This window comes from Papilio machaon, chromosome W (assembly GCF_912999745.1).
Source record: "Papilio machaon chromosome W, ilPapMach1.1, whole genome shotgun sequence".
NCBI lineage: Eukaryota > Metazoa > Arthropoda > Insecta > Lepidoptera > Papilionidae > Papilio > Papilio machaon.
In genome coordinates, this window is record NC_060015.1 from 3047257 (window position 1) to 3119345 (window position 72089).

General features: G+C 42.8%; 3 protein-coding genes and 1 pseudogene across 3 annotated transcripts in view; 2 read left to right on the forward strand and 2 right to left on the reverse strand.

Moving 5' to 3' along the window:
• The first annotated feature begins 12965 nt into the window (after positions 1-12965).
• Positions 12966-17092, forward strand: LOC123722897 (uncharacterized protein K02A2.6-like). The gene has a single exon (XM_045685461.1). The coding sequence runs from the start codon at positions 13007-13009 to the stop codon at positions 17090-17092; it is 4086 nt and encodes a 1361-aa protein (XP_045541417.1). The 5' UTR covers positions 12966-13006.
• A 14674-nt stretch (positions 17093-31766) lies between these two features.
• LOC123722898 lies at positions 31767-35868 on the reverse strand (annotated as a pseudogene).
• Positions 35869-63393: 27525 nt separating this feature from the next.
• On the forward strand, positions 63394-65613 carry LOC123722900. Its single transcript, XM_045685462.1, has one exon. It carries the CDS (start codon positions 63394-63396, stop codon positions 65611-65613), a length of 2220 nt encoding a protein of 739 aa, XP_045541418.1.
• A 5003-nt stretch (positions 65614-70616) lies between these two features.
• LOC123723166 overlaps positions 70617-72089 on the reverse strand; it is a 5501-nt gene continuing 4028 nt past the window's right edge. The window contains exon 2 of the mRNA XM_045685727.1: positions 70617-71077. Within this exon, the coding sequence (XP_045541683.1) occupies positions 70803-71077 (275 nt within the window). The 3' untranslated portion in view covers positions 70617-70802. The remainder of the gene's footprint in view (positions 71078-72089) is intronic.

The window sequence follows — 72089 nt, forward strand, 5'->3', positions numbered from 1 at the left end:
ATGGAAAAGAATATGATAATAAAGTGTTTTCAGATTTCCTAGCAGCTTCCGGTATCAAGCATCAGACCAGTACTCCTTATACTCCGGAGTAAATGGGCTAGCGGAGAGGATGAACAGGACATTGGTGGAGCGTGCAAAATGCATGATGTTTGAAGCAAAGCTGCAAAAGCAGTTCTGGGCTGAGGCGGTTTCCACTGCAGCCTACCTGATTAATCGCTCACCTTCTCGAGTTTTGAATGAGGTAACTCCTCATGAAAAATGGACAGGTAAAAAGCCAAATATTTCTAATTTAAAAATTTTTGGATCTAAAGCCATGGTGCATGTACCCAAACAGAGTCGATTAAAGTGGGATAGCAAGTCAAAGGAGTTAGTTTTCATGGGTTATTGTGACAACACAAAAGGATACAGATTGTATGATTTGCAAAATAAAAGGATTTATAGCAAACCGACCCATTCGTAGCTCTCGCGGCCGTATGCCCGCTCGGTACAAGAGTTATAATCTATGTCCGATGTTTGACAGGACTTAATCTTTGATTTTTATGACACTTAAAAAATGGTTTTTCGTTCTGGATGTTTTTTGTAGTAAAATCACAGTGTTCTTTTGATTAAATAATTGTATTAATAAAATAGTGTTTTTTCTTGTAACTAAACTCATAAGTAACTTTCGTGATTCATATAAAGTGATAGATGACACACGAACCCTACTATAGATTGTTATTAGTAGGGATGTCATATTTATGGAAAGCTCAATGAATAATAATATTGATAAATTACAACCTACATCTTCTACTCAAGCCAATTTAGAGCTAGTCAATGAAAATGATAACAGCCCCTTGAATGAAACTTTGTCCACATCAAGCTTCTCACAAGATTCATCCTTTGACAGTTGTATTGAGAACAAAACAAATGATGAAACATATTGTCCCAGTACTAGTGATGATGAAATCCTTACTAATATTATAAATGCGAAAGTAACTCTGTCTGTCTGTCTCGCTTTCACGCCAAAACTACTGAACCGATTTAAATGAAATTTTGTTCACAGATAGTCTAGAGCCTGAGGATGGACATAGGCTACATTTTAACGCGAAAAAGGGGTTGTAAGGGGTTGAAAGTTGGTGTGAAAGTTTGTATGGAATTATCGTCATTTTTACAGGTAGAAGGTTGAAACATATTTTTAAGGCTGCTAATTTGATAAAGATAAATATGAAATTAAATTTTTGTAAAAATTTTACTCCCAAGGGTGCTAAATAACAATAGGGGATGAAATTTTGTTTGGCAATATGTTCGGTTTTGGTGAATGTTTTGTTTAATATGCTTTGCTTTAATCCTTACCAATATTTAGTCTAGAGCCTGAGGAAAGACGTAGGCTACATTTTAACGCGAAAAAGGGGTTGTAAGGGGTTGAAAGTGGGGGTGAAATTTTGTTTGGATTTATCGTTATTTTTTCAGATAGAAGCTTGAAACTTATTTTCAAGGCTGCTAATTTGATATCAATAAATATGAAATAACATTTTTGTAAAAATTTTACCCCTAAGGGTGCTAAATAACAATAGGGGATGAAATTTTGTTTAGCATTATGTGAGGTTTTGGTGAATGTTTTGTTTAATATGTTTTGCTGTTACCCTTACCAATATTTAGTCTAGAGCCTGAGGAAAGACGTAGGCTACATTTTAACGCGAAAAAGGGGTTGCAAGGGGTTGAAAGTGGGGGTGAAATTTTGTATGGAATTATCGTTATTTTTACAGATAGAAGCTTGAAACTTATTTTCAAGGCTGCTAATTTGATATAGATAAATACAAAATTAAATTTTTGTAAAAATTTTACCCCTAAGGGTGCTAAATAACAATAGGGGATGAAATTTTGTTTGGCAATATGTTCAGTTTTGGTGAATGTTTTATTTAACATGCTTTGCTGTAACCCTTACCAATATTTAGTCTTGAGCCTGAGGAAAGACGTAGGCTACATTTTAACGCGAAAAAGGGGTTGCAAGGGGTTGAAAGTGGGGGTGAAATTTTGTATGGAATTATCGTTATTTTTACAGATAGAAGCTTGAAACTTATTTTCAAGGCTGCTAATTTGATATAGATAAATACAAAATTAAATTTTTGTAAAAATTTTACCCCTAAGGGTGCTAAATAACAATAGGGGATGAAATTTTGTTTGGCAATATGTTCAGTTTTGGTGAATGTTTTATTTAATATGCTTTGCTGTAACCCTTACCAATATTTAGTCTTGAGCCTGAGGAAAGACGTAGGCTACATTTTAACGCGAAAAAGGGTTTGTAAGGGGTTGAAAGTGGGGGTGAAAGTTTGTATGGAATTATCGTCATTTTTACAGTTAAAAACTTGAAACTCATGTTTAAGGCTGCTAATTTGATATAAAAATATTAAATTAATTTTTGTAAAAATTTTACCCCCAAGGGTGCTAAATAACAATAGGGGATGAAATTTTGTTTAGCATTATGTGAGGTTTTGGTGAATGTTTTGTTTAATATGTTTTGCTGTTACCCTTACCAATATTTAGTCTAGAGCCTGAAGAAAGACGTAGGCTACATTTTAACGCGAAAAAGGGGTTGCAAGGGGTTGAAAGTGGGGGTGAAATTTTGTATGGAATTATCGTTATTTTTACAGATAGAAGCTTGAAACTTATTTTCAAGGCTGCTAATTTGATATAGATAAATACAAAATTAAATTTTTGTAAAAATTTTACCCCTAAGGGTGCTAAATAACAATAGGGGATGAAATTTTGTTTCGCAATATGTTCGGTTTTGGTGAATGTTTTATTTAATATGCTTTGCTGTAACCCTTACCAATATTTAGTCTTGAGCCTGAGGAAAGACGTAGGCTACATTTTAACGCGAAAAAGGGTTTGTAAGGGGTTGAAAGTGGGGGTGAAAGTTTGTATGGAATTATCGTCATTTTTACAGTTAAAAACTTGAAACTTATGTTTAAGGCTGCTAATTTGATATAAAAATATTAAATTAATTTTTGTAAAAATTTTACCCCCAAGGGTGCTAAATAACAATAGGGGATGAAATTTTGTTTAGCATTATGTGAGGTTTTGGTGAATGTTTTGTTTAATATGTTTTGCTGTTACCCTTACCAATATTTAGTCAAGAGCCTGAGGAAAGACGTAGGCTACATTTTAACGCGAAAAAGGGGTTGCAAGGGGTTGAAAGTGGGGGTGAAATTTTGTATGGAATTATCGTTATTTTTACAGATAGAAGCTTGAAACTTATTTTCAAGGCTGCTAATTTGATATAGATAAATACAAAATTAAATTTTTGTAAAAAATTTACCCCTAAGGGTGCTAAATAACAATAGGGGATGAAATTTTGTTTGGCAATATGTTCGGTTTTGGTGAATGTTTTATTTAATATGCTTTGCTGTAACCTTTACCAATATTTAGTCTTGAGCCTGAGGAAAGACGTAGGCTACATTTTAACGCGAAAAAGGGTTTGTAAGGGGTTGAAAGTGGGGGTGAAAGTTTGTATGGAATTATCGTCATTTTTACAGTTAAAAACTTGAAACTCATGTTTAAGGCTGCTAATCCTTACTAATATTATAAATTCGAAAGTAACTCTGTCTGTCTGTCTGTCTGTCTGTCTGTCTGTCTGTCTGTCTCGCTTTCACGCCAAAACTACTGAACCGATTTAAATGAAATTTGGTACACAGATAGTCTAGAGCCTGAGGATGGACATAGGCTATATTTTAACGCGAAAAAGGGGTTGTAAGGGGTTGAAAGTGGGGGTGAAAGTTTGTATGGAAGTGTCGCCTACTATTGTTTACTGAACCGATTTAAATGAAATTTGGTACACAGATATTCTAGAGCCTCAGAAAGAACATAGGCTACTTTTTAACGCGAAAACAGGGTTGTAAGGGGTTGAAAGTGGGGGTGGTAATTTGTATGGAAGTATCGTCATTTTTACAGTTAGAAGCATGAAACTTCTGTCTAAGGCTGCTAATTTGATATAAATAAATATGAAATTCAATTTCTGTAAAAATTTTCCCCTGAAGGGTGCTAAATAACAATAGGGGATGAAAATTTGTTTGGGAATATGTGAGGCTTAGGTGAATGTTTTATTTAATATGTTTTGCTGTTACCCTTACTGATATTTAGTTTAGGGCCCGAGAAAGAACAAAGACTACTTTTTAACGCGAAAAAAGGGTTGTAAGGGGTTGAATGTGGGGGTGGTAATTTGTATGGAAGTATCGTAATTTTTACAGTAAGAAGCTTGAAATTTCTTTCTAATGCTGCTAATCCTTACTAATATTATAAATGCGAAAGTAACTCTGTCTGTCTGTCTGTCTGTCTCGCTTTCACGCCAAAACTACTGAACCGATTTAAATGAAATTTGGTATACAGATAGTCTAGAGCCTGAGGATGGACATAGGCTATATTTTAACGCGAAAAAGGGAATGTAAGGGGTTGAAAATGGGGGTGAAAATTTGTATGGAAGTGTCGCCTACTATTGTTTACTGAACCGATTTAAATGAAATTTGGTACACAGATATTCTAGAGCCTCAGAAAGAACATAGGCTACTTTTTAACGCGAAAACAGGGTTGTAAGGGGTTGAAAGTGGGGGTGGTAATTTGTATGGAAGTATTGTCATTTTAACAGTTAGAAGCTTGAAATTTCTTTCTAAGGCTGCTAATTTGATAGAAATAAATATGAAATTAAATTTTTGTATCAATGTTACCCTCAAGGGTGCTAAATAACTATAGGGGATGAAATTTTGTTTGGGAATATTTTAGACTTCGGTGAATGTTTTGTTTAGTATGTTTTGCTGTTACACTTACCAATATTTAGTCTAGGGCCTCAGAAAGAACATAGTCTGTTTTTAAACGCGAAAAAAGGGTTGTAAGGGGTTGAAAGTAGGGGTTGTGATTTGTATGGAAGTTTCGTCATTTTTACAGTTAGAAGCATGAAACTTCTGTCTAAGGCTGCTAATTTGATATAAATAAATATGAAATTCAATTTCTGTAAAAATTTTACTCTGAAGGGTGCTAAATAACAATAGGGGATGAAAATTTGTTTGGGAATATGTGAGGTTTAGGTGAATGTTTTATTTAATATGTTTTGCTGTTACCCTTACTGATATTTAGTCTAGAGCTCGAGAAAGAACAAAGACTACTTTTTAACGCGAAAAAAGGGTTGTAAGGGGTTGAATGTGGGGGTGGTAATTTGTATGGAAGTATCGTCATTTTTACAGTAAGAAGCTTGAAACTTCTTTCTAATGCTGCTAATTTGATATAAATAAGTAAGAATTTCGATTTTTGTAAAAATTTTACCCGTAAGGGTGCTAAATAACAATAGGGGATGAAAATTTGTTTCGCAATATGTGAGGTTTTAATGAATGTTTTGTTTAATATGTTTTACTATTATACTTACTGATATTTAGCTTAGAGCCTGAGAAAGGACAAAGATTAATTTTTATCGTGAAAGAGGGTGTATAAGGGGGTAAAAGTAGGGGTGGAAATTTGTATGGACGTATCGTCATTTTTACAGTTAGAAGCTTATAACTTTTTTTAGGCTACTAATTTGATATTAATAAATAGGTCATTTAAAGTTTGTAAAAGTTTTACCCTTAATGTTGCAATATAATAAGGGAATAGGGGATGAAAATTTGCATAAGAGTAAATGAATATTTTGTAAGTTCCATTTGTTTTGTTGTAATTTTTTATAAGTTTAAATAAAATACCTCAACAACAACAACTAAATTCACGCCCATAACCCAGAGGGATAGGTAGAGACCAAACACCTACATTTGGTGTGGTCGTGGCACACCTATCTCTATGTCTACATCCATACATCAACGCATAGCACGTCGGTCAAGTAAAATAATAATCCTTAAAAAAAATGCTTAACGAAAACAGTATTTCACGCGGACGAAGTCGCGGGCACAGCTAGTAACCCATAACTTTGAAAGAAATATAACCTTAAGGTCCCGTCAGATACACAAAAATTGTATGTGTGTTCAACAGATTCCAGATCCACAGACTGTTGAAGATGCCTTGTCGGGCATTGATGCTGAATACTGGAAAGCTGCTATGGATGAGGAGTACCAATCTCTAATAGAAAATAATACTTGGGAGATTACAAAGCTCCCTGATAACAAACATCCTATACCATGCAAATGGGTTTTCAAAAAGAAAACAGATGAGAATGGAGAGACAATTAAATATAAAGCCCGTTTAGTAATTAAAGGTTGTTCACAAAGACCTGGAATAGATTACACAGAAGTATTTTCACCAGTTGTAAAGTATGCATCTTTGAGATATTTATTTGCGTTGTCAGCTAAATATGATTTGGATATTTGTCAGATGGATGCAGTATCTGCTTTTCTCCAAGGAGACATAGAAGAAGAAATATATATGCTTCAACCGCCAATGTATGGCAGTGGTAAAGAAGTTTGCCGTTTAAGACAACCTTTATATGGGCTGAAGCAGGCCAGCAGGCAGTGGAACAAGAAGCTGAGTCATACACTGAAAGGTATGGGCTTATTACAGAATAGATTAGATTAGGGGGCAATTAGTGTGTTCCACCTCCTCGTGTGAGCGGAGGGTATTCATCCACGCGGATGTAACACCCCAAATGGATGGCTACCCTCGGCTCCGGTGCACCCCGGGCAACGTGTTTAGAGACTGGTATCATTGCCTACTCTCTAACCACGGCTAAGAGGACCACTCGAAATGCCGTCGGTGATTGTGGGTTTAGCCGTCGGTTGTTACAAACCCACCTGCGCTAGGACCTGCGCAGTTGAGCGCCGTACGCAGGGATGAAGGAGTCCTGGGGGGCTGAGCCGAGCGTCACATGGGTTTAATTTGGTGGCGTAAGGCAACACTCCCCCTTTGGTCTGGATTTCAGGCAAAACGGTAGCCCTGTCCGCTAGCCACGGGCAGGGAAATGGCCACGCGTCCCGTCAGAGGGCCGCAGGCGAGGTGGGTGGGGTCTGCAGTGTGCCTCGGGGCACCCTGTAGTGGCAAAGGCCATGCTGACGGCGTAAGTGAAGGTTGTGCACGTGGACAAGTCGGGCTTTACTATATTGGTAAACCCGGCTGCCAACCTGATCGAGCGCCCGATGTCGCGCTGTAAGCCAGCCCTGCCCACCTATATCTCCTCGGTACTCCTAGCGTCCGAATTTTTTTATGAGTAGGACGTTCCCAAAGGTGCGGGCTCCGTGGAGGGCGGGAAGCCGGGGGGATGAAAATTTTTCGAGCAGGCTATGGATCAAACAAAGCCCACTAAACAAGACATGACAAAGACGTCTGGTTCATCCCAGGTCTCAGCAAACAACAGCTCTAACACCAAAGCATCTGGCGGTAAGGTCTTGACCGACCAACCAGATAAAACCGCGACCAGCAACAAAGATGATAACTGGTCCATCACAACGGCGGAAGCAACTAAAACGCGCACCCCCGATACCACACAACAAGCGATGGCAAGACGACCCTCACCACTCAGGGACGACAAAGACCTCGCGAACACATGGCAAATAGTAAGTCGGAGAGCCAAGCCTAAGGCTCCAAGATCTACTGTTACGGAAACAACTGGTCCTAAGGAAAACAAACCAGCTGGTGAGAAGAAAAGGTGGAAGCGGCTCACTAAGAAACAACGCCTGGCACGTAAAGCCCGAGTACCGGAGGCCACCAAGCCACTAAATTCCGAATCGGCAACACCCAAACCAGGCACCAGTGACCAAAAAGCAACTGGTACGGACCCTAGGTCTCCAGAGCTGGTCACTGGTGCAGGGAAAGGCGTGGAACCGAAGAGGACTGAGGTGGGGAGGAGGCATGGGAATGTGGCACGTGCCCCTAAACGATCACTGAACTCCTCGACGTCACCGAGAGGAGAATACAAAAAGGCCAAACTTAACAAATCGTCCAAGAAAATTGAGACAATCAGCTACAGCGCTGCAGCGAGTTCCGACCTAAGGGTCGCGGTTGTTAGTGCCCCAACAGGACTTCTGACTAGGGAAATAGCAAAAAAATTCCTAGAAGAGCTCCATGAAGAGATAGTTAACTTCGCTTGGCAACCTGAAGGTGCGGGCGAAGAACCTGACATGCCGGTCTTCGTTGGCAAACCGACTTTCGTCGAGGGAGCCATAAGAGTCTGGTGTGAGGACCAATATACAGTGACCTGGCTCAAGAAAGCGGTGGAAAACCCTAAATTGAACCAAGGAAAAACACTTACTGTAGTTAGGCAGGCTGATCTTCCGCGGCGGATCCGTTGTGGTATTTTCATACCCAATGGTGAAGCCAAATGGAAAAAGTCAATAGACATAGGACGCATGTTATACCGCCAGAACAGATGGGTATCCATCAAGGACTGGCTTCTTCTCGAAGCTGAACAACAGCAGGAAGGTTGGTTCGTGAAGCTGACCATCCCAGAGAATCACATACCTACCTTACTAGCCAGGGGTAGACGACTAGGATGTTGCCTTGGCAGCGTCTACGTGAAATTCCTGGGCAAAGGAGGCAGGTATTATGACACACCCCAACACAACACTCAACAGTCCTCCAGAAGACCTGACCAAAAGCAATCCACGCCGAACACCTACGTGGACATATCAACCGCCACCACTGTGCAGACGTCAGGTACGAAGGAGAGCACTGTTGAACCCACACCAGGACCATCAGGACTGCAGACAGGGTCGGCGCCGACAGCCGATGAATCGGCTGACTCCCTGTCAGCCGCTTCTCTCTCTGACGGTGACGATGCGGGAGCACTGCTGGCGGGCCTTTATATCGATGAAGAGGAGGACGAATTAAAGGCTCGCCAGAATGCCGTGCCCTTCGTCGAATAAAAACACCCCAACACACATTACACAAATAAACCTCCACCACAGCGAAGCTGCTACGACACAATTGCGTAAGCGGGTGGAGGTTCAACACAATTTCATAACCCTCATTCAAGAACCGTGGATTAGGGCCGGCAAAGTGCAAGGCCTATCCAACACAAAGGGTAAGCTATACTATTATACACAACACGAACAACCCAGAGCGTGCATTTTCACGTCTAAAAACATTCGTGCCCACCTGTTAACAGACTACTGTTCCAGAGACAACTGCGCCATCAAAGTGACAGATGAAAAAGGGAGGGAGTTCGTAATAACCTCAACCTACATGCCGGAGGCCGAGGACCCACCCCCTGCTGAGCTCGCTAGGCTAACTCACTATTGTGAGTCAGCGGGTCTGGAGATCCTGATTGGCGCCGATACAAATGCCCACCACCAGCTGTGGGGCATGGATAGAAGCAACGACAGAGGTAAGAACCTTGTTGAATTTCTCTTTACAACTAATTTAAACATAGTTAATTTCGGTTCCGAACCAACATTAGTAACCAGAAGATTTAGAACAATTATAGACCTTACTCTCGCAACAAGTGGCATATCCACTCATATCCGTAAATGGCATGTCTCCGATGAGGCCTCATGCTCGGACCACAGATGGATATGCTTTCAATTACACACAGATATAACAACTCAGGTCCAACCGAAGAGAAACCCCAAAAAAACCAACAAAAAACTTTTCACAAAATCGCTGGCAGCTAGGTTGAACAGAGTGGACTATATCCCACTGGCAACAAGCACACAGCAATTAGACCAACAAGCCAAAAATATAACTGATGCTATAATACACAGTTACCAAGACGCATGCCCGGTTGCAGTGGCATCGGGAAAAATAGGCCAGCAACCGTGGTGGTGCAAAGAGCTTGATAAGTACAGGAGGCAGGTAAGGAAAGCCCTAAACAGGGCTATGAACACCTCCGATGTAAATGACTGGGACGCTTACAAAAAAGCGAAAACAGCATACAAAAAGTGCATAAGGAAACGCCGCACAGAAGGCTGGCGCAACTTTTGCAGTAGTGTGGACAAATGCGACCAAGCCAATCGCGTGCGGAAAGTACTTTCAAGTCAACGACTCGATGGGCCGATTTCACTAAGAAAATCGGACAACACTTACACATCATCACCTAATGAAATAATGCTAGAGTTGCTCAACATACACTTCCCGGGTAGTAAGATAAGCAACCCTAGCGACGTTGATGATAACACCACAACACCAAGCTCCCACGACTGGGAACTAGCCCATAAGATAATCTCAAGTCCCAGACTACAATGGGCGATTAACAGCTTTCACCCATATAAAGCGGCGGGACCTGATGGAGTCTTCCCAGCCCTTCTACAATGGGGTTTAGACGTGCTAAAACATAAACTCATTAATCTGATGAGAGGATGTTTAGCACACCGCTACATTCCCTAGATATGGAGAGAAGTCAAAGTTATCTTTATACCTAAACCAGGTAAAGGTGACTATACGGACGCCAAATCATTCAGACCAATTAGTCTGACTTCGTTTAATCTTAAAACAATGGAAAGACTAATTGAAAGACACGTGAGAGAGGTTGCGTTAAAGACCACACCTCTACACCCGCTACAACACGCATACACAGCTGGGAAATCAACAGACTCGGCTCTTCATCAAATCGTGAGCAAGATCGAAAATGCAATGGAAAACAAATCCATATGCATGGGATCCTTCATCGATATTGAGGGTGCCTTCGACAAGACCAATTTCAGGAGCATAGAAAGTGCCCTGGTGAGACATGGCGTCGATAAAACCACAACAGAATGGATTACACAAATGCTCAGCAAGAGATTAATCAAAACTAATGACTCACGCATCATATCGATAGCGAAAGGTTGTCCGCAAGGAGGGGTTCTCTCACCCCTACTGTGGAACCTAGTCATCAACGATTTGATAAGCAAACTTAACAACAACTTCTTTTACACACTAGGCTACGCCGACGATCTGGCGATCCTTATTTCAGGGAAAACAGCCGATATCGTATGTAACCTTACACAGACAGCCTTACGTATTGTAGAAAGGTGGTGTAAGGATTTCGAACTGTCTGTAAATCCGAACAAAACAGAGTTAGTTATGTTTACCAAAAAACGGACTCTGAGGGATTACACTCTACCCTCACTGTTTGGCAGTAAACTAAAACTCTCAACTGAAGTCAAATATCTAGGAGTAATCCTGGATGATAAACTTAACTGGAACAAACACCTTGATAATAAAATTAATAGAGCCAACATTACTTTTTGGCAGTGCAAAAAGATGATTGGCAAAAGGTGGGGATTAACACCTAAAATAATACTATGGATATACACATCAGTTATCCGACCGATGATCACATACGGTGCCGTTGTCTGGTGGACTAAAACCAAACAAATATCGGCATGCAAAAAACTACAAGGTTGTAAAAGATTAGCTTGTATGGCCTCAACAGGCAGCATGAGAACAACTCCCACAGCTGCCCTGGAGGCCCTACTGGATTTAACACCCCTACCCTTTTACATACAGCAAATAGCTACACTAACGGCGCTTAGACTGCGTACGTTAAATCTGTGGAGGAAGTGTAATACCCCGCATACGTCAGTGTTGGATACGCTAATAGCAGAAGTACCAATTACCGACGCAAAACAAGACTTAATTCCGAAGCAGTTCATCTTCGACAAGAAATATAAAATACAATTGCAAGAGCACGGTCCCACAAATCAAGGGAACCAGAAAGAGCTTAAGATCTACACAGATGGATCCAAAACTGATCAAGGAACAGGTGTAGGTGTTTTCTCAGAGGACCTTAACATCAAAATATATAAACCGTTAGGCACACATAACTCAATTTTCCAAGCTGAATGCATGGGAATAATTGAGGCAGCACAGGCCATAGCTGTTAGGGAAGCTGCAGGCGAGAGTATACGCATACTAACCGACAGCATGGCAGTACTACAGGCACTAAACAACATCACAGTTAATTCGGGCCTCATTTATGAATGTCACCTCAAACTTAATGCAGTAGGGACATCTAATAACATTATCCTCCAATGGATTTGTAATATATGGTGTCAATCAAACGGCGGTTTGCTGGGGACTGATTTATTATACGAAATCAGTAGGGTAGGTTAATATAACCTACCCACATTTACAATAATACATTACAACATCCCTCTCCAGATAAAATATAATGCAAAGCAATAACAATAGAACAAACTTAAGTAACTGGTCAACAAAAGAAAAACTGAATTAATATAAACGTACATTGGTTACCACCACAGTGTAAAAGTAACAAAGTTATTATCATACACACCGTTCTTAAAATGTTGTCCGTTCGAATTAGTGAAACAAATTATGTAGAATTTGGAATAATTACAAAAAAAAAACTTACATTTAATCGTTGACGTTAACATCTACACACCAATTTTGTTATAGTAAAAAAAATCTTAATGCTAACGGTTAACACATATAAATGTTTATTTTATATTTATGAATTATAATGTAGTAGGAAAATTAAATACAAAAAAAAAATAAACAATACAGTTCAGACAAGAGAAATAACATTAATGTATTAAAGGTAATGAGAATACTTGTACACAGTACTGTGTGCATTTTATTTAAAGTCTTATTATTTTATTTTTCGTGGCCTTAAATTATAACGCTTTTGCTCTGGTGTTGGAGTGGAGATTGAAAGCTCCGGCGAGAGATTAGTTTCGAACGAAGATGTACACGGAATTTCATGGGTTCTCGCGGCGATATTCGGATTTTCGATTTCGCGCGCCCCTGGTACTCCCGTTTCAGCAATGTCGTCCACTTGTACGTGCGAACGCTCACTATTTTCATTAGTTTCATTTTGAATAGGAACATGCCAAGAGTGACGCGAATTTTTCTTAGGAATTATTTGATCAATATGGCGGGTATTTATCTTATCACCTGTATTAACCGCATAGGTAACCTTGCCCGTGCGTTCTGTCACTATGCCCTCTGTTGTGTATGCGTTTGCACAGCGCATGTTTCCGAACGGGCGGCTACGCCCGCCATCAATGTGACAACATTTTGAATAGACAGTCTGCGCTAAGCAAGCAATCGTTTCATTACTCCAAATACGTAACAGTGGCGACGAGTGAGCGAAATACCCACTTTTGAAAAAAAAAAACCCAAAATGTTATTAACACATTTTGGTGTTTTATCGTGCTTTGATCACAGTGAGCAAATGTGGAAGACGTATAAAAATCGCATAACGCAGTGGTTTATCGCGAACGACGTGAACCATTTAACCGATGCGACGGGAGTTAAACGACGAGCTATACTGCTTAGTGCGCTCTCCGAGGGGACATACAAGTTGGCAGCAGACCTAGCACTACCCAAGGAACTCAACGAGGTGCCCTACGAAGATATTCTAGGAATCCTAGATGCTTATTTCACTCCAAAACGGGTCGGCTTCGGCGAGCGGTACAAATTTTACGCCGCAGTTCAGCAACCCGCGGAGTCGTTTATGCAGTGGGCGGCTCGTCTAAGGGGTCTCACGGCTCACTGTGGCTTCAGCAACCTGGAAGAAGTTCTCCGAGACCGCTTCATCATGGGGATGCTGCCGGGGTTCGAGAAAGAAGAAATCTTTGGCAAGGATCTGAGTGGCCTGACCCTGGCCAGTGTGGTGGAGCTGGCCGAGAACGTACGATGCGCACGAGCAGGGGCCGCCTGCGCAGCTGCTGCGACCAGCGTCGTCGTCGCCGCGCCTACAGAAGTATCGTGTAAAACAGGACAGCCGAACAAAAGTGAACTAAGAGTGTGTGAGAGTAGGTCGGAGAAAGTACAATGTTCCGTGTGTGGCTATTTCAACCACAGGACGCCAGAGTGTCGTTTTATTAATTATACGTGCAAAAAATGTAAACAAACGGGGCACCTCCGACGCATGTGTAAGAAGGTGAACCTGGTGACGTCAGCCGTGACAAGGGGGTCGGACGAGAACGACGACGATGGTGAGTTGTATCATATCCGTTCTTTTAGGGGTGAACCTATGGTGGAGTGCGTTAGGTTAAACGGGGTAACTTTAAAATTTGAAATTGACAGCGGGTCCGCTGTAACGGTCATCTCCGATATTACATGGAGACGGCATTTTCATAAGCTGTCTTTATCTCCGTCAAATAAAAAATTAATGGGGTACACGGGCGAAAGGATCAATTGTTTAGGTGTGATGCGCGATTCAAAAATGTTATTCGGTGGGGTGAACCGCGCTATAGACGTTTATGTAGTACGTGGTGGTGGCCCGGCACTTCTCGGCAGGGATTTTATCTCAAAGTTTAATTTAGAACTAGCACCGGTGAAATATTGTGAATCATCGCTCTCAATAGAACAACTTCAGGCTCGTTTTTCCAAAACATTCGCGGACACTTTAGGTTCTTTCAAAAAATATAAAATAAAATTATTTTTGAAAGAAAATTCGAAGCCAATTTTCTTTAAGGCGCGACCTATTGCATTCGCTCTCAGGGAAAAAGTTACCGAAGAGCTAAATAGGTTAGTCGATCTAGGTGTCCTAAAACCGGTCGACTATTCCGAGTATGCGTCCCCTATAGTGCCAGTTTTAAAAAGGAATGGCTCCGTGAGAATATGCGCCGACTACTCGGTTAGTATCAACAAACAGTTAGTAGTCGAGCAATTTCCCCTACCGACGGTGCATGAGTTGTTTTCGAAGCTGCACGGCGGCGAACAGTTTACAAAGCTGGACTTGTCGAGCGCATATAATCAGCTGTGTCTTGATGATGAGTCGCAGAAGTTGACGTGCATTAACACGCACCGGGGGCTGTATCAGTATACGCGACTCGTATTCGGTTTGTCCTCGGCCCCGGCGATATTCCAGCGCGCCATGGAAACCGTGTTAGCGGGTTTAGACGGGGTGTTGTGTCTCCTCGATGATATCCTAATTACCGGTTGTAATAGGGAGGAACACTTGACGCGACTTAATAGCGTATTGCAGAGGCTCGAGGAAGCGGGACTTACATTACAAAAAGAAAAGTGCGAATTTTTTAAAGACGAAATTAATTATTTAGGCTACGTGATAAATAAAAACGGTCTTAAAAAATCACCGGACAAAATTAAAGCAATAATAGATGCACCTAGGCCAAGGAATGTTAGTCAGTTACAATCATTTTTAGGGCTGGCTAATTACTATAGGAATTTTGTACCCGGTGCATCAATGATGTTAAGTCCATTGTACGAGTTACTGAAAAAGAACACTAAATGGAAGTGGACGAAAATTCACTCGGATGCTTTCTTAGCTATAAAGAAATGTTTAGCGTCGGATTCGGTTTTGGCCCATTTTAACCAAAAGGCCAAACTTATCTTAACCGTCGACGCGTCCCCCACCGGCCTCGGGGCAATATTGTCGCAAGTGGGGGAAGACGGTGTCGAGAAGCCTGTCTCGTTTGCGTCGCGCACGCTAACGCCCGCTGAACACAGGTATTCACAAATACAGAAAGAGGCGACGGCGATCATATTCGGAGTGCGTCGGTTTCACCAATACTTGTATGGTCGAGCGGACCCTTTTGTCTTACGAACCGACCACAAACCGTTAATCACCATCTTTGGTCCGCATAAAGGTATCCCGGAAGTGTCGGCAAATAGGCTGCAACGTTATGCAATGTTTTTAAGCGCATATAATTATGTAATAGAATATGTTCGCAGCGCCGATAACACCGCAGATTATCTGTCGCGCGCGAGTCTGCCAGGGGCGGGGGAGCGCGGCGCGAGGACTACAGAGGCGGGGCGCGCGTCGTGCGCAGACGCCGCCGCGGCGCTGTGCGATAGGGCCGCATATGTTTGCTTCGTGGTCGACGGAACGTTGCCTATGACCGTCAGCGAACTACGTAACGAAACAGCTAAAGACATTATTATGTCCCGTGTCATGAATCATGTTTTAAACGGCTGGCCGAACAAAGTAACCGATTTAAAGTTGAAGCCGTACTTTTTGTGTCGATATCAATTATCGGTAGAAAACGGCTGCTTAATGAGAGGGCACAAGGTTATTATTCCAAGTTCCCTACGTAAAAAAGTAATGGACGAATTACATACGTCCCATTTAGGAATAGTAAAAACCAAGGCCGAGGCGAGGTCAAGATTTTGGTTCCCGGGCGTTGACGAAGCGATTGAAAACTTAATCGGGTCGTGCGAGGTGTGCACCCGGCTGAGGCCGTCACCGCCGCGGACGAAGCTGGTACCGTGGAGGTTTCCTCCTCAGCCGTTTTACAGAGTGCACATCGACTTTTTAGGTCCGTTGAACGGTCGTACGTATTTGGTCGTCGTAGACTCGTACACCAAATGGGTCGAGGTATACGATATGAATGCGAACACAACGTCGTATGCAGTAGTCGAGCGGTTGTATGAGTACATTGCGCGTTATGGGTTACCGAAAACGATAGTGAGCGACAACGGCCCCTCCTTTGCCTCGCAAGAATTTTCAAAGTTTTGCGCAGGCAATGGAATCAGTCATCTCACTACACCGGCGTACCATCCGGCTAGCAACGGACAGGCAGAAAGTTTAGTAAAAATTGTAAAAAAAGGCATTAGAAGCAGCGTCATGTCTAGTCGTACAGCGAAAGAATCTAAGTTACGTCTATTAAGATTCTTGTTCGATTATCGGAACTCGATTCATTCCACCACAGGTTTCTCCCCGGCTGAGCTGGTATACGGGCGAAAACTCAGGGCGCGGTTGGATTTAATTAATCCCAGAGAGCCGTCGTCCTCGTTCGGCACCCTTGCCGATGTTGTGCATGATATGCAGCAGGCACAAATCGTAGCCCATGGTGGGAAAAATAAAATTTTCTTTTCCCCAGGTGAACAGGTATTTTATAAAAAGTTTAGTGGTAATAATAAATTCACCTGGCATAAAGGTACAGTGTTACGGCGACTCGGAAAAGTATTATATGTTATACAGGATAATGATACTTTAGTCACCACTAAAAAACACAAAAATCAATTGTGGTTATGCAAAGCCGACGTTACTGCTACTAATGTAAACTCGCGGGATGTTGACGATGATGATGATGAAATTGTAGTGAGTATCCCAACATCGCCAACATCCTCCGGACAGCCAGGAGTCACACAGGGCATTAGTGATGGAGAACAGCCTGAGGGGGAAGGTGAGGAGGCGTGCTCGCCGCCGCACACACCGCTTGTCAACCATCCTAATGTCACAGTAGCTAGGGGTGTTAGGCGCCCTGCGCAGTCCGAGGAGGATGATTGTGTAGGCTAGCTTAGAAAAATAATTTTGTTGTATGTGTCATAAGCTCTGCATGTCAGTATTGTGTATTGTTATTTTCTTGTTAATTATTTGTTTATTTTAATTATTTATAAGGTCACATCTAAAGGGGGAGGGATGTTGTGTATGCGTTTGCACAGCGCATGTTTCCGAACGGGCGGCTACGCCCGCCATCAATGTGACAACATTTTGAATAGACAGTCTGCGCTAAGCAAGCAATCGTTTCATTACTCCAAATACGTAACACCCTCCATCCATTTATCTCCTCTCCCGTAATTCCTAACGAGTACGGCGTCGCCGACAGCGAGGACGCGCGCGCTTCCCCCCGCGTGCTGCCTCTGCTTGCATTGCGCGCGCGCCACGGCCTCGCCGGTGGCGGCAGCAGGCCGCAGCAGATCCAGACGCGTGCGCAGCCTCCGTCCGATCATGGCCACAGCAGGTTCGCGTTGCGTGCTGCAATGTGTACTGTTGCGATACTGCATTAAAAATTTGCTTAACGCGCGGTCGATATTTTCGCCCTCTAATTGGGCTTTCTTGATGACCTTTTTCACGGTCTTCACTGCATTTTCTGCCGCCCCATTGCTTGACGGATGGTACGGTGCCGTCACGATATGGTCTACACAATTTTTCTTCAAAAACTCCTCAAATTCACGAGAAGTGAAAGGTGGCCCTCCATCCGTAACCATTTGTCTAGGAAGACCAAATCTAGCGAATAATTCTCTGAATTTATTTTCCACCGTAGACGCAGATGTCCCGCCACTCATATGGAATATCTCGATCCACTTAGAATGAGCGTCGATGACGAGTAAGTAATGTCGACCACCATGTTGTAGGAAGTCCGCGTGCAAACGGGTCCACGGTTCCGAGGGCCATGCATAGGGCACGGGCGCGGCGCGTGGCGGCGCGTCTCTCTGATCGCGGCACACGGCGCACGTGCGTGCGCGTTCCTCCAGCTCCGCGTCGAGTCGCGGCCACCACACGTAGCCGCGAGCAATTTGCTTCATTCTCACCATGCCCACGTGGCCTGCGTGGACCTCCTCCACTATTTGTTTGCGCAAAGTACCCGGTATGACCACCCGGTACCCCCACACAATGCATCCATGATCGACGTGTAACTCCTCTTTACGATGAAAATATGGCTTCTCGCCTTCGATTTCGGTTTGGTGTGGCCAACCGCTCACGATATATCCATATATCTTTCTTAATATGACATCTTTCGCCGTATTCTTTGCCACGTCCCTGTGGCTAAGAGGGAAACTGTCTTCTACGAAATGTAAGTAAGTCGCGGCGTCGTCCTCCTCCATCGACTTACTGGACGCTGGCTGAGGTAGACGGGACAAGCCATCGGCATTGCCATTTTTATCTGTCGATACAAAGACGATGTCGAAGTCGTATGCCGCCAGACGAACAGCATACCTCTGCAGTCGACTAGCCGCCGTTTGTGGTATGCCGTGTTTCGGTCCGAAGATGTATGTGAGTGCCTTGTGATCGCTCCGAAGAGTAAATTTACGTCCAAACAAATATTGATGGTGTCTGCTTACCCCGTAAACTATCGCCAGTGCTTCTTTGTCGATCTGGCTGTAGCGCCGCTCCGCATCAGTGAGTGTGCGCGAAGTGCAGCTAACGATTCGCTCGCTGCCGTCGGGCATGCGATGCGCCAGCACGGCGCCCAGACCGTATGCGCTGCTGTCTACGGCGAGTACCAGTGGTAACGTAGGCGAGTAGTGCGCGAGCGCGGGCCCGCTAACCAGCTTCTCTTTAACCGCTTCAAATGCCCGCTCGCAATCCCTATTCCAACACCATTTGCTACCTTTCGCCAATAACTTATACAGTGGATTTAACAATGTGCTCATGTTCGGAATGAAGCGCGAATAATAATTAATTAAGCCTAAAGCTGCTCGAAGTTGTGATACATTTTTCGGCACAGGTAAATTTACAATGGCGGATACTTTATTTTTATCTGTATGTACTCCATTTTTATCAATTCTATATCCTAAATATGAAATTTCATCCATAAAAAACTCACATTTTTCAAATTTAATACGTAAACCCGCTTCTTCTAACCGAGACAATACCTCCTTAACATTTTGTAAATGATGCTCTCTGTTGCGCCCGGTGATACATATATCGTCAATAAATGCTACAACACAATCTAATCCGCTTAGAGTTTCCTAAATTAATTTTTGGAACATCTCCGGCAGACATTTTAAACCAAACGGGGCCCTTCGATACACAAAAACACCCATATGTGTTGTTATAGCCGTTAGTGGTTGCGAAGCTTCATCTAACACTACTTGCAAATACGCATTCTTTAAATCCAATTTAGTAAACTGTTCGCCACCACTTAAAGCTGCAAACAACTCTTCTGTGCGCGGTAAAGGATAGTGAAAATCTTTTAATAAAGGATTTACTGTAACTTTATAATCTCCACAAATCCTAATTGTTCCATCGCGCTTAATTATAGGTACAATTGGCGTTCCGTAGTCGGACCTATCTACTTTATAAATAATTCCCTCCGCTTGTAAGCGTTCTAACTCGCGCTCGACGGGTGAGCGCAATGCTAACGGCAGTGGACGGGCCTTGCAAAATATCGGCGTTGTATCTTTCAAATGTAATTTAATTTTTGTTTTGAATGTGCCTACCCCGTTACCGAATACGTCAGGAAATTCATTTCGTAAATTTATAAGTAGCGAATCGGCCGGCAGACCTATTTTATTTATATTAATGGCATCTAAATTAAGTTTTCGTAGCCACACACGGCCTAACAGCGGCGGACCGCCGCGCGCGATAACAAACAAAGGTAACTCGGTCGTCCCGCTCCCACTCGTTACTCGCACTGTGACGTAACCGAGCGGAACGATCGCCTCACCCGTGTACGACTGCAATTTAATATTGTGTTTTTTTATAGGTAAATTATAAAAATATTTGTCATAAAAATCTTTTGACACCGCCGAGATTCTGCTGCCCGTATCTATTTCGAAAACCATGTTTATATTTTCTACACGCAATGTACAATGGTAAGGTCCATCCGTAACATTATTATTAACGGATATAATATGATGTAAACAATCACTCGCATCGCTCGCCGAGTCACAACTATCAATATAATTATGAAGTTTCGATCTTCCGCCGTCAGCCCTATAAGCATTTTTTTTACACATTTTGGCCAAGTGACCTATATTGTAACACTTATGACATTTATACGACTTATAGCTACACTTATCTGCCGTGTGGTCGTCCTTGCCGCAGCGCCAGCAAGCGGGGCGCCGCGACGGTGTGGCCCCCGTGGCCACGCGATGCAGGCCGCCTGCCTGCTCGAGTCCCGAAGCTCCCAGCGCCGACGCCTGGCCGTCGCCGCCGGCCGCTTCCGCATGCCTCTCAGCTGCTTCCAGCGCAAGCGCCAACTCCACCGCCTTTTTGTAATCCAATGTGGGTTCCGCGAACAGACGAGACCGCATCACTTCATTTCGAAGTCCAGAGACGAATTGATCTCTAATATTTTCTTCAAGCGTAGCTCCAAAATTGCAATGCTTCGCTAGGTGTTTTAAATTTTGCAGAAACACGCTTATCGGTTCGTTCTCGGTCTGTCGCCTTTGTCTAAACAGGTGCCTTTCGGCTATCTCCGATCTTTTTGGTTCGAGATGATTTCCGACAAGTTCGACCAGAGCTTGGAAAGACTTGGTCTCCGGATACATGGGCGCACACAGGTCACACATCAGCTCGTACGTGGCCGCTCCGACATGCGTGAGTAGTGTTGCGACGTGTAGATCTTCTCTGATGTCGTTAAGTAAAATGAATTGCTTAACGAGACGAACGTACGCACTCCAGTTGTTACGATCGTTAATATCGTATTCGTGCAGCTTTCCGAAAGGCATATTTAACACTATAAACCCGAAATTCAAACAAAAAAAAATACTCGTCGCCAGTTGTAATATATGGTGTCAATCAAACGGCGGTTTGCTGGGGACTGATTTATTATACGAAACCAGTAGGGTAGGTTAATATAACCTACCCACATTTACAATAATACATTACAGGATTAAAGGACACAGTGGTTCGAGGGGGAATGATGCAGCAGACGACTTAGCCCGCCGAGGGTCAGATAGCAGAGCTATCGGCCCAGAGCCCATCGTTCCCCTACCAGCAAGCTATCTAAGATCACAGGTCGCAACAAGGAGTCACGCACAACACTGCACCTCCTGGGACAAAATCGATACATGCAGGCAGTCAAAAGAAGCCCTACCAAGGATTAACAGGAGGGTAACTAGGAGGTTGCTTCAATTAAACAAGGCACAACTACGGACAGTTGTGGCTGCCATCACTGGACATGGCAATTTTAATAAACATTTGTTTAATACAGGTATTACGGACAGCCCCCTATGCAGAGCGTGCATGGGTGACGAAGAAACAGCATCCCACGTGATACTGCACTGCCCAGCAGTGCAAGAGTACAGGGTAAGAGGCTTTGTGGCTTAAACAATTTCAAGAAAGTTTTTGGCCTGTGCTAGAAAATGAACCAATGATCATTTACAGCGATAATCAAAGTTCCATAAAGCTTTCAGGTACTGATGGCTATCATCCGAGGACCAAGCATATTGATGTGCGGCATCATTTCATCCGTGATAAAGTTGCAGCGGGGGCCATTGATGTGCAGTACATACAAAGCGACATGATGGTGGCAGATGCTCTCACCAAAGCTACACCTTACCCTAAACTAATTTATTGTGCATCCAAGATGGGTTTGATTTATGTTTAAGGGACTTATTATGTTTAATGGAATAAACATAATAATAATAATAATAATAATATTTATTTAGTTCAAGAAAATCTCATATCATTGTTAGTAGTCTTATTTCCTAATGTTAGTAAATAAAATAAAATAAAATTATGGTAACAGTTATATTATCTACATTATTTATCAGAGATGGGAGTTGCAGTGCAGGTAGTTGAAATTCCGCACAACTGCACTGTCCCATCTCGATGCCAAAACAATCAGGAGAGAGTTATTGCTCGCTTGAATGCGACTTATTAGAGACTATTATAAATTGTGTCTGTTCATCTATTTACTCTATGATATTATTCTATTGTTAGATATTTGATGCAAAAGTATTTTAAAAGAAATAAACTAACAGCGAAATGGTGAATTTAACTCTACTTCTAAATAATCCTCGCAATAGTATAAATTCAAACCGAACGTAAGTAGACAAAAATGTAACAAGAATGTCAGACGTTCCGCAATGACGGATGGAGAGAGACTGCCTCGAGCAGCAGCGCACACTTCCTTATAAAACAACCTTTTGTGTGACTACCCTCAACAGTCCTAACACCTAACACGGCCTCTCCTGACATGAGACCGTCCTCGGGCTCGTTCTTCCAGCAACGTCACAGTTAGCATCAACGAGTTCACCCTCTGCAACACAAAAAGAAAACAATTTACACGTAGCCCTTAAATAAAATCTTCAAAAATTTAGAATCCTCAATACAGACGCAAGCGTGCACTCTTACATCGGCAGTGAGGATAAGCCAAAAAATAAGTCTTTTCAAAGAGAAAAGATTAGGTATAGCACAAACGTCCTAACTGCGCAATTTAGGACGCCTGCACGATACTTCTATCGTGCTAGCCCGTATATGAAACGTCTAACACAGTAGCGCGTTGTTGTCGTCAATATTCACCGATACAGATAACGAACATTAGCGACACAACACAACCACACAGCTGGGACGCAAGATCGGCCGAATCCGCATCTACCATACTGCTAAAAAAAATAAACGGGAAGTAAAGCATCAAACGTGCCCACCTCTACCTTAGAAACGGGAAGTAAAGCATAAAAATGCCCACCTCTACCTTAGAAACGGGAAGTAAAGCATAAAAATGCCCACCTCAACCTTATAGAGTGGGAAGTAAAGCACTGCAGTGCCCACCTCACCCACCATATACCAGTTTCAAAGAAAGCGCTGCAAGTCTCCGGTGTCCAGTCGCCGTGCCACAACACCATGTGTTGAGCAGCCGCCTGGGTCTTTTTGCCGTAGGAGCCGGCGAGAAGTTCCAGCTCGTAGCGGTGATGTGGAAGCGCTGATTGTAGGCAGGCGCGGCTGCGGCGCGCTGCTTGTGGGCAGGCGCGGCTGCGGCGCGCTGTTCGTGGGCAGGCGCGGCTGCGGCGCGCTGTTCGTGGGCAGGCGCGGCTGCGGCGCGCTGTTCGTGGGCAGGCGCGGCTGCGGCGCGCTGTTCGTGGGCAGGCGCGGCTGCGGCGCGCTGCTCGTGGGCAGGCGAGGCTGCGGCGCGCTGCTCGTTCACTCGTTAGCACTGACAGAATAAGTACAAGTACTTGCTTGTCGAGCCAACAATACGCCAGAGGCACAAAGTTAGCATAGCGTCTGCCCGGCCTAAGCCGAAATGAATACTTACGCCAGAGGCCCAAAGTTAGCATAGCGTCTGCCTGGACAACGCCATAAGCCAAACTCAAGAAATACAGACTTGTTTAGTTCATAATCTAGCAAAACAGCAATCGTACAACAAGTACCTAAAAAAAACGCAGCACAAAACATCTCGACAATACATGGAGCAAAGCAAACTGAACTCATAAAGGGCATCGATGACTATTATGAAATAATGACATCCGTCTGACTCATGTAATGGCTTAAATCTTGTTACGACTCGGCCTTACCTGACCCTCACTAATAAACTGATCGAGGTATTCAATTTCAGTCTTTAGTAAAGAACACATGTTTAAATTAAATGAAAAGTCTGATGTTGACTTATTTGGCATCAAAACTTGAAATATAAAAATATTGGTTCGATCTTACCGCAGTACAAATTGAATAGATCGCGTCCACAATCCTTTCTGCTGTGAAATACACAGACAGCGCGTGAGCCTCACTACTCACATATTCCCATGCAGAATACACGGCTTGGTCCACGCTACCCTTGTTTCGCGAACACTGGTACGACTTTGATATCGACTCAACTTCTACGACTATAACAATTATCACGGTAACGATCTGACATTTTTCTCTTTGCATTTATTTTTTACGAAAATGCAAACACAAACACAGAGTGAGCAAAGTGGATAGAATCACGTGGATCCTATCCCACTTCTGATGTTAGATATTTGATGCAAAAGTATTTTAAAAGAAATAAACTAACAGCGAAATGGTGAATTTAACTCTACTTCTAAATAATCCTCGCAATAGTATAAATTCAAACCGAACGTAAGTAGACAAAAATGTAACAAGAATGTCAGACGTTCCGCAATGACGGATGGAGAGAGACTGCCTCGAGCAGCAGCGCACACTTCCTTATAAAACAACCTTTTGTGTGACTACCCTCAACAGTCCTAACACCTAACACTATGTTTACTCTTTGCTTTTTATTTTGTGTCACATCCTTTTTGTTCACTCTGTTAATGTATTCATTAAAACGTCGTCATCAAATCATCGGGAGTTTTATTAAATTCCAACACATCCTTTTCCCTTCAACCTGTCAATGAGCTGATGATTTCCAAAATTATCACTAACCTTAAGTCGAATGCACTTGGCATTGACGGTATTTCACTTAAAATGTTACTTATGACATTGCCACACTCCCTTAAAGCAATAGTTTCCATCGTTAATTGTTCAATAACAACATCCACCTTTCCAAAACTCTGGAAAACCGCCCTAATCCGACCTTTACCCAAAAAACCCAACCCGCAAGAATTTAAAGATCTTAGTCCAATTAGTGTACTGCCGTGTATATCAAAAATTGTAGAAAAAGTAGTTTGGTTTCAACTTACAGAATATTTAGAAAATAACAATATACTACCTGAACTCCAATCTGGGTTTAGGAAAGGCTATAGTACAACCACGGCTCTCTTGGATGTTAGTGACAACATTATCACTGCTCAGGATAACGGAATGTGTACAATCTTGGTGCTTCTAGATTTTTCAAGGGCCTTTGATTGTATAGACAATGTAGCAGGGATAACCTGCTTCTATCTAAAATGGCCTATTATGGATTCGAACCAGATACGGTCAGTTGGTTCCAAAGCTTCCTCACTGGCCGTAGTCAGTGCGTCGAAATAGTGCAGGAAGAGGATCGGACGCAGCGTTCTGCTTATAGTACCCTTGAAAGAGGTGCACCTCAGGGAACAATCCTCTCTCCTCTTCTTTTTACTTTATATACAACAGATATAGTTAAGTGCATACGAAATAGTAAATATCACCTATACGCTGACGATCTACAAATTTATATTTCATTTAAAGCCAGCGAATGGGCCTCCGCCATACGATCACTTAACGAAGACCTTGAGAGAATACAGAACTGGTCCCAAAACAACTGCCTCGTCCTCAATCCCGCTAAGACTAAATATATCGTTTTTGGATCTAAGTATCAGTTAAATAGTGTACCTACAGACTGTCAGGTTAAGTTAGGGTCCGAGAGCATCGAGCGTGTTTACGAAGCCAGAAGATTAGGATTGTACCTTGATCCAAACCTGCGCTATGAAAAGTATATTTCCGGAGTCATTAGGAGCTGCTTCTATAGGTTAAAAGTGCTGTACAAAGTTCGGAAATACCTCAATGAACAACTTCGCATACAACTGGTTGAATCGCTGGTACTGTCTAAACTGAATTATGCTGATACAGTGTACGGCCCTTGTTTATACGCTAAGACCGGAAAGTTAATTTAGAGGGTACAAAATGCATGCGCCCGGTTTTGTTTTTCTATACCGCCTAGAAGTCACGTTACGCCCTTTTTAAATGAGCACAATATTCTAAAAATCGAATATCGCAGATACACTTGGCGTGTCTACTTTTTCAGGTTATAAAGTCGCAGGCCCCTAAATATCTGTTCTCTAAACTAAAGTGGTCAAAAGGTAGATGCGCTGAGCGAAAGCAGCGGTTCCTGCAGCTCAGCACGCAGCGACACAAATCTACGGCGTTCCGAGGTAGTTTCCGCTACGCTGCTACCCGGTGCTGGAATAACATTCCGCCGCCACTCAAGAGCGCGCAAACAAAATTAACTTTTAAAAATAAATTTAAATGCTTTCTCATGGAGATACAAAAAAGTAAATAACAATAACTTATTAATTAGTCAGTCGCGAAACGCCTAACGATACGCTCGTGCGTAACTACCCTAAGTCAAACGTAGAAAAGATAATATTCCAATAATGCATTGTTCGCTATGCAAGTCGGTGGTGAGTGACTGTGTCAAATGTGGATGGTGCAATAAAGAACTGTGCTTCGGCTGCGCGAGCATCACTGAGGCGGGCTACAGGAAGCTGGGCGCCGATCGCAGGGCCGCCTGGAGATGTCCTCAGTGCCGCAGCCCTGCCTCAGCTTCGTCGGCGCCCGCCTTGGCTGCATCTCCGCCAAATACCAACATCGGGGTTGCGTCCATCGAAGTGGTCCTCAGCGAGATCCGCGACTTGAAGGCGCAATTTAAATTCATTCATTCCCTCGCGGACGACGTGAAGACCATAAAAAAAGATATTGCCGACTTAAAATTGTCATTGGAATTCAATCATGAAAAAATAACATCATGTGAATCCAGGATTACAGTAGTCGAGCGGAGTGTTGCGGAACTTGTGCCATTACGAGTCGCCCTTGAATCAGCCCAGTTAGAAATTTCTAACCTAAAAACCGAACTAACCAACAAGGAGCAGTGGTCGCGACTCAACAATGTCGAAATCAAAGGAGTGCCCTTAAAGAAAGACGAGAACCTCTTTTCTTTGATTGAATTAATACAGCAGAAGATCGGTTTTTCGTTTAATAAATCTCAAATAAATTACATTGCCCGTGTTCCGTCTTTCTCTGGGAGTGCTAAATCTATTATTGTCACCTTTGTGAATCGCTATGTTAAAGAGGAGTTCGCCGCCGCGGCGCGGGCCAACAAGGATTTGTATGCGAAAGATATCGGTTTCGAGGGTGATAAACAACGGATCTTCATAAATGACCATCTCACGCCGCATCACAAAGCCCTACTTACTAAAACGAAGCGACTTTGCTTCGAGAAGGGCTACAAATACGTTTGGGTAAAATACTGTAAGATTCACGTCAGAAAGAACGATACTAGCCCTGTGTTTACTATACTGAAAGACAACGATTTAAACAAAATAATTTGATTTGTTACCAACTTATTATTGTTTCAAACCTATCTTGTTATTTTATGCCTTATTATATAAGTATTAAGGTCGTAAGTCGTGTTGTTCTTCTATTTGTCTTGTTTGCCTTCATATTAAAGATACGAAAAATGTCGATTATGTTTGTGGGTATTAATTCCGAACCGGGAACATGTTTTGTTAAAATTTTACGTTGCGCCGTCGCATTACAAATTCAATCATTTTATGTAATCAATCACTGTGTGTATTTACCATTCATTTCGCTCACTAACTTTATTTTACGTATACAATTATCACGTGAGAAAGAGAGGTTAGACATTTCGCTCGCTTCCGTGTTTAACTTTTATATTGCTAACCGCTCTCGTTTACAACTATTGCAGTTAATGGTCAGTCGCTGCTACTTCGTAAATGAACTAGTCTCGCTGTCATCACTTTTTTTATTAATATTTTTGCTTTTCTCCGTTTTGTATTGCTACTTGGAATGACATTAATATCACACAGCAACAATGGCTAATGAAACGATTGTTTACAATAATGCGGCTAAATTAAATATTTATTATCAAAATGTTCGTGGACTTCGTTCAGACTCATATTTTTTATAGAAACCTATGTTTATTTGCCTATGATATTATAGTCTTAACGGAGACATGGTTAATCGACGGTGTTAGTGATTCTGAACTTTTCGACAATCGGTACTTAGTATGGCGACGAGACAGGGAGTATGCGATCACTGGGCAGACGCGCGGGGGCGGGGTGCTCATCGCCGCGCGCAGGGATCTCGCCGCCTCTCTGCAACCGCACTATGCTTCGTCGGCGGAGGACTTGTGGATAACATTGCCTATTAAAAATGCGGACGGTAAACTATGTTATAACATTAATATTTGTGTTTTGTATCTATGTTCGCAAAACTTCGGACTATCATTTTCTTGTCAGTTAAATAATTTTTTGGAAAAATTAGAGCAAACTATGTTTAATAACGTAAATAACAAATTTATTATTTTGGGAGATTTTAACTTGAGCGGCATTATATGGCGCAGCGAGGACGGCGAGAAGGGCGCTCTGCTGACCGGCCACGCGAGCGGCGCAAACGAGTGCGCCCTGCTCGATACGATGAGTACGGTAGGCGTAGCCCAGTACAATCATGTACACAACATGCACGGAAGATTATTGGACCTCGTCCTAGCAAATCAGTTTGTTGAGGTCGCTGAGTGTGACGAACCTTTAGTTCCCATTGATCCTCATCACAAGGCCATCATTTGCTACGTGCCGACCATTGATGTGCCTATATTAAAGCCTGCCCCAAGATTCAAATATCTATTCAATAAGGGAAAATACGACACAATTAATGAAGAAATCTCAAATGTCAACTGGTATAATGAACTTTCCTCAACTGACGTAGATAAATGTTTTGATCGCTTTTATTCAATTATTAATAACTTAATAGACAAGTATATTCCTAAGATTATTGTACATGAAAGTAAATCATTTCCTGCCCATTACACCCCGGCACTTAAAAAATGTATTAAAGAGAAACACAAATACTTCAAGAAATTTAAAAAATATAATAACAGGTCCGATTACGAAACGTATAAGCTACTTAAGGATAGGGTAAAGAAATTAGAGACAGAGTGTTATGACAAGTACATCAATGCTGTAGAGGAGTCTATTAAGAAAAACCCTAAATACTTCTGGACATACGTTAAAACGAAAAAAGCACAAACAAGAATCCCCGAGTCGGTCTACTATGGCGACCTAGTGGCATCAAACGGCATCGAAGTGTGTAACTTATTCTCGAATTACTTCAATTCAACATACTCTCAAGCGCCACAAGCATGTTTTGATGCACGTCGCCAAAACATTGCTTGCGATCCGTTGTCTGATATCGCTACTATCGAAGTACAATACGCTGCGGTAAAGAAATACCTAAAATCGTTAGACATCACTAAATCTGCCGGCCCGGACCATTTGCCGCCAATATTTTTGATTAACTGTGCCGAATCTTTATCTGTCCCGGTTACGCTGTTATTTCAAAAATCCTTGTCTCAATGTACTTTCCCAACATTGTGGAAACGTGCATATGTTACGCCTGTTCATAAAAAAGGTTCGAGAACCGATGTGACCAATTACAGACCAGTTTCAAAATTGTGTGTACTTGCTAAAGTACTCGAAAAAATAATATACAATCAGCTATACGCAGCTTTAAAACATTCATTTAGTAGCGTCCAGCATGGGTTCCTTCGAGGTCGGTCCACCACCTCCAATCTCGTCATCCTTAATGACTTCATAACTGGAGCGATGGACAAAGGAAAGCAAGTCGATGTGGTTTACACTGATTATAGCAAATGCTTCGATCGAATTGACCATAAGGTGTTGCTATACAAGCTACAACTGATAGGCATACGTGGAGACCTCCTTAGATGGTTTTCGTCGTATATATCTAATCGCTCGCAGGCCGTTGTCATAAATAACTATGTTTCTAGCTGGATACCATTGCCTAGCGGTATAGCACAGGGCTCTTTGCTCGGGCCTCTACTGTTCCTAATCTTTGTCAACGACATCGATAAATGTTTCCATTATTCACATCTTCTTTGTTTCGCAGATGACATGAAAATATTTTCTTGTGTTTCAACATTTGACGACGCCATTGCACTGCAATCAGATTTAAATCGCCTTAGCGATTACTGTATCCAAAATAAACTAGACTTGAATCCCTCGAAGTGTATGGTTGTAACATACGGCAGGAAAATTAACCCGATCTCATTTGATTACACAATCAAACAGACAAGGTTGCAAAGATGTCTCCAAGTTAGAGATTTAGGTGTTATTCATGACCACAAATTATTGTTCGATGATCATATTGAGGCCATCATATCCAAAGCATATAACGCTCTAGGATTCGTAATGCGTACGTCACATAGCTTCAAGAAAGCGAAGACCTATAAGATATTGTACTGTTCTTATGTACGCAGCATACTCGAATACGCCAGTCAAGTATGGAACCCGCGATATAACATATACATCTCCCGAATTGAAAATATTCAAAAAAAGTTTATTAAATATTTATGCTTCCGGTTAAATTATAATTATCGTTCACAAGATTATCTAAATTTATTTAGTAAATTTCATATTCTCCCTCTTGTTGTTCGACGCGAAGTAGCAGACATAACCTTCATGGTAAACATTATAAATGGTAGTATTGACTGTCCCTCTCTTCTCACCAACGTATCATTTATTGTACCAAAGAAATCAGCACGTCACCACACTCCTATCCATCTCCCTATGGCATCTTCTAACTATCGTCAAAATTCATTTATGTGGCGCGCTGGCTTTCTTATTAACAGTTATTCTAAAAGTTCTAGTTTAGATATTTTTAATTCCACAACTAACTCTGTAAAACAGGTATTCTATCGAAACTTTTTCATTAAGAACAAACTGTAAACTATAATAATTAAACTAGATCAAGTTTTTCTTTTTAGTAATCTTTGTAGTTTCTTGTGCTTTTCTTTTGACTTTTTGTTTGTATTTTTATATTTCTGTTCGCGCAAAAGAATTGTTTAAATTGTTTCTATTTGTGAGGACCTATTATTGGCTATGTTTGTATTAATTACTGTCTTACCTACTTTGTTAAAATGGCTGTTGGTCTTCCTAGAAATAAATAAATAAATAAATAAATAAATTAAAATGCGGATAACTAAATTACGAGTACTTATTGTAGAACCTCCATCGAATCTCTTTTTTATTTTTTTTTGCTTCCAATTTTTATTATGATAAATGGAAATACATTTTTTTTTTACGTTACTATATTATTTTTTATTTTTTTTATTATTATTTTATTAAGCAGTATTAGCAGATGTCCATACTATCATGATTATAGGTTGGTCTCGGAATTTATCCTAAAAACATTAGCCTGCTCTTTAAATTGTAAAGGAATATTTATACTTCACTTATTTTATCACCTGCTGTAACTGACGTGCTGCGGAGTTCAAGGCTTTTGCAGAATATCAGTGTTTCTGCCCCATGGCAAAGAAACATACAGCTGAGCAAAGGCCCTATCTGTTCTGCATTGCAACGCTTAGTTATAATTTGTTTATTTTTTTTTTTTTTTTTATGTACATTACTTTTCGTGTCCTTAGTTTTAATTATATTAGTGATCGTTAGGTTTTATTTTCTTTTAATGTTTTAATTGTATTATAAGTGTTGTAATGTCTTTGAACGGATTAAATGTCTTATTATTATTATTATTATTATTATTAAATTTTGGACCACGCTAAAGCTTTTAGCCGTATTATTAAGGACTAAAGTTTAATCAGCCTTAAGACAAATCCGGACTTTTTTTTTTATTTTACTAAATAAATGATAAGTATGTGGAAGAGTAACTGAAACAACGCTTGCTTAGTGCAGACTGCTTTAATGACATCACATTGACGTAATGGTCGGACGCAGCCGACCGTTCCTATTTGCGCATAGTTGATGCGCATACATAACATCCCTCCCCTTTTAGTATACATATAAATCCCCATCAAAACAAATACATTAAGACGACAGAAACATTACTGCAATATAAAGTAACCCTAAACTTCTTCGTCGGACAGTACCGGTCGTCTAACACCTCTAGTGACCGTCACGTTGGGGTGATTGGTAGGCGGCGTCGGAGGCGAGCGTGCCTCCTCGTCCTCCCCCCGCGGCGAATCTGCGCACGCGGAGTCTTGCACCGCATGTGGCACTCCAGGCTGCTCCGATGCCACCGACGATGTGGGACTACCCAGGTCTATCTCGTCATAGTCCCATGAGTTTAACTTGGCCTCACCTTTGTATAGCCACAGTTGGTTTTTATGTTTTTTAATTTTATTTAATAAATTGTTGTCTTGTATAACATATAACACTTTACCGAGTCTTTTTAGAACTGTTGCTTGATGCCAGGTGGATCTATTATTTCCAGTAAACTTTTTATATAAAACCTGGTCACCCGGTGAAAAAAATTGTTTATTATTGCCGCCGTGAGCTTGAACTTGCAAAGACTGTTTTTTATTTACAAAGTGAGCAAGGGGAACGCACGAAGACGACGGTGATATAGGGTTGATCAAATCTAAACGCGTCCTAAGTTTCCGCCCGTAAACCAATTCGGCGGGAGAAAAGCCTGTGGTGGAGTGAACGGAATTTCTATAGTCATACAAAAACTTCAAAAGTCGTAACTTTGACTCCTTTGCAGTACGGCTAGCCAAAAGGCTGCTTTTAATACCCTTTTTAACTATCTTCACCGAACTCTCCGCCTGACCGTTACTCGCGGGATAGTAAGCCGGCGTTGTTAAATGTGTGATCCCATTTCCCGCGCAAAAGTTCAAAAATAGTTGTGAGCAGAAGGATGTACCATTGTCACTGACTATTGTTTTTGGAAGACCAAATCGCGCAATAAAGTCGTGTAAACGTTCGATCACCGCGTTCGAATTCGAATTCGCGTTCATATCGTACACTTCCACCCATTTAGTGTATGCGTCGACGACGACTAGGTAGGTGTGACCATTAAGCGGACCTAAAAAGTCGATATGTACCCTGAAGAAGGGTTGAGGTGGAAACTTCCATGGTGAAATTTTAGTCCGCGGTGGCGATGGCCTCAGTCGGTTGCATATATCACACGACCCTATCAGCCGTTCGATTGCGTCATCGACGCCCGGGAACCAAAACCTGGACCTAGCTTCAGCTTTGGTTTTAACAATGCCCAAATGTGATGTATGTAATTCATCCAAAATTTTCTGACGTAATGAACTTGGAACTACGACTTTATGCCCCCGCATTAAACAACCATTTTCTAAAGATAGTTGATTCCGACATAAGAAATATGGTTTAAAATTTGGATTTGTTTCTTTCTTAGGCCAACCGTTAAGAACGTATTTTAATACGCGATGTAAAATAGTATCGCGCGATGTCTCGTTTGCTAATTCTTTGACCGTAATCGGTAACGAGCCGTCGACAACAAAACAAACATACGCAGCTCTGTCGCACAGCGCCGCGGCGGCGTCTGCGCACAATGCGCGCCCCGCGTCTGCGGCCCCCTCGCCGCTCTCGCTCACCCCTACCAAGCTTGCGCGCGACAGATAATCCGCGCTGTTATCAGCGCTGCGAACGTATTCTATGTTATAATTATACGCGCTTAAAAACATTGCGTATCTTTGTAATCTATTCGCAGATACTTCAGGGATACCTTTATGCGGGCCGAATATTGATAATAACGGCTTATGGTCTGTTCTTAAAAGGAAAGGTTCCGCACGACCGTATAAATACTGATGGAACCTGCGGACGCCGAATATTATTGCAGTCGCCTCCTTTTGTATCTGCGAATATCGTTTTTCAGCGGGCGTGAGCGTGCGCGACGCGAAAGAGACCGGCCGCTCGGCGCCGTCTTCACCCACCTGCGATAATATCGCCCCAAGACCGGTGGGGGATGCGTCTACCGTTAAAATAATTTTGGCGTTTTGATTGAAATGCGCTAACACTAAATCTGACGCTATATTATTTTTTATTGAAACGAACGCATCCGTGTGCTCTTGCGACCATTCCCACTTTTTATTTTTCTTTAACAAATCATATGAGGGATTAAGAATTCTAGATGCCCCGGGCACAAAATTCCTGTAATAATTGGCCAACCCTAAAAATGACTGCAACTGGCTAACATTAGTCGGTACAGGTGCGTCTACGATTGCCTTTATTTTTTCGGGTGACTTCTTTAACCCTTTTTTATTTATGACATAGCCAAGATAACTAATTTCGTCCTTGAAAAATTCGCATTTATCCTTTTGTAACGTTAACCCAGCCTCCTCGAGCCTTTGCAACACCGAGTTTAACCGTTCCATGTGCTCGTCCCTATTTCTGCCCGTAACCAGTATGTCGTCGAGCAGACATAGCACGCCGTCTAGTCCCGATAATACGGTCTCCATGGCACGCTGGAAGATAGCCGGGGCGGAGGACAGACCGAACACGAGCCGCGTATATTGATACAGTCCCCGGTGTGTATTGATACACGTTAACTTTTGCGACTCCTCGTCGAGGCAAAGCTGATTATACGCACTCGATAAATCTAATTTCGTGAACTGTTCACCGCTATGTAATTTGGAAAACAGTTCGTTCACCGTAGGCAAAGGATACTGGTCGACTACTAACTGTTTATTTATACTGACAGCGTAGTCGGCACATATCCTCACGGAGCCGTTTCTCTTAAGCACAGGCACGATAGGTGACGCATACTCCGAATGATCTACGGCTTTTAATACACCTAAATCGACCAATCTGTCGATTTCTTCAGTAACTTTCTCCTTTAAAGCGAACGCTAACGGACGGGCTTAGAAAAATACTGGTCTCGACTGTTCTTTTAAAATTAACTTGATCTTATATTTGTTGAATGTACCTAAAGTATCCGAAAACGTTTTTGAAAATCGAGCCTGGAGCTTTTCTATTGAAGGAGGCGAGTCGCAATAGTTAACTGGAGTCAACTGTAAATTAAATTTGGAAATAAAGTCCCTACCGAGGAGCGCCGGGCCCCCGCCACGTACCACATATACGTCTAAGTTACGGGTTTGCCCACAATACAATATGTGCGAATGACTCATGACACCAAGGCAATGAATCGCTTCCCCGGAGTAACCAAGTAATCTTTTCTTTGTTGGCAACAACTGTGTTTTACTGAAATGCCGACTATAGGTATTCACTGAAATAACGGTTACGGCGGACCCGCTGTCTATTTCAAATTTTAATTTAACCCCATTCAACTCGATAAACTCCACCATAGGCTCCCCTCTAAAGGATCGGATATGAAAACACTCACCGTCGTCGTCGTTCTCGTCCGATACGTTCGTCTCCGCTGACGTCACCTGGTTCACTCTTTTGCACATACGCTGAAGATGGCCTTTCCGGTTGCATTTTTTGCAGGTATAGTTCGAGAAACGACAGTCTACCGACTTGTGGTTATAGCCGCATACGGAACACTTCACCTTTTTCAAACCACTTTCATTAGCACTTTGTACAATAGCACTTGAATGACCGATCTTGTACAGCGCGTCTGGAGGCGCAGCGACGACGGCGCTGCTGCTCGACGCGGCGGCTGCGCTGGCGGCGCCCGTGCGCGCACAACGGATGTTTTCCGCCAACTCCACGGCCTTTGACAGAGTCAGGCCGCTCAAGTCCTTGGCGTAGATCTTCTCTTTCTCGATCCCGTGCTGCATGCCCATAATGAAGCGGTCGCGGAGAGCTTCCTCTAGGTTGCTGAACCCGCAGTGTGCCGAGAGCCCCCGCAGTCGAGCCGCCCATTGCGTAAACGACTCGGTGGGCTGCTGTATTGCCGCATAGAAGTTGTGCCGCTCGCCGAAGCCGACGCGCTTCGGTGTGAAGTGGGCGTCCAATAGGTCGAGGATGTCCGGGTATGGCACCTCCTGCAGTTCCTTCGGCAGCGCTAAGTCCGATGCTAATTTATAGGTACCCTCTGAGAATGCACTTAGCAATATCGCGCGTCGCTTTACTCCCGTCGCATGGGTTAAATGGTTTATGTCATAAGCAATAAACCATTGCGTTATGCGACTCTTGTACGTTTTCCACGTCTGTTCACAATGATCGAAACAAGACAAAATACCAAACTGTCCAACAGACATTTTGAAAAAAAAAAATTCACAACGCGGGTACTTTGGTTTCTCGTCGTCAATGATAAGTATGTGGAAGAGTAACTGAAACAACGCTTGCTTAGTGCAGACTGCTTTAATGACATCACATTGACGTAATGGTCGGACGCAGCCGACCGTTCCTATTTGCGCATAGTAGATGCGCATACATAACAATAAAGAAAAAAAACAACCTTGATCCAAAAACCATCCGTATAATAAGTGTTATCCGAAAGATTATATATCGAAATTATTTACTATCCAATCATAATAGTACGAATTCAAAAACCTCTTCAATACACAGTAAAGGGTTGTGTCAGACATATTGTGTTTACGATGTAGGTATTATCCATAAACATCAATATTACATCTAAATTACAAGCTAACAAACAACATTCATTGATACGGTGAAGTTTAATAAGCAAAATAATCATTAAAACATTACTCATCTTATTTACCAAGTCGATAGTATAAGTGTAATAACTTGTTTGACATTTCTGTCGGCGCCAGTTACTGTCATTCGACTCTATGTCATTGCCATATCACTGTCACGTCACTGTCACGTGACAGTCACTGCCGTACGCTGCGCTGGTCTCAATATATTGTAAAGAAAAACTCCAATCCACTGCACTTAAATACTTTTATTCCAATTTTAACACTTTTATCGATCAACTAACACAGTTTCCACCAGACAACTTATCACTTCGACGGTTGTCCAACGATTGCCGAGCTCCTGACTCGATATTCAAAACACTGTTTCAACCCCACCACTCACAATCTTTTCGCCGGAAGTTGTCACAAAAGAGTGGCGGGGTCGAGTAGTGATGCCATTTCAATAAATAAAACTACCTTTTTATAAAATTATTACATTCGGCCATCCTACAAAATGTGTAGCCTCCTGGCACACTAAAAACATCAGGAACTCTGCCAATAAATTACTAACTTAAGTTGCTCCTTATAATATTGAAGCCAATAGAATAAAATCTTAATTTAAACAAGCATAATCGCATAAAAGTGTCTATTTAATCTAAACTTCCACAAATACTCTAAGGTAGCTCCTGTATAATTTAAATGATTTCGTTAAATTTTACAGTATTTAATACTAATGCATTTAGGAATGTATACATTATTACATTTTCAAATAAATGAGTTAAAAACATTATAGATGTTAATTTTCTCATAAGTACACAAAATTAATTCTTTTAATTCCAAATAATTATTATATTTTAAGATTAAACAATAATCTGTAATCAGTTTTAAACAAAACCTTATAATATGTAAATCAATCATACCATTTGTAACAAACAAAACAAAATTGGTACAGATAATTTTAAATTTCATACCAGCCATTATTATAATTTTTTTTTTTTATATTTTTTTTTTTTATAATTTTTTTCTCTTTTTTTTTTAATTTTATTCATTTAGATTTAACATCTCACTGTATCTTATTCTTCTAATAAAAAATAAATAAAACAATAATAATAAATATTTGCCTGCTTCAAAAATTTTTTTTTTTTTTTGTGTAGTTTTCAAAATTAAATGTAGATTCGTAACAACTGGCAAAGTCTCTGTCTAGTAGTGCTCATCTTTATCACTACAAGAAGATGAACCACTTGTTTCATTATCATGTACTTCTAGAGCTTTCACATTAATCCAGGGTCGAATTCTATCAAAAGCTATTACAGACTCATAAGGCTTTCCTCTTTTAGGAAAACCTGGGATATCCGTTACTTGATAACGATCATTTCCTAACGCTTGAGAAATCCTAAAGGGGCCGACAAATTTAGATAGGAGTTTAGTACTTTTTCCGTCATTACCGTAATTATTTCTTTTTTTTTTTTTTTTTTTTTTTTTTTTTTTTTTTTTTTTTTTTTTTTTTTTTTGTTGGGCGGCGCTGTGCCGCCCTCTCGTCCTCCCCTGGCGTGTTTGGCCAAAGACATTTTCCTTCCTTATTTATTTCAGTTCGATTATATAATATTCCTTACACTATTTGTTTCTCTCTATTACTTTCTTTGCTATATATTTACAATAATTTACAAATACTTTTCTACTATTTCTATTTTCTAATAATTTACTTATATTTTCCAATTTCAGCTTTTCACCTATTTCTATTTCTAACTCTGCCCGGTGTTTACCGAACACCGGGCATTCTACCAGGGTATGCAGCACGGACTCCCCCCGTGCTGGATCACAGGTGCACGAGGGGCTCGCCTTGCACTTAAATCTGTGCAGGTACTGCGAGAACCCCCCGTGACCTGTTAAAACCTGTACCAGCACGGGGTCCAATTCTAATTTGCGGAGCACCGGGTAGGCGCTGATGGCGTCAGGGAAGAAGACTCTCGTTGTCGAGGCCGTGTCCCCCTCCTTATAGCGCCTGTTCCATTCGTCAAGCGACTCTATACGAAGTTGTCGCTTGACGAATGAAACAGGGCATTTGTCGTAGTGAGGTCTGGTCTTTACCCCGACTGCTGCTTGCTTTGCAAGTGCGTCCGCCCTCTCGTTTCCCTCCACCCCCACGTGTGCCTTAACCCAGAAAAATCTAACTGTCTTCCCCCCCTCTTCACATTCTTTCGCCATTTCCCATATCTCCCCAACGAGGGGGTGGAGGGTGTCGATGCTCTTTAGCGACTCGAGGGCGGACCTAGAGTCGGAGTAAATACCAAACCTCTTGGATGGACTCCTAACTACGAACTTCACGGCCTCATATAGGGCGTACAGTTCCGCCTGATATACGGTGCAGAAGTTCCCCAGCTTTAATTTCCGGCGGTTAGTCTCCGAGGCGCTATCCCATATGGATAGCGCCGCGCCGACCTTGCCGTCAATTTTGCTGCCGTCGGTGTAAATCCTTACATCGACGGCAGCTCGCTGGGCAACTTCGTCACCGTCCGTCAGGCAGTCGAACTGTACCCCTTCCAGGTGGGCGGGATGCTGGGTCTCTGTATACTTGGCAGGTCTCTCCAAATCTCGGTCCCCCAACACTCGCTGGGAGTGACCCTTCTTTACTTCGTAAAGGAGGGCCGCTTCTTGGACCCGTAGGTCCAGAGGAAGCAGCCCAGCGAGTGTCAGGGCAGCGTTTAGAGAGACCGTCCTATAGGCCCTTACTATCTTTTGTGCAAACCCGCGCTGCACCCGGTCTAACAACTTCTGAGTAGTCTTCTTCCGTGCCGCCGGCGCCCACACACTGGCCGCGTAGAGGATAATGGGCTCCACTACCGCAACGTATATGGTTCTGATGATCTCAGGGTTCAGCCCCCACGATATCTTTGCGGCGGTTGACAGCTGACGATGAAGGCTAAGCGCTTTCGTGCAAACTGCACGTATGTGCGCGTTGAAAGTGAGCCTATCGTCAACTGTCAACCCTAATATCTTCATACACTTTGTGAGCTCAATGCTCCTCCCGCCCATGTTCAGACGTGGGGAGTCGTATTTGATCTTTCTTGTGATGACCATAGCCTTGGTTTTTTGCGGCGCAAAATTTAATTTATTCCGTACTCCCCACTTCCGAACATGGTCGAGAGCCGCATTGGCGCCGCCCTGTATCTCCGTGGAGCTGTCACCCGAGAACATCAGAACCACATCGTCAGCGAAAGCCTGGCAGTGGATGCCCATATCCTCCAGTTCCACCAGGAGCGGATTCAGCAGCAGGTTCCAGAGCGTAGGACCCCCAATGGAGCCCTGCACGCAACCCTTGGTGGGTCTCCGGGTCCACTCGGCCCCCGCGTACCTGACACGCACTATTCTCTCACTGAAGTAGTGGTCGAATAGGCGCCTCAGGTTTACGGGGCACCGGGTTGCGGCTAAACTGCACCTCACAGCCGGCCACCAGGCGTTATCGAAGGCTCCCTCTATGTCTAACGATACCAACACAACGAGCTTTCGTCTTTCGACTTCGGCCCGAATGTGTTGAATCATATCATAGAGGGAGTCTTCGGTGCCGCGTTGAGGCATAAAGCCATACTGGCGGCGGCTGATCATTGGCGCAGTGTGCCAGCGGACCCGCCGCACCAACATTTTTTCCAGGATCTTGCCCATAATGGGCAAGAGTCCAATGGGCCGGTAGGCCTTGGGGTGCGTGTAGTTCTCCTTGTTGGGTTTCCTAAGCACTACAACCGCTGCTTCCTTCCATCTCCTGGGGAAACACGCCAAGGCCAGGCAGCGATTTGCTATCTCCAGGAACAGCTCAGGATCCAGAGTGATGGCCACCAGACAAATATCCGCCGTGAGGCCATCAGGGCCAGGAGCTTTTTTAGGGTTAAAACTCGAGGCGGCCCACATGAGTTCGTGCCTGGTGAAAGGGGGGTCACATATTTCATTATGTGACCCCTCATTTACTTTTTCGGCCAAGTTCCTCATATCTATGTGGGCCGCGTCGTCCTCCCTAGGCGAGTCTTCTGGGAAGAAGACTTCCGCCAGCATCCTGGCCGATTCCTCCCCGTTCAGGGCAACACCGTCCTGAACGAGGGGGATGTCCTCCGGCCTCTTCGCGGTTCTGCCAATCACCCTATAAATTCCTTCCCACATTGTCTCGCGGCTCTGCCGTCCACAGAATTCTTTCCAGCTTCGGGTCTGAGCACTCTTCACTTCCAAGAGGTACCTCTCCTTTGCGTCGACATATTGCTGGACGACCCATGCTCTGCGAACTGGCGCTGCACAGCGTATCCGCCTCTTTTTTCTCAAAACCTCGGTTTTGAGGTTAGAGAGCTCTTCCGACCACCAGGGCAATCCTGCCCGTCTCCTCTGTGAAATCCCAGGCATGGTTTCCCCGCATGCTTCTACCACGGTTTCCACATACCTTCCCACCATTTCCTCGAGGCCCTCCCTTGAGGTAACCTCCCTAACCTTCTCCGTTGTCAACCCCTTTTCCCTCCATTTTGGGGCGAGTTTGCTACGAAACTCGCCCCAATTTGCCTTCCTAGTGTTGTACTTCCGGGTAGAGCATCGGATGTCCATACCCACGGATTTCTGCAGATTAATGTCGAACAGGATTGCCCTGTGATCGGAACTCGTAATTATTTCTTAAAATCTTAACTAGATCACCAACTTTGTATTTAGGTGCCGGAACCCGATTAGAGTCATGTCTACATTTTTGAATATTCTGGTCCTTTTCTATATTTGTACTGATAATACTTCTAACACGTTCCACATCGTCTTGTGTGCTTTCAATTCCCATTTTGTTCGCAAGATCATCGCGCATTCTAATGCCAAATAACGCTTCAGTTGGAGTCTTTTTAGTGGTTGTATTAATTGTGTTATTAACACCCCATTGAATTTTACCCAGTTGCTTGTCCCAGTCACGTTCATTACTATTAAAATTCTGCGCAGCTAAAGAATTGAGTATAACTTGATTATATCTCTCAGCTTGACCATTGGCTCTGGGACAAGCAACCGCGTTCAGTATGTGCTTAATGCCGTGTTCATCGCAAAAAGTTTTAAAAGTAGACGATGTAAAAGAAGTGCCACGATCTGACACAATTCTTGATGGCAACCCAAAATCAAAAAATATATTTTGAAGAGCCCTTATGGTAGTCTTTGTTTTCGTATTTTTGACTGCCCGCACGAATACGTATTTTGTGAAACCATCTACAATTGTTAGGATGTGGGTGTTACCTTTCTTGCTCCTAACGAAAGGCCCCAAGTGATCGATATGTATAGTATGAAACGGTATACATATCTTTTCTATAGGGAACAAATGACCGCTTTTTTTTCGAGATGCGCTGTCTTTGTTATATGCACAGTCAATGCAAGCGCCCACATATTTCTTCACAAAGCGTCTAAGCTTGGGGAACCAGTACTGACTTTGGACTTTTTCTAAAGTCTTAGTATATCCAAGATGACCGATGTCATCATGGCAAGCTTTACATATTTGCCATCTAGCATTCCGTGGAACAACCAAACGTATTCCGCTATCAAGTTTCCTATACACGGTACCATTTTTCACTTCATAATTACTCCTTATCTCTTTACATTCTTTGTCTACCTCGGGTTTTAGGATTTTGGATCCGAACAATATCAGGATCTGCTAGTTGTAGAGTAAGAAGCCAGTTTTCTTGTTCTATTTTATAAATATTGACACATGGATTATCATCTGCTGTAACGGATATAGTGGTATTTCTACTGAGAGCGTCGACATGTGACATTTGGACGCCAGGACGATATTCTATGTCAAAAGTAAACTCAGAGATTTGTAACCACCACCTCGCTATCCGCGGCAGCAAATCCCTTTTTGTCAAGGTGGTTCTAAGAGCCGCGCAATCTGTACAAATTTTAAAGTGTACACCTATCAAGTATACTCTGAATTTCTTCAAGGAGCACACGACAGCCAATGTTTCGAGCTCATAGGAATGAAGATGCTTTTCCTCAGGTGTGGTCTGCCTGCTAAAATAGGCAACCGGTTTTAATACTCGCGTTTCTTTTTGCCACTGCATTAAGATTCCTCCTATGCCAAGAGCACTGGCGTCAGTGTGCAATTCGGTCTCTAATTTAGGATCATAAAGAGCTAAAACAGGCCTGTCTACAAGTTTTTCTTTGAGCAGCGAAAACGCATTTTCTTGGTCCTTGGACCACAACCAGGCAGAATCCTTTTTTAGCAAATAAGTTAATGGTCGGGCAATCAATCCATAATCTTGGATGAACTTGCGATAGTATCCCGTCAGGCCAAGAAACTGGCGAACTTCGTGAACATTACGAGGTGTTGGGAATGCTTTGACAGCTTGAGTTTTTGCGCTACCGGGCTGTACACCTTCTGCAGATACCTCATATCCCAGATAGTCGACTTTAATATCGAAGAAACGGCACTTTGACAATTTCAAAGTTAAGCCAAATCCTCTCAACAATTTCAAAATTTCCTCAAGTCGTTCAAACATCTCATTCGTATTCTTGGCAGGTATCAACACATCGTCTAGATATGCTAAAGCATATTCGTATCTTTTGCTTCCAAGGATCTTATTTATCATCCGCTGAAAGACAGCTGGAGCATTTGCCAGTCCGAAGGGCATCCGTTTAAATTCGTAATGCCCATCGGGCGTGACGAAACCCGTAAGATGTTGACTGTCCCTAGCCATCGGCACTTGGTAATAACCAGAAGCAAGGTCAAGAGTTGTGAAATAAGCATTTCCGCTGAGATTCGAGATCTGATCTTCTATCAAAGGGAGAGGGAAACGATCTTTTACTGTTTTATTGTTAAGAGCTCTGAAGTCTACGCAAAGTCTTTGTTCACCAGTTTTCTTCCTCACCATAATAATTGGACTTGAATAACTGGAATTTGACTCTTGAATTATATCGTTCTGCAGTAATTCATCAATGGTCTCCCTCACTTGCTCTCTCTCTGAGTGTGACAATCGGTAAGGGCGATATACGATTGGTCTATTATCTGAAAGTTCAATGTGCATCTCCATGTCCTTTACACAACCTATTTCTTTTAAATTCGTTGCGAAGCAATCCCTATATCCTTGTAACAAAGTGTGTAACTTATCTACGACGTCTTCACTCAAATTATTCCCCACTTTAATATCTTCTTTTTGAAGGGGCTCAAAATCTTTAATTTCAGCAGTGACCCTATTGATCTGATAATAGTTTGATTCTACTAAAGGAACTGCCCGGGCTATCAAAGTATCCGCTTCAAAGGTTATTCTACGAGTTGTGAGGTTACTAATAACCAAATCCCCTTTTCCGTCTTTTAAATTGTAAGCACCCTGAAACAAACTAAACTCTCGACCAGGTTCTGCAGTACAATATCCTTCAACAAAAACATCTCCAGTAAAGTCGGTGTCTTTGGTATAGACAGGGAGAGTCTTTGTATGTAAAATTTGGGTTGTGTTTGTAACGAAAAGTTTAATTGGATTGTCATTATTTTCAACATTGAATGGACTTGTATAAAAAGTTAAACGAGTGCTATCCTTTAATACGGTTATAAATGATAGTTCGGTAAAGTTCTGTCCTATGATCAAAGTTGTTGGCATAAATTCATCATCCACTACGAGCACAGTGATCGATGCTTCAACCTCATCAATTCGGACGGTGATGTGAGATTTGTACAATGGATGAATTGCCGATTTCCCAAAACCTCTCACTACAGGTAATTCATCAAAGATCTTAGACAATTTTAAGAAAGCCGCGTCGCTTTGTTTGATAAGGCTGCATTCACTCCCGAAGTCTATATATGCTTTAAACCGACTGTCATTAACAAGGATATCCTTATAAAATTTTTCATTAGTTTTATTCGATACGTCAATTTTTAGAGTTTTCTTTTCTTCGGGTTCAGCACGCGTCGATACAGAGGTTCTTGCCCCTGCTGATCGTGGTACATGAGGGCGTAACTTACAGTCGTCATTATCATGTCCAATCCTATGACAACGTTTACATTTTACGATCGGACTTGGGCATTTGTAAAATGGGTGCCCTTTTTGGTTGCAGTTGAAACACGTAATCACGGAACTATCGTTTGGAACTGTATTAGAATTATTGCGACTAACAAATCTTTTGTTATTACGTTCTCGGTTACTATTTTGATTCGATGGAGGTAGCTGTACGCGTTGAGTACTTAAAAAGCTTAATAACCCCTCAGGTTCTGTACATCGAAGAGTCTGTGCACCGCTTTTGATAGACACGTCACTAATACCATGAATTATGCAATCGACAGCCTTTTTGCCAGTTATTTCGCATCTACTTAATAGACATAGCTTATCATAAAAATATTCACGGAGACTTTCGTCGCTTCTTGAAGTCCTGTTTAACATTTCCTCCAGAAGGCGTCCGTAGTTTTCCTCACTCGGAAAAGCCTTCAAGAGTTTTTCCTGCCATTCACTCCACGAGTAAACCATTGTAGGCAGAGCCTCAAACCATTTCATGGCCAAACCAGTGAGCTTTTGCAAAGAAAAATGGACAATTTGTTTTTCATTCCACCCATAAATGGCGGCACATTCGTTGACCTTTTTGAGCCATGATTCAATGGTTTGAGACCTGCTTGCAGGGTCAAATTCCGGCACTACATTATTTAAGTTATTGTTAATAAATGGATTATTACTTGTCTCTCCTTTGAAGTTAGCTAGCAGTTTCAAAACGTCATCTGTAGTCAATCGTTTCGATGTTTTACGCTTCCTCCGTGGCGGAGGAGTATCCTCACTTGACGACGTCGAAGTAGATGACGTCGAATGAGCTCTCTTCCTGTTCATTTTCTTCCGTTTTGCGTGCCTACGCTTCCCTGGTGGAGTCGTAGGTGGCGTACCTCCAACTTGGTCATCGTCTGACGTCATATCTATTACGACGTATTAAATCCCTGAAATCAAGTCTCAATATCTTTTAATTACATCAAAGTTCACACGTTTTTTTTTTTCTACTGTCCAGTGAGCATCATTGCTCACTCAATCATTATCCAGCGTACATCATTGTCCGCTCAATCATTATCCAGCGAACATTCATTGTTCACTCAATCAGTATCCAGTGAACACCTTTGTTCACTCAATCATTATCCCGCAAACATATTAGTTTTCCACCGTTTAATCATTCAAAGCGAATAATTCCAACTGACATTAATACAAAAAGTTAAAAATTAAGTAAATGATTCGCATAAAAATAAAGTTTCATAAATTATAAAATAGAAACCTCTATTATATTTTTCTCTGTTGAGAGTTCTCGCTTGTATAACTATGATATCATTACCCATATTCAATTTTCAAATATCACATAAAACGTTAAAAATTCTAAAGACTTCAAAATAGGTAGTATAAATATAAAAAAAAAAATTTAAAATACAAGTTAAAATCACATTTAATACTTTATAAATCAGTAAGTCAGTAAATAATTATTTTTAATAATGACGAACGATGATTTCAATAAAAATAATTTAAAGTCTTATGTAACATATATGCATGATTTGCATTTTTCGAGAATAGTCCTGATCATATAATAGTGTCGTATTTGTGTCGAAATTATCAAAATTAAATAAAAAAAAATAATAATAACAATAATAAATGGCAAGCGTTATGGTTACTTTGTATTTTAATATAATTTTAACTCGGGTTTCCTCCTTCTTTTTTTTTATTTTATTTTATTAATATTTAAAATTCTGAGGGCGTACATACCTGGATTTTATATCCCGCTTCTGAAATGTAAAGAAAAACTCCAATCCACTGCACTTAAATACTTTTATTCCAATTTTAACACTTTTATCGATCAACTAACACAGTTTCCACCAGACAACTTATCACTTCGACGGTTGTCCAACGATTGCCGAGCTCCTGACTCGATATTCAAAACACTGTTTCAACCCCACCACTCACAATCTTTTCGCCGGAAGTTGTCACAAAAGAGTGGCGGGGTCGAGTAGTGATGCCATTTCAATAAATAAAACTACCTTTTTATAAAATTATTACAATATCATACGAACTAGATTTACGCCGTCGACTTGGTACGGAGAAAAAAATCGTTGATTTCGGTGCAAACATCAAAAATTTTCTGTAAGAATCGAATTATATCAGCAAAATAATACCAAGACAAAGCTATTATAAATAAAATACTTCAGATAGATGGGAGATTCAATTTATTCCACTGGACACAATTCACACACAGTAATATTCTTAGTCTGCACAATTTTCGGAGTCAAAAAGCCCCGATTCGACTAAACATCATCTTTTATACTTTTTTCTCCCACCTCCTCAATCCTACCCTCAACATAATTTATTCAGTGTTGCTATTATAATGTCTTAATATTACATTGAAAATATTAGAATTCTTTTAGATTATTTTGTTTATACAATTTTAAATATTGAATTGCTTATCAATAATTACTTAAACCTAACACTCGACCATCCTGACATCGTGTTCGCCCTCGAACACGAATCAAGTGATTAACCTAACACTCGGCCTGAATAAACACAGGATAGGTAGGTATTCACAACTCATCGGGTTTTGAAAATGAAAAATTGTAGTACAGAAAAAGAATATATATCACGTATCCTATTAAGTGAATACCAACCTAAGACAAATCAAATTTAATTGGAAATAAGAAGTTTTTCAAAAATCTAAACGTTTACGTTACAATTATTATGATATAACTAATACTTTACTAAACTAAACTTTTACATAATTAATCTCATTAATTTATTTATTTACAATAATGCGCAGTGTTTAGCAATTTTATTCCAAATAATGCACATAGGTACAGTACTAGTGAAACTATAGATAGAGGTTATTAAATGGATATTATTACAATGATCTGCAAACCAATCAATTCTTGCAGATCTCAAGAGGAATAGTCATCGTTATTTTCAATTAACCAAACTAGTCAATTCTTCACTTTATCTCAATCTCAATTCATATTCAATGTGTATTTAATTCGTAGTTAATGAAGAACCAATCAATTCTCGTCCATGACCGTATGTCATCTCTGCTTACTTTCATTCATTTTCATTTAAGATAGAGACACGAACCAATCACTTCTCGCGCTCTATCAATCAATTCTCGTCCATGACCGTATGTCATCTCTTCTTAGATAGAGACACGAACCAATCACTTCTCGCGCTCTATCAATAAATTCTCGTACATGACCTATGTCATCTCTTCTTAGATAGAGACACGAACCAATCACTTCTCGCGCTCTATCAATAAATTCTCGTCCATGACCGTATGTCATCTCTTCTTAGATAGAGACACGAACCAATCACTTCTCGCGCTCTATCTGAAACAATACAGAAACACTATTTGTAGTGAAATATATCAATATCCTAATAAATAAAGTTGGCTTATTTACAAAAGATTTAGTTTGTGATTACGTTTTAGGGTCGTCGTCGTTACTTTGTTCGCTATCACTATTAGTTTCTTTTTGTGACTGAGCAGTCACTGTTTGGCTTGAAGAGGCATTTACAGTTTCACCGGGCTTGAGGTGGCCGGGCGCATATGGCGCTTAACCTAAACCTCGTTTAAGAGTAACTAGGCTCTCGGGCTGTTACTTCATTATTATTACCGGATTGGAAGGTCACCTAGCTTTTAGATCGCTTCGGTAGACGCTCCATGGAGTGACTGGGGTCAAGGGCCCCCGAGAGGGGACCTCGGCTTGGGCGGTCATTCAATACGCATTTATCATTCCGATTCAAGGGTTGCTCGGTTGCTATTATCTGATTGCTATTACTAATAAAGCCAACATTACTACCACTTCGGGAAGCGATAGGAGAAAACCTGCCTGCCATGAGGGAGGATATCGCGAGTTCACTATTAGTATCACTTGTATTTAATTTACAAATCGGAAAAAAAAATTGTTGTCCTTAAAAACATAATTTTCCTTAATATATTGCAAGCCTTTCCGATCTAGACTACTATCCAAATTATCCCTAATTATTCTAAGTTCTGAATCTCCAAGTTGGAGGGCGTTTAATCAGCCGAACGTTGAAGCAGGATTTTTATTTATTTTTTTATTTCTATTTTATTTTATTTTATTTACTATTCGGACACTTAAAATTAGGTAATGAAATTCACTTCAAGTCCTTTGTACTCTCAGTCATGCACTGAAGAAACGGTTATTAAAAATTGTTTTATTTTAAATGCTGACATGTGAAATATGTCAATATGATCGGTGATTGCATTATAACATCTGCACGCTCGTACTAAATAACTGTTCTCCCTATTATTCTTAACTCGCGGTATGTATAATACGTTGTGTTCCCGGGAACGAAGCCCACACTTGGGAACAATGATGCCTACTTCTTCGAGGAGTTCAGAGCAATCGACCACGCCGTTTACAATATTGCTGAGAAAAGCTCAGTCTGCCACGCGCCTTCTCTCTTCTAGCGGTAATAGATGAAATTTCTTACAACGAGAGTAATAGTTGTAAACAAATGTTCCAGCACGGTATTGTATGAACCGAAGAAACCGTCTTTGTCCGTTTTCTATGCGGTTTTTGTAGGTGTTATAGCAAGGGTTCCAGACTTGGGAAGCGTACTCCAGGTGGCTACGTACGTATGCACAATATAATATTTTGAAGGTCTGTGTAATAGTTTGAAATTCAGATGACATTCTCAAAACGAAACCTAATGATTTTGAAGCTTTATTAATAATTAAATTATTCAAACTTTCGTGAGACATTATCATTAACTTATATAGAAACGGCGAAAACACTCACGTGTATATATCCGGTGTCGTCAAACTTTATTAGTTACAGTGTTTATGAGTATCAAATCGTAGTTTTGCATCAAAAACGACCCCAAGGTCTGTTGTATTAGTTAAGGTGCGGAGTGTAGTATTTATCAGTTGATAATTGCCCACAATAGGATCTGGTTTTCGCGTGAAAGTATAGACGAAACATTTAGATACATTTAAGTCTAGGATGCCTTCGATACCTACCCTACTGGCGTCAGTGTGCAGCTTGAGCTCTGCTAATGGATCGAATATCTCGACAATAAGTCCATAAAGCAGTTTCCTGATTATCGCCCCATTCCCATGGCAAACCTTTTATAATAATTTGACGAGTGAGAATGCTAACAAATTTGAAAGTAAGATTCGCGCACTATACCTGCTTCTAACATCTCATCTACGATTGAACGGACCTACGAGCGCTCATGTTATGCCAATCGATACGGTCGGTACACAACGGGACTTTGACTGCTTAGCTCTACTTTTATTTGAGCAACCTTAGTACAACCTAGATCCCTAAAGGATGACGCAAAACAATGCTTATACTTTCTGAGCAAACAAGGTAATTGATTCCTGGTATCATCAGGTACCTTTCGGCAAATGCTAACCTGACTTTCATTGAATTTACTACCGGCTAACCCACTCATTTGTTCAAGTGTCTCAACGACAACAAAAGACCCTTTGGAATCAAGCAGAAATTAGCATGGGGAATCACAAATATACTCACACGGCCATTTGTCGCATTACAAAATCCGCCGCAAACAGAAAATTGCTGATTGGGTTTTCCTATTACACTATTTCTTAGAAAAATCTGCCATTAACGGTAGAGTCAACGCTGGCTCTGATCGAAAAAGGACTCCTAAAGCGCGAACCTTTAAACAATTTCCACTTTCAACTTCAACATCAGAAAAGGACAATTTATTGCAGTTGTCGAAGAATTTCAATTCAGAAACATTTTTATAAATAACTATATGGGGAAGTTCCGTATAAGTCTGATCAATTAACAAAGGTCTCTCCAAAAAGTCGTCACACAAAACCTATACGATAGCTATAAGGATAGCTTTAGAACAATGTAGAAAACTATTCCCTTGTGCCCCTTCTTACAATTATAGCAACCACTAGGCTGACTCGATCTAGCTATAAATTTAGGTGCTTGGTTTTGGTTATAAGTCTGATGTGTAGTGTCTAAAAGTTTACTATGAAAATGACCGCGGTCCGCCGAATGTTATTGCTCACTGAGAACTGCAAAAGTTGGTCAGGGTGATTGCAACGTAATGTCAAAGCATCTGATCTAAACGTCCTGTCTGATAAGCCGCGAACAACGCAGTCCACGGCACGCTTACCTACTATATCGCATTGATTCACGAGGGCGAGCTTTTCATAATAAATCTCAATAGGCTCATTGCATTTACTCTTTCTTTTCAGTATGTCTTCCAAGGTCTGGCCATAATTTTGTTCACAGGAAAATGCATTTATCAATTTATCTTACCATTCGTTCTAACTGAAAAGAATGGAATTCAAGCTTTCGTACCACATTTTAGCCAACCTTGGAGTTTCTGTATGGCAAAGTGAGTAGTAGTTCGATAGTCCCAACCATATACGGATGCACATTCGTTGACCTTATCAGCCATATTTCAATACGTTGATTTCTAGTTGAAGGGTCAAATTTAGGCAATATATTTTGGTGGTCTACCATATGAGACGACTGTGCATTTTGCGTATGTGGTTGTGACGACAAATCCTCTTCCAGCAATTTAAAACATTAACAAGATCGTTCTTAGAAAAAGATGGACTACATGACCTTATATTCTGTCCTGCATTACTACGTTGCTCGGCACCTGGCTCTGCCCGACGCTCAGCTTCCCGACGTTTGGAGGGCTCACGGCGCTCGCAGGCACGTAGCTCTGACCGACGCTCAGCTTCCCGACGTTTGGAGGGCTCACGACGCTCGCTGACACTTAACTCCATTCGACGCTCGGCTTCTCGATATCCGGAGGACTCGCGACACTCGCTGACACGTAGTTCTGCCCGACGGTCGGCTGGCTCTGCCCGATGTCCGGAGGGCTCGCGGCGCTCGCCGACAAGATGACGATGATTGACGACGGTCTTCCGTGTACGCCGTCTGTAGTCTCGATTTGAGCGTCCTGGCGGCTCGTCCTTGGTCTAAAAACTCGCAGACAAGGAAGGTTTTAGCTTTTTCCCGCGACTCCGTCCGCGCGGAATAAAATAAAAATAAAAAGAAAACGGGGTAAAAATTATCCTATGTCCGTTTCCTGGTTCTAAGCTACCTGCCCACCAATTTTCAGTCAAATCGATTCAGCCGTTCTTGAGTTATAAATGGTGTAACTAACACAACTTTCTTTTATATATATAGATATAAGATTATCCACCAAATTAGCAGATTTTCGTATCCTTTTTATTAACCCTCATATAATGATAAACTTGATAATGTCAGAAACTTGTTAAGAGACACGCACAACATTAATACAAAAAGAGATAAAAGAAAGTAAAATCTTTAAAAATGCTTTTCACGCCGCCTCAGTCGCGGTGCTCGCTGCCTCGGTCGCGCTGCTCGCTGCCTCGGTCGCGGTGCCCGCTGCCCCGGTCGCGGTGCTCGACGCTTCGGTCACGTTGGTCATCGCTTCGCCGTTGTTCAGACTCTTTCCATATCCTGGAACTCGATCATAAACAAATATTAGTTTAACAAATAATTACAATATGACCGTGTCTAATATTGAAAACTAAGTAACCGAATATTTAAGTAGTAATAAGTAGTAATTCTTAATGTAAGAAGTTTAATCAATAATCTATTAGAACATAAAAACTCTACATTGATTAATCAAAAAGCAAAAACAAATAAATCCTGTGATATATTATTAACGCTAACCCAGATGCTGCTTTTCTTATGTTTCAATGTATGTAGTTCCTATGTACTACCACAGTACTACATACCAACTTTAGATATACAATAGGATGTAATCGGTAATAATCTAAGGAAAAGACTTGAAGCTATAGTGTAACGATTCTACAGGTATGTCTGTCTTAAAAGCTATAGCTAAGCTATACTAGCAACCGCTTTAATAACAGCCGCTATAATGATCTTGACTCGGAGTTATGTTTATTGGTTGATATCTCGGAAACTATAAGAGATAGGCCGTTTTTAAGCAATCTTTTCAATCCCCTTTATAAAACCCCTCCGATGTTATTTATCTATCTATATATACATATAATATATATATATATATATATATATATATATATATATATATATATATATATATTTTTTTATCTCAGTAGGTGTCTCGAAAACGCTTTTGAAATCCACTAATACGCAAAATCATTACCCTGTACGGGAATAGGCCTGCTTCCCTGCGGCGGGGACGTAAAACGGCTACAGATAAAGTTTGAATTTTTCGTACCGTAACCGTAACTAATTAAACTATAAGAATGAGACACAACTCTAAACATCACAACACAGGAATAAAATATAAAAATAAGTCTGGATCTTAGTACCATGACAGTTAGTGGCTTGGATGGAAAACGCATGGTCTTATTGTGAATTTTTAGGTTACCCCAGCACGGCCACGTGCCATGAGGCACTTCCAATTTTTACGCGCACTCTCGTAACTTGATCACTTAGTAAAGGAAAACATCGTAAGGAAAACTATCGAAGGTGTTGTGAAACTTGTAAACAGGTAGGCCAGTACCATGCTGAAGAAGACTGGTGCTTACCATTCACTTAATAAAGGAACCACTCTTGCAACAACGTTGCAGTCATAACGTGGAGAAAAATCACGTTTAAACAATGATTGATTGCACCAATTTTAAACTACACTTGGCTATTGCGATGTTAACACCAAGTTAAAACGAGAAATGTATTGTATAATATAGACAATTAAGAGAAACAGATTGTACTTACACTTTTGTGGACGCACGAGTATCCCACTTCTGAAGTATAAATAAAATACTTCAGATAGATGGGAGATTCAATTTATTCCACTGGACACAATTCACACACAGTAATATTCTTAGTCTGCACAATTTTCGGAGTCAAAAAGCCCCGATTCGACTAAACATCATCTTTTATACTTTTTTCTCCCACCTCCTCAATCCTACCCTCAACATAATTTATTCAGTGTTGCTATTATAATGTCTTAATATTACATTGAAAATATTAGAATTCTTTTAGATTATTTTGTTTATACAATTTTAAATATTGAATTGCTTATCAATAATTACTTAAACCTAACACTATACGTATAATTTTTGAACATTTGCAGAAGTTTGCACCTAAATCTGACCTCTTGTCATAGTTGAGCGTAATGACGCAACTTAGTCGCACTTTAGTACTGCTCAAGTATTTAGACAAGAGGATTGAAAATAAATAAAACATTAAATTATATAATAAATATTAAAAAAAAATTTACAAAACAATTAATGTATAACGTGACCAGTAATTTAGAAAACCTGATTCGTTAAGGACTTGTTGTTGCCAAAGTTGAAAAGTTTCCGCAACTTTTTAACTTTGGCTAGAAGTCCTTAGATATAACCACAGGTGGGCACAGTTAATCGAAAAGTTAACTTCGTTAATCGTTAATTCGTTAATTAAAAAATTAACTTCGTTAATCGTTAAAGCGTTAAATTCTCGAAAATTTAACGCAAGTTAAAGTTAATCGTTAACAGTTAACCATACCAAAATTGTACATACTAATTTTACACTTATTGTGGCGACACTGTTTAAAATAGTAATTTCACTATACATTCTATAACAAATTAGTATTGGAGACAAGTATGAATGCATTATAGTTTATTTCATTACGAGTGCGGAAAGCCTGTCATTGCAAAGAGTTCCGACAAATGTCTACCCGAGCCGAGGCGCAGCCGAAGGTGAGGGTTGACAGTTGGGACAAGTTGTAATAACAGTTCCGCACGTGTACTAAACAACTATTTTTAATACAGTTGCGAAAAAATGAAGCAATTTTAATAGAATAATAAAAACACAATAAACTCAACTAACTAAAATGTTTGAAAAATGGCGCCAACTGTAAAAGAATACAAACAGAGATTTTTTTTTTTTGTTTTCTTCGTCCATTCTGAGTAGGCAAAGGGAACTATGCCCAAACGGCCAAGTCTTCAGTAGATTATTTTTATTGATATGAAATGAAAATGAAATTTAATGAGATGAAATAAAATTAAACCCAACCTAATTCATTGAATCAAATCATTAAATCTGATATTGTAACAAATTAGGAGCTTCTTTTTAGAAATATTTGCATGAATCATAAAAACTTCAATGATTTTTTTTTTGTAAAAACTTCGTGGTTGTTTTGTTTCTTTTTATTATATTATTTTGACAGTTGGGAAAGAGAACGCACGAATTTGAAAAAGCTAAAGAAAAAGCACGAGTAAAAAATTGTTTTAATACAGTTGCTCAAAAAGGGATCGGAGGGTATTGCAAGGACGAAGAGCGTTCGGAATGTTGGCTATTACATACTCTTGTTTTATATACTCGTAATGAAATATACTATTTCGAACCTTTTTTTCATTTTGTCCTGTTGGTCACGTCTTTCCCGGACGCTCTGACGCATCTTACTACTACTAGCACGCGAACTTCACATATATCAATTATCAACTCGTTCGTTCACCATCCGAGTCGCCGACAGTCGCCCAAGTCGAGCGTGGCGTGGCGCGTAATTTAAACAAAATGACAGCACGTCTCCAAGTTTCTAATTTAACGATTAACGGACTTTTATTAACGGAAGTTGAATTTAACGGAAGTTAACATAAGCGTTAACACTTTTTGAAGTTAACTTAAAAGTTAATCCGTTAAGCAAAATGTTAACTTCGTTAATTAACGATTAACGAGTTAATGCCCAGCTCTGGATATAACTCTATTCGCCATAAAAGTTACAACCGCCAACTTGACCGTACGTAATCTAAATTTTAACCCAATCCTTTTTGATGTTGTAATACTCGAAAATACGTCAATGCGTCGAAGTAATGTAATTTCAAAATAATACCAATATTTCAGGTTTATCCTCTGTTAAATACATAAATATACTTTACTCCGAGTCAGAGATGAATTGATATTTCAGCATTTTAACAAATAAAAATTATGTACCAATAATTCAAAAAATACACCTCATTTTAAATAAAACACCGTTATTGTAATGGCAACGAATTTTTTGGAAGGAAAATGCTGTTGCACTAACTCGGTATTACTTTAATAGATTTACCGCAGCATGGTGAGGTTTAATAAATTCCTGGTCAGGCTATATAATTAGGTTGCCGAAGTACAAATGCATTGATCGGGTCCGTGTGTATCGCCTAATGTCGTTTGGCTGCCAAATTCTTAAGAGCGATCAATTATCCGAGGTCGACGGGCTGCGGTCGAGATGACGGTTAGCATCTTGCTCGCTGTGCCTCCGCTGTCTCCGGGCTAATTGTAGATAAATAATAATAATACATTATTTTCTAACAGTATAGTGTAGATAGCACCGAATGAGTTAAAATCAGTAACCAATATAAGTCTAACCGTGAGTTTCTGAGGCCAAAATCACATCTCAAAAACAACTCAGATCAACCGTTCAAACTACTTCTCTCTAAGTACAAATTGTATGCTGGATCTGGATACTGTAAAAAGAAATTATCTCACCTCGATTGGAGAAATCTTGCCGCGTTTGAGTATCGCCCAGGGCTGGCCGCCTCCACGAGGGCCAGGTGAGCGCGGGTGAGCCTTCGGATGTGGTCTCGAAAAGCGGCGCGTACGCTTGTGGTGTCTCCCTCGCTGACGCTTCCGGATACCTCGCTGAGCGTGGCTAATCACATACAGACGCACACACAATTTTAAAGTATAGGATTTTCTAACTGATGGTGCAGGTAAAGTGACAGACAAGAATGTACAAAAAGACTTCTACAGGAAAGTATACGAGAATGGAATATAAAAACAAAGTAGTATAAAAATGAGTGATGATAAATCATAGTACACAATGCTATGTAGATGTGATAGTCAAAGTTCTTTTAATATTAGACACAGAAGCTGTTGTAATGATATCAAACAGTTTCAATCACCGTTAATGAAGCCATCGAGATCTGTCGGTGGGCGCGAGCGTCGAATGCAACGACGTTTTCTTGAGAGCATTCCGCTAAGGTAAGCATCGCTAAAAGGCGGCTGATCGCTGCGCTGGATCGTCTGGTCGCTCGTGAGAACTGGCACCCACTCCTCCTCCCAATGCTGGACGATCAGTACTGATGGGATCTTCTGCTGCATGTCAAATAATACTTTACCATTTAGAACACATACTGAAAGTTACCAAAAATAAAGTTACAAAAATATGATACGCATCAGCTGATTATCATCATTCTATAATCGCACAGCAAAACGCATCCATTGAATGCTTCGTCAAACATTCTAATTTTTACACAGTTAAATAATCTTCCTAAAAACACACTAGGTCCTTAACTAAACTATTTTCTATAACTAGAAAATCTAGAGCTTTATAAAATATCAAAACCAATTCACCTGGAACAATGGTCTGAATAGTTGATATAAAACTCATTACAGAGGTCCTGAAAAACATGTAGTGCTACAAAACATACGAACACCAATACACGTAATAAAAACGTCAAGCGATGACGTTTTTATGCACATGAACCAGTCAAATGTCGGTCTCCTAAACTTTATTTCATAACATTACAGATAAAAACTGAACAGCATCATAAATGAGCCTAAATTAAAATACGACTTACTGAATACTAAAAACAAATACAGACAAAATCTGTTATAACGACATCGAAGGGACTACTCATATTGAGTCGTAAAAACCGATAGTTGTAACAACCGGTGACAGGTATAAATAGGAAAGATATGTATATTCATGTAGGAAATTAAACCGCATTTTGTTTACTTCAATACAAACGTATAATATAAAAGAACAATATCATTTTTCCATCATTTTTGTATGCATAAAATCTGTAATTTTAGTTTGTTTGAAACACTTCTGTCGTGCATACACATTTTCTAACTCACGTTGGATTGATCACAATTTCCCTGCATGTGGAACTCTTCATTAAAAAGAACAATCTTTCGTAATACACTAACAGCATTAAGACCGTCAATCAAAGTTGGCACTGTAAATTGTTCTTCCGAGTCTTTTCATTTTCCTCTTGAACTTCACGTACAATATCATCCTCCGTAGCTGGTGCACAAATTGCAATAGACTGATCTACATCAATGAACTCGTGTGTTTCAGTAGTAGATAAAGCAGGTCGTAATTTTTGCATAGCAGTGTAATAGGTGACGCTGAACGCTAGTTGAAAAACAGTAGAAAATAGGAATGAAACACAAAACATTGAAATCAATGTGAAAACAGCAAATCTACTGTTAAAACTGTAGGGTTGGTAACACTGGGCTTAAGAGATATGACCAAGCGGGCCTTGAGGCAAAGGCATGCATGTGCTTTGTTTTAAGAATTACAAAAGACCCTAAACTTTGTTTACATTTACGATAATAGCCATTGACTATTATACTGTGTCAGATGTGGATACTGTTACCTATTCAAATTGTTTACAATACAGCTGAGCCGGTCGTTCTACAGATATAATTCTCCGAAAATATTAACCAAATGTGGTAGCTTAATGCGGTATGTCGTAGTAAACAATGTCGTAAAAACCAATGTTTTCGATAAAGCGGTTGTTCGGAACATCACTATGGCGTGACGTCATCGGTGCAAGCGCACGCGTCGGTGACGCGACCGCTTTGACATTCATTACTGCCACAAGTTTAACAAGAAGACGTGTTGTTCAAATGTATTAAAAATTTGTTATAATAAATTGGCGTAATCATCTGGTGACCCCGACGTGATTAAAATATTGCATCCAAACGTAAACAAAGGACGTAGTATCTCCGTGCTACAAACGCCACCATCATAAAGGAACTCGCCAGCAAAAAGCTGCAGCCATAATTCCGAGGGAAGTGCCAGTTTTTTCCTTTGTTATTCCAACATTCCTTTCTACCTCAGTCTGCGTGAATATCGTTGATATTCCGTGAGGAAAAGGTAAATTACTTATACTTACTTACAATTTCAATTTACTCGTCGGTACTTAGGTAAAAAGTTTAATGTCATATTTTCACTAGTTTCTCATCAAATTGATTATAAAACTAATTCAAATCGTTGTTGCCGAATGCATTTCATTATAAACAACGTAATTCATCCAGTAATTGCTACCATTCAGTTAAATTCAAAACACTGTCATACAGTTGTAAATACACCTACCTATTTTGTTTAGCTCAATTCTATTTTTTGTTAATCGTGATTTCAGAGTTTTCACTCATTAGAATATATTCTAAAACACATTGTACCGTCCCGCAAGGCTTAAAAGGGTATCCTTGCGCCCTGGGTCCCTACTCCCTAATGAGGTGAGAAAAGAAACTCAGGTGGTAACAAAAGATATATATAATATTACCAAGCACTCAGCGGTAGGCACATAAAATTTATAAGGTCGTGGGGTAACGTGCTATCAGTCTCTGCTTCCGCGGCGTTTTCGGTAGACGTCGGTGCTAAGGTCGCAACGGCAGGTCAGCTACCGATGTATGAACCTGGCAAGCGATAGTATAGTATTGTAGCTTGCAGTAAAATTCGTACAGTGCTCCCTAAAACGGGAACAAGAACTTAAATTGTAATAGTATTAATGTAGAAAAAAAATAACTTTAGAACGCCAACGTTAGCCGGAAACGATCACACCAAGACTAAGACGCCGGTGACCGCTCTTCTCAGGAGATTGCAGGCAAGTCACCCGGCACGTATGCAGCGACCCCGCCGAGCCCGGGTCGCCCCTCTAACCCGCGCAGTCCTCGCGGCGCGTGCGCCGCAGTGCACAGACTATGTGACGTTTTAAATACGTTACAACATTCGCCACATGCCAATTCCAGGTGCAATCCGAGTTTAAGCCGTGAAGCCAGTAATCACTTAGTGAATTCGACGGCGTACTGCATCAAGCGCCGCGCGCCGACACCGGTAGTGGAAACAGAGTGCTGTCACCGCGCACCATTCATACATTGTAACGTACTTACCCATTATTATTTAGTCGACCGTTTCCACGAATAGGGATAATTACAAGTAATATTCTCACTAGGCTGTGATACATTTTTTGAGCTCACACGATGGGTGAATTATCGCAACTTATTAAGCAAAGAGGTAACATTAAGGCGAGGTTAACGTTATTTCAAAAGTATTTAGCGCCTTTGATGGATTCTAAAGAAACTAGTACACTAAGGACAAATGAACTTAGTCTTAGATTAAATAAAATGCGAGATCTATCATCGAACTTCGAAGAGGTTCAATTACAGATCGAGATGTTGGATGAAGACAGTGACAAACAATTAAAAGAACGCGAAGTGACAGAAAATTTATTCTTCTCTTTAATCGCTCAAGCTCAGTCGCTGCTGGAATTTTTGGAAAAGTCTAACAACACTGAAACTTCATCCAACATTAGCAAGGGTGGTCGTCATTTAAAGCTGCCCCCATTAAAAATCACGCCCTTCAACGGCGATCCAAACAAGTGGCTTACCTTTAGGGATTCGTATTTATCGCTCATTCATAACAATGAAGACATCGACGATATTAGTAAATTTCACTACCTTAAATCGTATCTAGAGGGCGCCGCGACTTCAGTTATACAGTCGGTATCCGTATTTATTTATTTATTTATTCGGAGAATTAACAGACACAAGTTTATGTTATAGTTACATGCGTACAATCTAATATATAAGTACATAAAAACTTATCTCCTAAAACATTCTCACTGAGACATACATAATTGCAAAAGAAGCTACAAAAAAGTAAGATTACATAGTAAGCGTAAAGTGACAAGTAATAATAATATGTAAACAGTCCAATCAAACATATTCTGCCCGGTAACAAATTAGCCACGTTACGATGAAAACAGTAAATTATATATTTACAAGTGTATAATGTGCAAGGGTAATTTAACTACTTAATTTAATATTATATACTTAATTACTTAACCTTACTACTAAGTGTCATAAGCCCATTACAGATAGTAATAAATTTAATTGTAAGTATACCTACGTTACACATAGATACATTTATCTTAGCCCACAATAGCATTTATTTCTTTTTTAAATTTATTTAAGCTGTTGCCGAAAAGGTTTGTAGAACCAAATTTTATATTATATGATTTACATATTCTTTGTAGAGGAGCTCGCTCGCCGGCGTTAGTGGAGCACGAAACTGTGTCCAGTAACGCCGTCGATCGCGTTCGTCTAGCGGGGGTTCTGAAACGAATTTCTGCCAACAAGGCAGGGCAGTTATACTTATCATTACATATGTTGTACAATATAGTAGCATCTATTTGTTGCCTTCTATTTTTAAGTGTAGTTATACTAAATTTTTCTTGAAGTTTTTTATATGATAAAGGTTTTCCAAACAAGCGAAGATGCACCGCACAAAGAAATTTTCTCTGTGTTCTTTCTAGTCTTTCTATGTAGGTATTATAATCTGGGTTCCACACTACTGATGCATATTCTAATTGAGATCTAATTAAAGTTTTGTACAAAATAAGATAGCTTGAGAGCTTTTTAAATGGTTTGGTAATGCGTAATACAAAACCCATCATTCTATATGATTTTTTGATAATATTTTCAATGTGATGATCTAATATTAATTTTTCGTCGATATAAACTCCAAGGTCTTTTACTAATTTTACCTTCTTTAACAGTATATTACCCAATTTATATGTATTTACAATGTTCTTTTTATTTCTAGTAATAGATATTTGCATTCACTTATCATAGGCTAAATATAGTTTATTGTTTTTACAATACTGTTCCAGACGATCCAAATCTTCTTGTATCAATATACAATCATTGAAGTTTTTGACAGTTTTATATATTTTAAGATCGTCAGCGAACATCAAAAAAGATGCATGTTTGAAACAGCTCGAGATATCATTCACAAAAATAATGTACATTAAAGGACCGAGTATGGAACCTTGTATAACACCAGATGTAACTTCTGCCTCATTGGACATATAGCCGTTTATAGTAACTTTTTGTATTCTATGGTCCAGGTATGATATAAACCACCTTAACAAATTCCCCTTAATACCATTATAAGATAACTTTTGCAAAAGAAGTTTATGGTCTACTTTGTCAAAAGCTTTTTGAAAATCGGTGTATATTACGTCGACTTGGTTTCTATTATCCATAGACTTGAACAAAAAATTGCTATATAAAAGTAAATTTGTTGTTGTTGATTTGTTTTTAACAAACCCGTGTTGTTCCTCGATTATGTGTTTTTCTATATGTGGATAAATTACATTATGTATCAAACATTCAAAAACTTTTGGCAAACATGATTGACCAGATACAGGACGATAATTGGTAACATAAGCTTTCGGCCCCGACTTATGAATAGGTGTGACATGAGCCATTTTCCATCGATCCGGGAAAATTCCCTCCGTCAAACTTTTATTAAATAATAAGTACAATGCATACGATATCACGGCCCTAATGTTTTTAATAAATATAGGTGGAATTTTGTCTGGACCTGGCCCTTTATTGACATCTAATTTTTCTAGTTGTTTTGCGATTATTTCCTCGGTTAACAATATATTGGTAATATTACTTCCGCTTATGTGTTCACTTTCCATATTTAGTTCCTCTGCATTTATACTAACTTTTTTTTTCAAACACTGAATTGAAAAAATCCGAAAACAGATTAGCCATATCTTGTGGATTATCGGTGTCGACAAGGGAGACGTAATAAAGCTGCGACTTTCAGATGCATACTGATTTATTTATACTTTATTTATATCTACCCTTATAAACAATACCGACAACCCCCTTTTAAACAAAAACAAAAAAAAAGTACAACAACATAGAAAAACAGGAAAAAAAAAACATTATATTAGGTCCTTACATATGAAATTGGCGTTTTGTATGGGAGGAACAAAAAGTCGAATATTTTTTAATATAATATATTTAATTAATCAAAGTATGAACCATTATTTTCTATGCACTTTTGCCATCTCATAGGTAGTTCATTGATCCCTTTACTAAAAAAACCAGTCGGACGGGAATCAATAAAATCTTTGAAGGCGATTTGGACTGCCCCATCGGAGTTGAATTTTTTCCCTTGCAAGAAGTTATCCAAATTTCGAAAAAAATGGTAATCTGTTGGAGCAAGGTCCGGGGAGTACGGAGGATGTCTTAGACTTTCCAATTGAAGCTCTTCTAATTTAGAAGCCGTCTGTTGCGCAGTGTGTGGTCTAGCGTTGTCGTGAAGCAGCAGTGGCGTGGAGCGATTGACCAGCCTAGGTTGTTTAGCCGCTAGCTTTTCCATCATGGTTTGCAATTGCTGACAATAGACATCAGCCGTAATAGTCTGGCCAGATTTGAGAAAACTGTAATGAACAATACCGGCACTAGTCCACCAAACGCTTACAAGTAACTTTTTTGGGGTTAATTTTCGCTTGGGGCAGGATTTGGCTGGCTCCACGGACCTGCTCGGTTGTCCGAGTGGGCGGAGAGGTGAACTCCGACGTGGCGCGTCCCCGGGTGGTGGATAGGGGAACGCCCCGGCATTTTTGTCGGGGTAGGGCGAAAGCCCCGTGAACCAAACACTAGACGGGTGGAGCGCAGCGATGCGCTATCCCGATGGGTTGTTGCTCGGACTGTTCTGGTTCTGGGACAGTTCGGGTGGCGACCACCCGTGCGGCGGGCCTGCCGGTCTTTGGCCGGTGGGCGATGGCTTCGGCCACCGTCGGACAACCCGTAATCCGCACTGAGCGGAACCGGGGGCCCTGCGCACTGAGCGTGGGGCTGCGAGGAAGAAAACCTCTCTAAAAAATTACCCGGTGGCAACACCACACTTGGCCGTCCGCTGGTCTTTATGATCGGTGGACGCCAAGCAAACCGTAATCCGCACTGAGCGGACCGGGGGCCTTGCGCACTGAGCGTTGGGCCGCGAGGAAGGGAACCTCTATAAAAAATCCCCGGAGGAGGAGGAGCCCCTCCACCTCCTGTGATCATCACAGGATGAAGGATGGGGCTCAAGCACGCTCATTGGGCGGTGCTGGGTACGGCGAGCACCGAGGTGCTGCCGTGCGGCGTGTTGGGGTGTTTTTCCGCGGGGCTATGCCGGACAGGGCATCCCATACCGGACAGGCCCGCGGAAAACACCAGTGGATCCTTAGGGGTCGTAGAATGGGGGGCCTTCAAGGTCCTCGGCGCGGCAGGTATGGTCAACTCGGCCACCCTGTCGGGCAAATACGTCGGTGTGTGGCAGCACATTTAACTGCAGAGGACTTCGGTCGTGGGATGGTGGCCTTCTAGGCCGCGCATCGTGGTCAGGGACCTCACCCTGTATCTAAAGGCGGTTTCCGGTGTCCGATAACACTGGAGAACTATGTAATGGCATCTCGAAAAAAGAAACTACCCCAGGAGGGTACCCTCAGTTCGGCTGAGGGAGAATCCCTCCCTGTGGCTACGGCTGCAGGCTGCCCCTCGTATTCTGGGGGGGGCAAGGGCTGCCTTACTGTCACCCAAAAAACGACCTTGGCGAGAAATTTGGATTCTGAAGCATGCGATTTGGTTTTAAGGAAGGAAAAAGAGGTTGGTGTTGGGAACGGGAGACCTGCAGAGTGCCGTGAGGCGGCCCCAGGTCATACCAATGATGACACCATGGAGTGCGATGGTAGGGCAGCGTCGGATTCCGACTGCAGCCACATCGTCATTTCCGAGAGGTCCCAGATTTCGGAGGCGGCCGCAGCGATGTTCGGCGCGAAGCGGCCCCGTCTCAGCGAGGGATCCGAGGACGAAGACCGGGCGGTGTCCCTAGCGATGGCAAGGTGGCGCCAGCAAGAAAAGAGGGCTGCGGCCAGAGCTCGGGCCAAGAATAAGGAGGAAGACCTCGAGAAGGAAGCTAAGATCACTCGTTTCCGGCGCGAGACAAGGTCTGCGCTGTTTTCTCGACCTGCGGAAGTAACGGGAGAGAGATGCGCCGCTCAGCTTCATGAGCAGGTGCAGGAGGACCTGGAGATTATAATGAAGGTGGCGACCAAGTCGTCCAACCTAAAGGGTACCTTTGTGCGGGCCTTGAAGGACGCTGCGGCATCCATCAAGGAAGCTGTGGAAGTCCTCGGGGCTCGCACACAAACGGAAGAAACACAGCAGCTGCAGGCAGACAATGCCCGCCTGCGCGCCGAGATGGACGCACTCCGTAAGGAGCTTGCTACCATCAAGGAGGACCTGGGGACACGGGGTTCCGCTGGCCATTCCGACCCTGATGTGACAATGGAGGCCGCCCCCGCATCACGGCCCCCACAAACACAAACACCGAGCGAGACGCCCTCCGTGGAGGAGATCTGTCGTGCAGTGATGGTTCAGGTCGGGGGGATGATGAACGCCCGCCTGGCCTCGCTGGAGGACAGACTTCTCCCGGAGAAGAACCTGCGGCCGCCTCTCGCGGCCGATACGAGGAAGAACGGGAGCACATACGCCGACAAACTTGCGCGGCAACAGACGGCACCCAAAGTGGCGGCTCAACCCGGCCCCAGCGGCACTCAAAGGAAAGCCCCATCGGCGCCACACCAGCGCCCGTCGGGTCCTGCCCAGACCTCCTTACCCGCTAGCGGGGAAAAAGAGAAGAGAAAGAGGAGGAGAAAAAGGAAGAAGAAGAAGAAGAAAGACCCACCACCCGGGCAGCAGCCGTCGCAGCCCGCGGTTGGCGAGTGGACAAAGGTGGGCCCTAAAAGGCGGCCTCAGGTGAAGAGTGGTGCTGCAAAGCTGCATGTGCCTCGGTCGTCGGCAGTTGTTATTACGCTGCAGCCGGGCGCTGCGGAGCAGGGTGCCACCTACGCCAGCGTCATTGCCTCGGCGAAGGAGAAAATAAACCCAGCCGAGTTCGGAGCCCAGGGCGTTCGCCTTCGGAAGGCTGCCAATGGGGGACGTGCCTTCGAGTTCCCGGGCGCCTCTAGTGGCGAGAAGGCGGACTCCCTGGCCCAAAGGCTCCGGGAGGTCCTGGATGGTGGTGTCGTCCGCGTCTCCCGGCCTATTAAGTCCGTGGCCCTACGGGTGGCAGGCTTGGACGACGCCACCACCAGTGCCGAGGTGGTTGCCGCCATTGCTGCAGCGGGAGGGTGCCCCGCCGAGCAGCTACGGGCCGGCGCAATGTCGACCGGCCGCGACGGACTGGGATCAGTCGTGGTCCAGTGTCCCGTCGCGGCTGCAAAGAAGATTGCGACCGTCGGCCGCCTACTGGTGGGTTGGGTGTCCGCCCAGGCCAGGTTGCTAGATGCCCGCCCCATCAGGTGCTTCAGGTGCCTGGCTCCAGGGCACATATCTTGCCAGTGCCAAGAGGGAGTAGACCGCTCCGGGCTCTGTTTCCGGTGCGGTCAACCAGGTCACAAGGCCCGCGGATGCACGGCCGCGCTTCACTGCGTCGTCTGCGCCGCGGCTGGCGCCCCTGCGGAGCACCATGTCGGGAGCAAGGCGTGCATCCCCCCATCCAATGGGAGGAGGAAAAAGAAGGGAGGAGAGGAAGGTCTGAGCCCGACGGCCGGTCAGTCCTCGGACTCATCCCAACAGGCAGCGGCGCCGGGGGCTGAGGAGGCAGCTATGGTCGTCGAATAATGGCCCTCAACCTCCTCCAGGCCAATATCAATCACTCCGCCAGAGCTCAGGACCTTCTGTTCCAGAGCATGGCGGAGTGGAGAATACATGTGGCGGTGGTGGCCGAGCCCTACCGGGTCCCGTCTGGGGACGATTGGGTGGGGGACACAGACGGGCTGGTGGCCTTAACGTCCCGGTCCGTCACAGGCTCTCCGGCCTTCGCGGACGTAGTCCGAGGTCAGGGATACGTGGCGGCCCTCGTCGGCGACATCTTGGTGGTCGGGGTGTACTTCTCGCCGAATCGGAGTCTCGCCGACTTCGAGGCATTTATCTCTGAGATCGGCGTCCTAATAGGCAGAAGTCGATCCACCCGAGTGCTCGTCGCGGGGGACCTCAACGCCAAATCCTCGGCTTGGGGATGCCCGACGACGGATCCGCGGGGCCGGGAGTTGGAAGATTGGGCGACGGAGACCGGACTCATGGTCCTCAACCGGGGGTCGGTCAACACGTGCGTGCGGTGTCAAGGCGGCTCCATTGTTGATGTCGCCTTCGCCGATGCCGTCCTGGCACGCCGTGTTTGTGGCTGGCACGTGGTCGAGGACGTGGAGACGCTTTCGGACCACCGTTACGTGAGGTTCGGCATATCCGCGTCCCCGTCCAACCTGAGTGGCCCAGATCGGCCCCTGAGCGGGGAGGGTCCACGGTGGTCTTTGTCACGGATGGACCGGGACTTTTTGGTCGAGGCCGCTCTCGTCGAGGCGTGGTTTTCTGCTCCCCGGGAGCGTGTCGACGAGGTCGGTGAAGAGGCGGCGCGATTGGGTGCGGCCATGGCGCGGGTTTGTGACGGGGCTATGCCCAGGGTCCGATCCGTCCCCTCCAGACGGCCGGTGTACTGGTGGACAGCCGAGCTCACGCTGCTGCGCAGTACTTGCGTGGCGGCGAGACGCCGGTATACCCGCTGCCGTCGGCGGAGGCGCCGGGACGCTACGGAGGAAGAGCGGCTCTACTCCCTCTACAGGAGTGCGGTCAAGGCCCTTCGGGTGGCTATCGGCGCGGCGAAGGACCAGGCGGACGATGAGATGCTGAGAGCTCTGGATAGTGATCCATTCGGGAGGCCCTACAAGGCCGTACGACGAAAGCTCCGATCTAGGGGCCCTCCCATCACCCAGAGTCTTCAGCCACATGACGTCGACGCGGTGGTCGCCGGCCTGTTCCCGCCGGCAGCTGCCGGTTTCAAGGCGCCTGATATGGCTGAATCCACTGGGGAGGGAGGAGATCCAGGAGCACCGCCGGTAACGGAGGATGAGCTGAGGGCGGCGGTGTTGCGCATGCGCGCCAAAAACACTGCTCCCGGCCCCGACGGTGTGCCCGGCCGCGCCTGGGTCCTAGCGCTGGAGCCGCTCGGACCGTGGATACGGGCATTATTCCAGGCCTGTTTGGAGCGGGGCCAGTTCCCGAGTGAGTGGAAGAGAGGGAAACTGGTCCTTCTCAAAAAGGACGGCCGTCCGGCCCTCGAGCCGTCGGCGTACCGACCGATAGTTCTGCTGGACGAGATCAGCAAGCTCTTTGAGCGGGTGATTGCCGCTCGTCTCGTCCAGCACCTGGAGAGTGTGGGGCCGAATCTCAGCGCCAACCAGTTCGGCTTCCGCACTGGCAGGTCCACCCTGGACGCCATAGCGCGGGTGAGGGACCTTGCGGAAGATGCGGAGTCCCGGGGCGAAGTGCTGTTGGTGGTGTCTTTGGACATCTCCAACGCCTTCAACACCTTGCCCTGGGAAACCATCAGGGAGGCGCTGGGATACCACGGTTTCCCGCCGTACCTTCGGAGGATTGTCGCGGCCTACCTCTCCGAACGCTCGGTCGCGTACCCAACCAGCGTCGGCTGGTCGCAGCGGGCAACGTCGTGTGGTGTTCCGCAGGGGTCGGTTCTCGGGCCGCTCCTATGGAACATCGGGTACGACTGGGTGCTGCGCCTGCCCCTCCCGGGTGGCGTTGAAGTCGTGTGTTACGCTGACGACACCTTGATGACGGCGCGGGGCAGCACTCACAGGGAGGCCCGATGCAGGGCTACGGCTGGCTTGGCCATTATGGTGGCCAGAATCCGCCGTCTGGGTTTGGAGGTTGCATTGCACAAGTCTGAGGCCATGTATTTTTACGGGCCTCGACGAGCACCTCCGACCCAGTCTGCGATTATGGTGGGCGGGACTTTCATCGGCGTCGGAGGTACGATGAAGTACCTTGGACTCGTCCTTGACAGCCGATGGAAATTTGAAGAGCACTTCCGGCGACTGGTACCGAAGCTCCTGGGGGCGGCCGGGGGCCTTAGCCGGCTCCTGCCGAACCTTGGCGGCCCGGGCTCGCGGTGTCGTCGCCTGTACACAGGCGTCGTGCGATCCATGGCGCTGTACGGTGCGCCCATCTGGGCAGACACTCTGACCGCCCGGACTCGGGCCCTGCTGCGCAAGCCGCAAAGGGTCATGGCGGTTAGAGTGACCCGTGGATATCGCACAGTGTCGTGCGACGCGGCCTGTGTGCTGGCGGGGACGCCGCCATGGGACCTCGTCGCGGAGGTGCTCTCCGGCGCCTACTGGCGGAGGGCGGAAGCCCGATCCCGGGGGGAGCCTCCTCCCGCGGTCGAGGAGGGTGCGTGGCGGCGGGCGGCGGAGGCGCAGCTCATCGCTGTCTGGCGGGAGCGGCTGCTCACGGCGTCCGCAGGCCAACGCACGATTGAGGCGATCCGGCCCGTCCTCGAGCTCTGGATGGGTCGGAAGCACGGGGCTCTCACGTTCCGTCTGGTGCAGGTACTCTCGGGGCACGGTTGTTTCGGGGCGTATCTGTGCCGGATTGCGCGGCGAGAGCCCAGTGCGAGGTGCCACGAGTGTGGCCATGCTGAGGACACGGCCCAGCACACGCTGGAGTTCTGTGGGAAATGGTCGGACCAGCGCGCCGCACTCGCGGCAGAAATAGGGAGGGACCTCTCGCTGCCCGCTGTCGTCAACGCGATGGTGGGTAGCGAGAGTTCCTGGAACGCTGTGGCCTCCTTTTGCGAGGAGGTGATGGCGCTGAAGGAGGCGGCAGAACGACGGCGAGAGGAGGACGCAGCCGCGGACCCTCTTCGCCGACGTCGCGATGGACGCAGGCGGCATGCGCACACCCGCCGTCTACCTCCTTAGCGGAGAGCTCCGGGCGATGGACGGCCCATTGCCCCATCGTCCGCCGCATACCTCTTTAGATGCTAGGCGCTCCCGGCGTTATGGGTGTGCCTTATGACGAGCGTTGTGGGGGGTACTCACTGCCCCCGTGAAGATGTGAGTCTGCGGTAGCGGACGGTCGCCGGCTGTGTCGCGGAAGATTGCGCGAGTGTTCCCGTGTCCCAGCCGCAAGGCGACGTGGAGGGCCCGAGGGGTTTTAGTGGGTATGGCCGAACGTCTTTAGGCGAGTCCCACACTCCCTGCGCCATTGCACTGCCCGGCGCAGGGGTGCGCAACTGCATTTCCCCTCATAAAAAAAAAAAAAAAAAAAAAAAAAAGGATTTGGCTGGCTGGCCAGGATCCAACCATTGCGCTGAGCGCTTCCGATTATCGTAAAGAACCCATTTTTCATCACAGGTAATGATTCGGTTTAAAATACCTTCATTATTGTGCCGGTTTAGTAATGTAACGCAACAGTCGACGCGCGTTTGCCGGTTTGCTTCAGTCAATTCGTGAGGTACCCACCTTTCAAGCTTTTTAATCTTCCCAATTTGCTTCAAGTGAATTAAAACAGTTTTATCACTAACATCGCATCCTGCAGCTAACTCGGACGTGGTTTGCGATGGATCCGCTTCCATAATAGCCTTCAACTTTTCATTATCAACTTGAGTCTCAGGCCGTCCACGGGGCTTGTTCTGCAGATCGAAATTTCCAGAACGAAAACGTTGGAACCAAAAACGAACTGTGTTTTCTTTTGCAACACGACCGCCATACACATCATTCACCCTTCGAGTCGTTTCCGCAGCACTAGTGCCACGGTGGAACTCGTACTCGTAAATAATGCGATATTTTAAGTTTTCCATTTTGTAAAATGAGTTACGCAAACAGAAAAAAACAGAAGAAAAAAAACAAATGAATGACGGTCATCGAACCACAAATATATGAGTCTATATCTGTACAAATTTGAATTTGGAATTCCTTACCAAAGAGGAGAAATTCGTGATTAAAGTGGCCAGTACGAAAAACGCCAATTTCATATGTAAGGACCTAATATATTATTTAAATTAGACTAACACATGCCTTATAAAACGTTGTAGGTAATTTTTGTAACAATACTCTTGGGGTATGAATTAAAACAATGAAAACCTCTTTGTTTTTCAAAGAAATGTTTTGTTTGTAACATGTAAATTATATAGGTAATCAATAGCAGTTTCGGTTAGACTTTAACTGTATTAAAGTGCACACTACTATTCTTTACATTTATATGTATATTATTTATTTGTTCATTACTTCCATTGAATATTTTGTTATAACATTATTTATTTTACTACTTTCGATATGATATGAAATAAACTATCTAATACTTACTAACTAACTAATAACACTAATAATAACTTACTAATACTTACTAATACTTATCACAAAAATTATATATATTAAAATAAAAATTTACGTTTTTAAGCTGTTAACAGTTAACTATAAAACTTTAATGATGTAAAATTATAATAAATGGAAAAAGAAAACGAGAACAATTATACATAATCTACAGAGAAGCTATATACTGTGAATATGCCTTCTTAGCCATATTAAACTATTATATCGGCTTCAATTACAATAATATAAAGATAATACAAAATAATTTTTATGTACGAGTATATTCCAATTACATTGATGCTGTGCCGGGCGCGGAGTATCCCCACCGCTCAGGTTGCCTCACGGTCCTGCCAGAACGAGTTGTGATTTGGTTAGGCTGATGTGAATATGCCGGCTGACAACTATTGTTAACTGTTATGTCGTCGTAAGTGTCGCTATTTGAGTCGTTTAATGATTCATAATGTCGGTGCAGGTTCGTGAAGAATCATTGAAAGATCTTACTTGATCGCGTGCTTGTTGTAAGGTTGAATGTTGAAATTGAAGTGAAGTAAAAGATGGCGCCGACGACCGCCGGCCGGTCGGCCGTCGGCGCGAGAGCAGCGATGACAGTGCACTGTCGCTGCTCTGTGGCAATGTTGCCACTTTTTAAATATGGCGTAGACAGGCTGCCCCCCTTGGGTCAGGAGCATCCTGGTCCAACGCAGCAGGTAGTGGGCAGAGGCGGTTGTAGGCTCTGCGCAGCGTCCCGGTTGTGGTGAGGACGTCAGCGACGCGGTTGACACCGTCGCTGCCAGGGTGGACGCCAGTGATCCTTCCAATCAGCCATCGGTTTGGTGGAAGGCGATCATCCTTCACGACGACCATTTCTCCTAATTGCGGTTGCGTTCCTCGCGTGCGCCACTTGCTGCGGGACTGGAGTTCTGAAAGATATTCCTTATAATATCTGGTCCAAAAATGACATTTTAATTGTTGAATTCTCTTGAATTTGCTTAAAGTTGATAATTGGTGATTTTCCACCTGAGGTGCAGGCGACATAGTTATTGTTCGTCCAATTAGAAAATGGGCCGGTGTTAAGGGAATGAGATCCGTAGGATCGGACGAAAGAGGAGTGAGCGGTCTAGAATTTAGTATCCCCTCTATTTGTACTAAAAGAGAATTCATATGTTCGTAGTCTAAATGAGTCATAGATAGGACTCGTTTTAGATGGTGCTTTACCGATTTTACTGAACCCTCTGCCAAACCGTTAAAATTGGGACTATAAGCAGGACAAAATTTAAAATTTATATCATTTTCAGCCGAATATGAAACTATATTGTTGCAGTTATCCTTTAAAAATTTTGACAATTCATTACACGCCCCTTTATACTGAGTTCCATTGTCAGAATAAAGAGTTGCTGGCTTACCTCTGCGGGCAATAAACCTGTTTAACGCGTCAATAAAACCTTGCGAAGTGAGATCGGTGACGAGCTCAAGGTGTATTGCCTTTACTGCCAAACATACAAACACAACTATATAGGATTTGATAAGTTGTGCACCACGACCTTTTCTGTTCAATATCATGATTGGACCGGCATAGTCTGTAGCTGTGTTTAAGAATGCGAATTCAGACTGCAACCTCTCCGCAGGAAGTGTACTCATGATTGGTTGGTAAGTTTTGCCTGCAAATCTGAGACAAGTTGTACATTGATGTGTTATTTTTCGGCAGAGGTTGCGTCCTCCAACGATCCAAAATTTGTGCCGTAGTGTAGATAAAAGTAATTGTGGTCCTGCATGTAATAATATTGTGTGGTAATGTTGTACTAATGTTTTTGTTATGTGATGTGATGCATGTAACAATATTGGATGTTTTGTGTCATAGTCGTAGTTGGAGTTTGACAATCGACCTCCAACTCTAATAAGATGGTCATTATCAATAAAAGGGTTCAATTTAAT

What these genes read in the sequence shown, in the direction of transcription:
- LOC123722900 (XM_045685462.1), top strand. Translation starts at nt 63,394, where the DNA reads ATGGCATCTCGAAAAAAGAAACTACCCCAGGAGGGTACCCTCAGTTCG.
- LOC123722897 (XM_045685461.1), top strand. Translation starts at nt 13,007, where the DNA reads ATGTTATTAACACATTTTGGTGTTTTATCGTGCTTTGATCACAGTGAG.